Below are 72,089 nucleotides of genomic sequence, written 5' to 3' on the forward strand. Positions count from 1 at the left end.
ATTGTGCACAATAACTCAACATTACGACACACTCTCCACAAATAGCATTAAATATCTCACATTCTCTTGAAAGATAAAGAACACAAAGGAGTTGGGAGGGAGATAGATGCCACACTCGATACCTTTTATAGCTGCCAATGCATGGAGCAGCACGTTGCGGAGGAGATCAGGGGGGAGCTGGCTGCAGGGAGGAGAAAATGATATCCAGGCGGTGCTTGAACATAGAACGAGATGGCTGCGGAGGGTCGAGCTCGGGGTGGGGCCTGAAGATGAGGAGGTCGACAACAGAGTCCGGCGCTTGAACAGTGTGGCCGTTCTCCATGGCCACCCGCCTCCCGTGCTTCCTGCCGGCAAACACAGCAGTGCGGCCTCCAGCTCCAGCCTTCACGCCCGCTTCCTCTGCTGCTGTACAGGGGCAGGGCCGCCCACAATAGAGACGAGGGTGGAGGTGAGACGACGGCTTGCCTGTTTGGCGACGAAGGCGCGATGTGAGATGGGCCGATTGCGGCGGCAGCGCGTCCGGGACGGAGGAGGTGAGACGGCGGCGCCAGGTGAGATGGCTCAGCAGCGGCGGCAGCGCGTCCTGGATGGTCGCAACAAGGCGAGGAAGTGAGACGACGTCTTTTTTGAAAGTTAGTGAGTCGGCGTCTTGCCTCCTTTTGAGATGGCTCGGCCGTGGCGCTGCAGTTTGAGGGACGGCTCCTCGCGACGGATCAGGATCTAGACCGGCGAAAATGATATCCAGGCGGTGCTTCAACATAGAACGAGATGGCTGCGGAGGGTCGAGCTCGGGGTGGGGCCTGAAGATGAGGAGGTCGACAACAGAGTCTGGCGCTTGAACAGTGTGGCCGTTCTCCATGGCCACCCGCCTCCCGTGCTTCCTGCCGGCAAACACAGCAGTGCGGCCTCCAGCTCCAGCCTTCACGCCCGCTTCCTCTGCTGCTGTACAGGGGCGGGGCCGCCCGCAATAGAGACGAGGGTGGAGGTGAGACGACGGCTTGCCTGTTTGGCGACGAAAGGCGCGAAGTGAGATGGGCCGATTGCGGCGGCAGCGCGTCCGGGACGGAGGAGGTGAGACGGCGGCGCCAGGTGAGATGGCTCAGCAGCGGCGGCAGCGCGTCCTGGATGGCCGCAGCAAGGCGAGGAAGTGAGACGACGTCTTTTTTGAAAGTTAGTGAGACGGCGTCTTGCCTCCTTCTGAGATGGCTCGGCCGTGGCGCTGCAGTTTGAGGGACGGCTCCTCGCGACGGATCAGGATCTAGACCGGCGAAATGGCGTGCACAGGATGGTGGGCGCGCGGCGGCAATTTTTCCAAGGAGAGAGATGCGATCGGGATGGAGGGGTTCCGAGAGATGGGGGCATGGGTGAGTTCGTGGATCGCGGTTGTTTTCTCTTTCGGTTTCTGTTTCTCAGCTTTGGTGGGTCGTGCTCGAGCGGGACGCCTCGAAGCAAAAAAAGAAAAAAGAAAATCGTGCGGGATGTGCGAGGTAGCTATCGATAGGAGGGGGTTAAAGCGAGGTCGAACCATCACGACGTTCAATTCTCCTTTAATAGTAGAGATGTGTATTCGTAATGAACGATTTAACTTAGAACTTCTTTTTGTTGCAGCTTCCATTTGTTAGTGTTGATGTTGTTGTTCATCTTAGACATCCTCGTTTGCTTTTGGACTTGAAAGCGGCCGCTGAAGTGGATGCCATGGATGTGGTCAACCAGAACCAGTGAGGTATTTTGTTAGACCATTTTATTTTAAGTTTATCTTTTTTTGCTTCAGGACACGAAAAATCTATAAACGATTTTAGTTACTGGAAATAAGAAATAACAATGGTGGGCCTTGAATTAGAAGAACACTATTAGATGTACTGTGAATGCTAATAGCAAAAGGTACTTGTTCTTGAGCCATTATCATCCACTTTTTGTCTGTTCGGTAAGAGAGATGAGGGATGGGGTGAGCCAACTTTGTCTAGTTGGTCCGATCTGGAATCAGTGGTTGGGATGAGCGTGTCTCGAGACATGACCTTGCTAGGGGAACTAGCGTTATTTACCCATCTCTGCTAGCATATAAAATAAGGAACACCTAATCCCAGTCACAGTTCCTACTCGGCCCATCTAGCTTGTCTTCTTTCATTCCTGCCACCGGCACCTAATCCCTCAGGTGCTAGCTAGGACGTCCTCTTGCATCTCCAACGCATTGCACCAGCATTGTTTCCGAGCAGTGCCACAATGGGCGTTGAGAGGCTAACAGCCAGGAGCATGACTAAGGTAGGTGTGAATGACAAAGATGCATAGGTGGATTTGGATCTCTGATGGTAATGGTGGCCAGTGGACCTTTGCAGAAAGTTAAGGTAGTGGCAGATATGGAATCCACGGCCTTGCAGCTGACGGCGACTGTGACAATGGTTGGCTGACGAAGGGAGGAGGAGGGAAGAGATTGTGTGACCTGTGCTGCCTGTAGATGTCGCCGAACTGGTGAGAGGAGCAAAGGGATAAACATGTGAAATGCATAAGCCCTGCGCTCTGCTGCAGCCGCTAGTTCATTTGCGTATGGTATGCAAGTAAAAGTTCAATCTTGTGGTAGAATCTTATATCCGGGGGAGGACGAAGACGATCGGGATGGGTTCTATCGCCATTGTGGTGAATGGAATGTGCACGGAGTAGTGGGTGCAGCTTTTGTTGGCAATATGCCCCGTTTTAGCTTTAACTATCTTTTGTGAAGGAAATACTTCCTCCGTCCCATAATATAAGATGTGCTTGCATGCTAGCATAGCTTGCAAAAACGTCTTATATTGTGGGACGGAGGGAGTATTTCAGAAACCAGCACAGGACTACTATGTCGGGTGAAAGTAGTGTACATTTTGATGATTCCCCACAACATAATCATTACAATGAATGTTAACCTGTTAGTTTTGTTTGTCCTTTTTTATTTCCTCCGGTGTTAAGGTGTAGTATTTGAGCACACTCGGTCCAAAAAGCAGTTGTATTGGAAGAAATTTCAAGGGTTTCTGGGACTTGACTGTTCACATATCTGCGCTTGCATGGTTATTGGAGATGTTTAACTCACTTGAAACCATATTATTGTGGTTCTGTAACCATATTATTGTAGATATCTATTTCTTAGCTTGTTTCTCGATCAGTCTGACTGAAAATGTGGCAATTTCTATCGCAGGCAATCCCAGACTGCTGTTTTGTGCCCAGGCTGCCAACTGTAGGCTCATGGTTTAGGGTTTAGCTGCTGTAACTTGAAGGCGACCAGAGTGGAGTCATTTGGAAGACACAGTTATGCTGAGGCTGAGCAAGTTTTCTCCCACTCAATTGGAAACCACTGTGGCAATTAAGATAGTCATTTGGAATATCCATTCGTTTACTGCACTGGAGCGAGATACCGGTTTCCTTGTTGTCCTTTTGCGCTAGAAATGAGTAGTAGTAGTAGTAGTAGTTGTTGTTGTTGTAGTAGTAGAACTGTCTCGATGCTTCCTCAACTGGAAACAACGCCCGTGAAACTGTCGTCTTTAATCCCTCCCTGGCCACAAACACTGGTCTGATCTTTCGCAACTGTGAATCAGCTCCGAACTGCAGCGGAAGCTCGTGCCTTGCTAGGCTTGATATATACTACTGCCTCTGTACCAAAATATAATACGTTTTTGCAGTTCAATTTGAACTGCAGAAATGTATTATATTTTGGTATGGAGGGAGTAATTGAACTGCAGAAATGTGTTATATTTTGGTATGGAGGGAGTACTATTTGACCCAACTTGTTTTGGTTATTTCATATTTTATTTATTATTACTGTTGTGAAATACTCCCATAAGCGCATCTTTTTTGCCAGCAACGACACACCTTTCTGATAAGCTCGTTGGGCTCACTGGTGGTCGTTTTCTTTCTCTTCTTTTTAACATGCAGCTGTGAGCAGCACTTTATTATGGTAGGTAAAAATATATTCCGTCAGGGCTCGTTTGGTAACCAGGGGAGGACACCCCTCCTTTCCCTGGGTGGGGAAACCCCTAGCTAAATCTGAGCCGGGGGAACGAAGGGGAAGGATGTCGAATCTTTCCGTGTCCTTTCCACGGCTGAGATTTCCATGCCTCCATAGGTCGGGGAGGAAACCCTCGTCGCCCGCTCTCGCGACTAATAGGTGGTGACGTTGGGCGAAGCCTTCGATCCAGCGACCGGGAGCGACGCCGCCCTCTTCCCTTGCATTGAGCACTTTGCCCCATCGGCGGTAGTGACGGTGACAGCCTGGTGTTCGTACTCCTCCTTCAACCAAGGTTATGCCTCCTTCATCCCCCGTGTTGTCGACCCCACTGCTGCAGGTCCACGAACCATTGTTTCAGAACTGTGCTTATTCTTTCCCTTGCCAATAACAAGAGTTTCTTATGAAATGATCATTTGATGTTTCCTGTTACCCTAGGACAGCAGTGTCTCCATAGAAAATAAAAAAAATGTTACGAGTTCTTCGGAAATTGCAAGGCGTGGACGAGCTCGCGCACTCCTGGTATCGCAAGGCGTTGATTACGTTATGGGGTTGCGGGCCATACCTATTACGCTGGCAAAGTCCTGACTAGACGGCCGTTGGGTTTTCATGTGCGACGACGGCGTTAGAGAGGACGGCCGCGTTTGATCTCGGTACGCGGACCAATAGAAGAACTCGTTCATGGTGGGCCCATAAAGTATCGTGGCACGTACAACAACGTACATTCAGTCATGACGGCGTGATAACGGAGGGCCTACAACATGTTCGGGTGGTACATTTAGCGATTCCGTACAGGGCAAACGTTTCGGCCGGCATCACGGCGTGCAACTTGATGGAGAAGATGTCTGGCATCGCGGGTCCACCATAGTTAAGGCGGAAACGGGGATGGACAAAAAAATAAAATAAAAATATGAGCGATCTGCGGTGGGCAGGCGAAAGAGGAGAGACTACGGCGCCGGCGATGGATTCGAGTTCCTATCAGATCCGATGGACATGTATGGTTGCTATAATCTTTTCCGGGAAATTACTAGTGGGGCATCTTCTAGGACCCCGGCTTTACATTTGTTCTTGTTCTTCTTTCTTCTTCCCGCAGGTTCTCCCACTAGTAGAAAAAGGGGCTTTTACCCCGGTGGGAAGGGTCTTTTGTCCCGGTTTTCGAACCGGGACTAAAGGGTCATTACTAAAGCCCTAACCCTTTAGTCCCGGTTCTTACACGAACCGGGACAGAAGGTCCTCCACGTGGCCGCTGCTGCCAGCCCAGGCTGGGGGGCCTTTGGTCCCGGTTGGTGACACCAACCGGGACCAATAGGCAGGGCCTTTTGTCCCGGTTGGTGTCACCAACCGGGACCAATAGGCATCCACGCGTCAGCATTTCAGGGGCTGGGGTTTTTGTGGTTTTTGAAGGGGGGGGGTTGGGGGGTTTTGGGGGGTTAATTTATGTGTTTCATATATTGTGTTAGCTAGCTAATTAATAGAGAGAAGTGTCCTCTCTTATCTCCGTGCTTGGTCGACGCTACGTACTATATACGCATGGAGAGGACTAGACACGCTAGCTAGTAAGAAAATGAAGGAAACAGAAGATCGTCATGAACATATGCATACAGAGAGAAGTGATATCGACCACCTCTCCTTCTCCGAGAGATTGGTCGAACAACAAGTTCTCGTATATCTATCTGACACTACCGGCTACAATATAATCTCCTAATTAAATTGTAAGAACACAGGATCCACATAGTATTCTCCATTTTCAGCGATCACGTGGTCAAGGAAGAATGCCACCAATTCCTCTTGAATTGCTCGCATACGATCTGGTGCTAGGAGTTCATCCCGCATCCGAAAGATCTAATTTGAAGAAGGCGGTCAATACATATATCTATATGAATAAATGAAACTCGACACAAATGATGGTAATAAAATAAAATTGTGAATATTATTGCTTACGCACTTCATATTGTTCGTCAGAGTAGCCCCGCTCACAGGTCATGTGGCGGATAGACTCGCAAACGTAGTATCCACAGAAATCATTCCCTTGTTCCTGCCACAACCACTTTACAAGAAATAGAGGTCAATCTAACTGATAAGCAAGCATGCTAAATGGTATTGATGAAACTAGCGCTTGAATCACTAGGAGATGTGCGGAACATGCTACTATAGTACTTACTTTCGGGTGTGAAAATTGCAGCTTCTTCGGCAGTCCCGGAGCTTTTGTGGTGAATTTTCTCCAAACCCTGCCAGACAAAGAAAACAATTACTTCATATCAGGAAATGAACAAAGTTGCCGATATGGTGGATAATGATCGATTTAACTTACTTCTCAAGCATTTGAGTCATGTCCGCATAGTCCTGGGGATCTTTTCGTCTCGAGTCTAAGACGGTTACTACTCCCTGCTCAAGCTTAATCTCTAGGAGAATATAGTGGAAGCTGCGCATGCATGCATAAGTCATCAATTACATTACCACAACCTGGACTAATAAGGGAAACCGAATATGTACAAGACAGTAACACTCACTTGAAGTTGTAAGGAAAGAGTATTATATCTTTGTTTTGATTTAATACCAACGATCGTAGCAAGTTGCCCTCGGCTTCTTTGCCTTGTTTTTCAACCGTATATGCATCTATGAGATTTGTGTTAATGAACCCAATATCACCGATTTGTCTTTTCTTCAATTCGGCGATCTTCAATCTGCATAATATAGTGAGGATAATTATAAATACATGCAATGAAAGAGCTGATCGTTAATTTATCGAGGGCCTTTTGATTGAAAAACTGGAAGAACTCCTCAAATGGAACATTCAGCAGTTCAATTCCAACGAGGTCATGCTCCGGTTTAACTCTCAGCGTCAAAGTATTAAAACCATCAGACTCTCTGCAGGTTTTCATGTACCAATCATGTAATCTTCGCATCATCGTTGTTAGAGATATTTCATCTTTGACGAGAGGCTTCCCGTAATGGTATTTGTGTTCATCCACCTCCATGATTTCATAATGTACATCGTCGGGCAGGTAATCTCCAAGATTGCTATAACCGGGCACAATCCTCGGATCATTAGCGACGATGTCGCTAGACACCTTGAGCGGGGGGCATGATTGGTTCGCTTGTTCGCCGAGCTCCGGTTTAACTCAACATCGTCACCCGAATGCTCATGCTCCCTTGAGCCTGGTGAACCGTCACTAGTAGGAAAAGGGGCTTTTACCCCGGTTCATAAGGGCCTTTAGTCCCGGTTCAGGAACCGAGACTAAAGGGTCGTTACTAATGCCCTAGCCCTTTAGTCCCGGTTCTTACACGAACTGGGACTAAAGGCCGTCCACGTGGCCGGTGCGGGGAGCCCAGGCTGGAGGGCCTTTGGTCCCGGTTGGTGCCACCAACCGGGACCAATAGGCATCCACGCGTCAGCACCTGGCAGGAGCTGAGGTTTTTGTTTTTTTTGAAAGGGGGGGGGGGTTGGGGGTATTGGGGGGTTAATTTAGGTTGCTATTAGGTAGCTATTAGAGAGAAGTGTCCTCTCTTATATCACCGTGCTTGGTTTACCAACGCTACGTACTGCTATGCCTAAACATGGCTTAGATTGAAGTGAAGGCAACATGTGGTGCATGTCGAAAGTAATACTAATCCGGACTTGATCAAGTTTGGATTGTACTACTTTCGACACGCACCACATGCATGTTGCCTTCACTTCAATCCAATCCATGTTCATTTCACCCGCTGATATATAATAACTCTTCATGCACGCATCATGCATCATCATATATAATAACAAGTCCTACTAATCATCATCATACAACTTCTACTCGTTATTAATAACAAGTCATACGATCATCATCCTCACAGTCATCGAACCAACCCTACTTAATTGTTCTTAGCACATGATCATCAGTATTAGGTAGGACCGAAATACCCTCTTTAAGGTAAAATAGCATAAAACAATATAGACCCTGACTCTCCATTATGGAGAATGGAGATCATCCTGTCTCCAATTCTTGCGCCTCGCTTCCTTTTGCTTCCAAGAAGCTCCTTGCGACTGTCCATACATTTTTTCCATTCTTTGATTTGCATGTCTCCACTTCTTTTAGAAATCCGGTATGGACAGTTGAGATTCGTAGGATGACCTGGTTGTATATTCAAAACATCAAGCCTACCATTCTGATACATCAAATGAGGCACACAATCCTCTGGGATTATCTGTTGAAAAACATAGTAATAACTTCATAGTTAGCAATGATAATGCACTAGTTTTAGAACTATGCAAAATATGCACGGATGTCGTAATAGTAAGAAATCTTACCAGGGTATCTCCATAGTAGTTACCGTAGTTCAACACGTGCACTAGTGGCACGTATGGAGGACCATAATGATGAGGAGTTTGATTGTAGATATTGTAATTCTCAATATCAGTACAAAATCCGACCAGATGAGTTTTCTCCTTATAAGTTAACTCAGAGCCATCCGTGTAGTAGGTTCTGTCTACCATGTTCCGCACATTGTTTGAACAATCAAAATAAGCTGTCAATGAAAATAAGCTGTCAACTATTTTGAAATGAACAATATAAATTAGCTAATAACTATGTTTGAGAAACTCACATAGCGGTAGAATTGGAGGCGTCTCAACAAGGACCCAAATGTCCATATTGTCTTGCTCGATGTTAGGATCACCAAGATCCATGCTGACAAGCATACCCTCATCAAAACCATACATCTTGCAAAATGCTTCCCAATTTTTGCAACCAAAATGGGTTACGCTCTCAGAATTATACATCTTTACTTCAAAATCTATATCATGATGGGTCATTAGGTGAATTTTCTTTGTTTCCATACTTTCATGGTCTTCAAAACCCATCCTCTCCAAGACGTAGCGTCTTGCATGGCATGGGATAAGCTAGCCGAATTATAAAAGATGAAAAGTACACGTTGAAATAGTTGAAGTCGTGCTTAATTATGAAAAAATAACACTTGTCATCGTTGCGTACCGTTTCAACATCGAACGTCTCCTCCAGCTTAATACTGAAGCGCCGATCTTCGTCCAGGTGAGGCCTGTCGCACTGACCTCGGTCGTCGTGGCACCAGTCGCACTCCCCCGGGAGACTTTCGTCGTCCGAGTACGACATTTCCTATGTTCATATATAATTCAAATATTAAACATCTACAATTAAATATATGTACTAAAAAACATAAGTTAGATCATTATTATTCATCACGGGTTGACTATTGGTTTGTCGAGTCTTTTCTTAAAAACTCTCAGCTCACGTGGTGTATACATTCGACCGTTGGTGATGGTCTCTCCTCCCTTTGTCCCTGTGTGCATTACACCAAAATGTCTAGCTAGCACACGGGAACAAAGGAGAAGCGACCCCCACGACAACAGTCGGGATTCTTCGTCCTCTCATATATATATGGTGGAACTCTCCCTCACTGATTCGTCTCTGACATTTACGACCGTCGGTGATGGTAGCTCCTCCTTTCGTTCTCGAGTGCATTACACCAAATTATCTAGCACACGGGAACGAAGGAGAAGCTACCCCCACGACAACAGTCGGGATTCTTCGTCCTCTCATATATGGTGGAGACTCGACAGACTTACAGTCAACCCGAAATATCGTTTAATTATCTTTCTAAAAGAGGATTTGGCTGGTCTCACCTCGATGTCGGAGGGGGCGGTGACGGGGACGACGGCGGGGATGATGGAGGGGCCGGGGGGCTCCTAGATTTCTGCGAAAACAAAAACCCTATAAGCTATCAACTAATCATGGTGCTCTCCAATTTTAGCATTCAAAGTAGGATCGGAGTAGTTTTCCACTTTGAGCATTCAATAAGCAAAATCAAATCACAAAATAAAGTAGTATTCAAATTAGGATGCATTCAATTATAAGCAAAACTACATCATCTCCATGCGTTCGTACATCGCCGAATATTATCACTAATACACCTCGAATACTATCATACATATAGCATCGCTAGTACAGCTAGAACAGTAGCGCCCGACGGACATCGGCGCGGGCGGTGGACACCCAAAGGGACGGAACCATCACAGGATCATAGCTCCAGTGAGATCCCTGAACAACCTGCCAGGTATTGTCGAACCTGCCCTCCAACGCAACCATGTAGCGACGGACGTGCTGGTCCACCTCGCTGACACGGTGACGTACCTCCTCCGCGGTGTCCGGAAGCCTCGGCACCGTCACTGGCCCACGCGAGCGCCACCAAACAAGGATCGGGTCAACGACGGGCTGATTCCTCACCAACCTACGCCCACCGGAAGGTAGCACCTCCCAAAACCAGCCCGGCGGAGCCCAGTCCCGGACATGGCCCCTCTGATCAAGCCGGCCTCCTCCGCCGAGTCGACGACGAGGATGCGGGATAGGCATCGTCAACGTCGATGCGGGAATAATTGCTTTAACTAAAAAAACAAACTAGTTCTATTAATTTCCTTACTATAAATGGAATAAAGTAGTACTTACTACAAATAAACTAGCTAGTTTAACTAGTTCTATTATTTTTCTAACTAATTCTATTAAACACTTTCTAAGTAGTACTTACTAAAAGTTATCGGGGAGGGGGGTACATATATCGACAACGACATACCCGATAAAAAATAGAAGAGGAAGAAGACGAAAAAAAGAGGAGAAGAAGAAAGGAATAGAGGAGGAGATCGAAGAAAAAAAAGAAAAAAAGAGGAGAAGAAGAAGGAATAGAGGAGAAGAAGAAAAAATAGAATAATATATTATTCTATTTCTTCTTCTTCTCCTCTATTTCTTCTTCTTCTACTCTTTTTTTTCTTCTTTTTCATCTTCTTATTTATTTCTCCTCTACTTCCTCTCCTCTTCTTCCTATTCTTCTTCTTCTTCTCCTTCTTCCTCTTCTTATTTTCCTTTTTTCTCTCCTTCTTTTTCTTCTAAATATGAACATACATAAATGACTTCTAAATATGAAAAATCTAAACTACACATCTAAATTAATACATCTAAATTACAACAACTAAATTAACTACACATCTAACCACACATCTAACTACACTTCTAAATATGAAAAATCTAAACTACACATCTAAATTAACTAAATCTAAACTAAATTAACTACACATCTAAATTACAACAGCTAGGGGGCGCGGCGGCAGCGGCGGCGGCCATTACAGGGAGGAAGAGGAGGGGATCGGGGCGGCGCTCACAGGGTGGCGGAGGGCGACGGCGACCGCGGCGGGCCGGGGGCAGAGGGCGGCGACGGTGACTTATACGGGGCGACGGCTCGGGGGCGCGCGGCGGAGGCCGACGGCGACGACGGCGGGGGGGGGGGGCGGAGGACGACGGCGACGGGCGATGGCGTGGGCTCGGGGGCACGGGCGACGGCGACGACGACGGGGCAGCCTGGCGGCGTAGATCGAGCTCGCGGCGTCGTCGGGCGGGGGGACACTGGCGATGGAAATCAGAAAATTTCCAAAGTGCTACTTATATAGCAAAGGCTTTGGTCCCGGTTGGTGGCTCCAACCGGAACCAATACCCACCCTTTGGTCCCGGTTGGTGCCATCAACCGGGACTAAAGGCCTCTTTTTCACCAGCGCAAAGGGCGGGAAGCAGAGGGCTTTGGTCCCGGTTGGTGGCACCAACCGGGACCAAAGGGGAGCATTGGTTCCGGTTGGAGCCACCAACCGGGACTAATGTGCTGGCGCGGTGCGGTGGGAAGTTTAGTCCCACCTCGCTAGCTGAGAGAGCTCAGCACCTGTTTATAAGCTGCGCTGCAGCTCAGGTGCTGAGCTCCTCTCTAATATGCAGGCATTATACATGCCTACCTTTGTCATTGCCATGTTGGGCCTATTGGGCCTGCGGGCCTGCATCCTGGCCCATGTGCAGATGGGTTTCTAGTCGTATGCAGGCTGTGTGGCCCATTAGGTGGCATTTTTTTAATTTTTCCAGTATTTTTTTTGTTTTTTGAATTATTTATTTTCTTTTGATTTTTGCTTTATTTTTTTATTCTTTTTTCTTTTAGCTCAGAATAATTATAAACTTTCTGTTAATCCATTAGTTTCCAAATTTGAATAGTTTAAATTTCATCCGGAAACTCGTGTGTTACAAAGGGATTTCATTTTTTAAACCTAATTTGAACTCCTGACTTTTTGTGTGTTCAAAATGCACCATTCAAAGCCACATCATCATTTTTCAATCCTTTCTGACTTCATTTGTTATTTTTCATGCATTTACTAATTATTTTGAGCTATAAGACCCTAAAATTGAAAAGCATTTCAAATGAACTCTGAAAAGGTTGAAAGTTGGCATGATATCATCATTTCATCCACATAGCATGTGCAAGAAAGTTGAGAGGGTTACGGCAAAAACTGGATGCACTTCGTGTACAAAACGGACAATCTCTTTCAAAGTATCAGGATTTCATCCGGAAACTCGTCTGTTACAAAGGGATTTCATTTTTAAAACTTATTTGAACTCCTGACTTTTTGTGTGTTCAAAATGCACCATTCAAAGCCACATCATCATTTTTCAATCCTTTCTGACTTCATTTGTTATTTTTCATGCATTTACTAATTATTTTGAGCTATAAGACCCTAAAATTGAAAAGCATTTCAAATGAACTCTGAAAAGGTTGAAAGTTGGCATGATATCATCATTTCATCCACATAGCATGTGCAAGAAAGTTGAGAGGGTTACGGCAAAAACTGGATGCACTTCGTGTACAAAACGGACAATCTCTTTCAAAGTATCAGGATTTCATCCGGAAACTCGTCTGTTACAAAGGGATTTCATTTTTTAAAACTTATTTGAACTCCTGACTTTTTGTGTGTTCAAAATGCACCATTCAAAGCCACATCATCATTTTTCAATCCTTTCTGACTTCATTTGTTATTTTTCATGCATTTACTAATTATTTTGAGCTATAAGACCCTAAAATTGAAAAGCATTTCAAATGAACTCTGAAAAGGTTGAAAGTTGGCATGATATCATCATTTCATCCACATAGCATGTGCAAGAAAGTTGAGAGGGTTACGGCAAAAACTGGATGCACTTCGTGTACAAAACGGACAATCTCTTTCAAAGTATCAGGATTTCATCCGGAAACTCGTCTGTTACAAAGGGATTTCATTTTTTAAAACTTATTTGAACTCCTGACTTTTTGTGTGTTCAAAATGCACCATTCAAAGCCACATCATCATTTTTCAATCCTTTCTGACTTCATTTGTTATTTTTCATGCATTTACTAATTATTTTGAGCTATAAGACCCTAAAATTGAAAAGCATTTCAAATGAACTCTGAAAAGGTTGAAAGTTGGCATGATATCATCATTTCATCCACATAGCATGTGCAAGAAAGTTGAGATGGTTACGGCAAAAACTGGATGCACTTCGTGTACAAAACGGACAATCTCTTTCAAAGTATCAGGATTTCATCCGGAAACTCGTCTGTTACAAAGGGATTTCATTTTTAAAACTTATTTGAACTCCTGACTTTTTGTGTGTTCAAAATGCACCATTCAAAGCCACATCATCATTTTTCAATCCTTTCTGACTTCATTTGTTATTTTTCATGCATTTACTAATTATTTTGAGCTATAAGACCCTAAAATTGAAAAGCATTTCAAATGAACTCTGAAAAGGTTGAAAGTTGGCATGATATCATCATTTCATCCACATAGCATGTGCAAGAAAGTTGAGAGGGTTACGGCAAAAACTGGATGCACTTCGTGTACAAAACGGACAATCTCTTTCAAAGTATCAGGATTTCATCCGGAAACTCGTCTGTTACAAAGGGATTTCATTTTTTAAAACTTATTTGAACTCCTGACTTTTTGTGTGTTCAAAATGCACCATTCAAAGCCACATCATCATTTGTCAATCCTTTCTGACTTCATTTGTTATTTTTCATGCATTTACTAATTATTTTGAGCTATAAGACCCTAAAATTGAAAAGCATTTCAAATGAACTCTGAAAAGGTTGAAAGTTGGCATGATATCATCATTTCATCCACATAGCATGTGCAAGAAAGTTGAGATGGTTACGGCAAAAACTGGATGCACTTCGTGTACAAAACGGACAATCTCTTTCAAAGTATCAGGATTTCATCCGGAAACTCGTCTGTTACAAAGGGATTTCATTTTTTAAAACTTATTTGAACTCCTGACTTTTTGTGTGTTCAAAATGCACCATTCAAAGCCACATCATCATTTGTCAATCCTTTCTGACTTCATTTGTTATTTTTCATGCATTTACTAATTATTTTGAGCTATAAGACCCTAAAATTGAAAAGCATTTCAAATGAACTCTGAAAAAGGTTTTCTTTCTACTTACAACAAAAAACTTATTTATTTTATTTCTAATTACTTATGTCTTTTACATTAATTATTTTATTTTTATTTATTTCGCTGCTGCTATTTTTATTTATTTTACTTGCTGCTATTTTTACTTAATTAATTAAGGTTTATTTATTGTAGTTACTATAGTTTATTTTATTTTATTTTATTAAGGTTTATTTAGTTTTATTTATTTTATTAAGGTTTATTTATTTTATAAATATAAAAAATGAACATAGATGCACTTATAGAGAAAATTCAACCTAAATTCGTACTAAATTTCTACGAAATTTACTATGAATTTAAGTCAAATTTCCTGTATAAGGGCATCTATTTTCACTTTAATAGAAGCTCAACAAGGCATAGAGGGACGGGCTTATAAACTGGTGTGAGCGCCCTTCGGTTGGCGAGGTGGGACTAAACACTGGCCGCAACTAGGACCAGCCCTTTAGTCCCGGTTTGTGGTATGAACCGGGACTAAAGGGTGGTGGGCCAGGAGCGTGGCCCATTGGTCCCGGTTTGTACCACCAACCGGGACCAAAGGGTCCATACGAACCGGGACCAATGCCCACGAGGCCCCGGCCGGCCCCCTGGGCTCACGAACCGGGACCAATGCTCACATTAGTCCCGGTTCGTGACTGAACCAGGGCTAATGTGAAAACTGCCCTGTGACCTAAGCCCTGTTTTCTACTAGTGCGTTGAGCAAGGCGTGAAGTACCTAGTGTGGCTTCACCATCCGAGGGAGTCATGACAAGTGGTGTAGGGTGGTATATGAAGTCACAGTTGACGGAGGAGGTGATCAGTTACTACGTGAGTGCGACAACTTGAGCACGCGGTTATGTTGTGCTGTCATTCGTTAAAAGTGCATAACTCTATGTTATTGCTTCATGACTGAGGCGACGGTATTGAACGGATCATCATGTGACATCTGGATTAATGTTGCTATTCGTGCGCAGGTCATGGATTTCATGGGAGTCACGGAGATACTACCTGAGAAGCACATAATGAAGGGGTGGACAAAAGGTGCAAGAGATGCCTGAACACTTGGTACACCTGCAAAAGGTGAAAGAGATGCCCTTTCCATTAATTGCTTAACGGAAATACAACAATGGCAAGTTTTAAGTCCGGACCACCCAACACCAGAGCAAAAGCAACAGGAGGCAGAAAGGGGAGGGCGAGCTGGAGCACTAGCAGGAAACCCACTGTGAGTACTTCTAAAACGAAGCACCCGCCATGGGGCGAAAACCTGCTAGCACTAACCATCAAGCACCTATATGATCCAAGAGATAGGACAAGCTACGGTACCAATAGGCAACACCCAACAGGAAACTACCGATCAACCTCAGCAGGCATCAAACCTCAGTGAGGGACAAGGAAATCGAAAAGACTAGTGCAGCAGCCGCAAGCTCAGACTTCAGTTCCCTGCTTCCAGCGCAAATTTGCCATGGGAGCGATCAACCAAGGAAGTCGCCAGCCTGACCATCCTCTGCACTCCAGACTGGAACTTCACTTGGTCGTCTCCTTTCATCATACCTAACCAGTACATCATGAAAGAGCACACGGTGAAAACAGTCTCTAAAGACGTACGGATCACACGTTTCTCAAAAGTGGCCTTGTTGCGAGTGCACCAAATCCCCCAACTTATAGCAGCGATAATCTCCATATAATTTCTCCTCCCGTCAGGGAGGAATTTATAAAGCCAAGCCCAGCTCTGCCAAAGAGATCTAGGGCAGCTAGATGCCCTCAGAGCTAAACCAACCCCCCCCCCCCCCCCCCCCCACACACACACACACACACTGAGCGGGCAAGGGTGCAACCAAAAAATAAATGACTAGTAGTTTCAACATCATGACAAAACGAACAGGAGGGGTTACCAGGACACTTTCTTTTGCGCATGTTATCTCTAGTGAGAAAAGCATTCTGAAAAAGTTGCCAGAGGGAGATTTTAATCTTCAAGGGAATCTTCGCTTTCCAAACCCATTTATAATCAGGACTAGCGAGGTCTTTTTCCAACCACATGTACACAGACTTAGTAGTAAAAATCTTCTTTGGAGTAAACTTTCGGCCTACCGCATCCGGAAGGCTATTAAGGGGAAATTTTTCACTCTTCTCCCTAATGTTAGACCACTGCTCAGCCAGTTCACAGAAGAGAATGCGTTTAAAGCGCATTACAAAGCCATTACTAGCAAAAGCTGCGACAGTACAGTCCTGTTCAGAGCAAACATCAGACAAAACAGGGAACTGGGTCCTCAAAGGAACTTCGCCTAACCAGGGGTCATGCCAAACCCTTGTCAGGTCTCCCGTATTAGTCTTAACCTCTCTCCCCGCCATATATCTATCTTTAACTTTCATAATCGCTTTCCAGTAAGGTGAGTCAGAAAAGCGAACTTGCAAATTGGCAACAGTTTTCCTTTTGAAGTACCGCGCACGAACAATGCGTTGCCATAGGCCATCCCAGGCTCAAGTTTCCACCACCATTTAACAAGGAGACTAATGTTTTGTTTATGAAGATCCTTAATACCTAAACCACCAATTTTCTTAGAGCAGCAAACCCTGGCCCACTTGACCATATGGTATGCCCGCTTCTTCCTCCCTTTCCTCCAAAAAACCCGGCGACGATGGCCATTCATCTTCTCGATAAAAGTTTTATTAAGGAGGAACATTGACATAAAATAGGAAGGGATACCATCTAAGCTAGTATTCATTAAACGGAAAAGCTAATTTCCTGCCGACTGGCAGTTAGAGACAGGCGCGTACGATCGCTGTCGCTGTCTCCTACTCCCACCGAACGGTCGCTATCGCTGCTGTTTTTCTTTTTTTTCGATTTTCCTTTCCCGATCGAAAGGATGATGTCCGTTGTTTTTTTTGTCACTGAACGTCGCTGTCGTTGCTGTTTTTTTTGTTTTTTCTTCCCGATCCAAAGGATGATGCCCACTGTTTTTTTTTCTCACGTAATAATCGTTAGTTTCAGCGAGTAAAAAATGATATTGGACAATAGGATTCGAACCCCAGGTCGGTTGATGGTTGTATGATGCCAATAGCCAACCCGCCTAATACTACTTGTTGTGTTATGAAAGGTACCCATGTGACCTTTTTAAACACCATGGTAGGAAATGGAAAACGGTTTTTGTTGTTGTTTGTCGGCCTTCTCTTGTATTTCATCCGCTCTAAGATAAGTGACTCGACTTTGTACTAACTTTGTACAAAGGGAGTACATCATTTTCTACTACATTATAAGTTGTGTAATATATCACAAATGTGATATTTTTATGTACCCTGCTCCTGATAACTTTGCCGGCGGGGGGGGGGGGGGGGGGGGTCCCGGTAACTTTTTTGTTAATAGCATGGTAACTCACACATCACAGACCCAATAACTTATGCACCCTAGTCCTGGTACGTTTCGCGAGGGACGGGTGATGAAATATACCCCTCGTAAATTTTATGTGCATAGCACGGTAACTCACGACCTAATCACTAATGTACCGCAATTTTGACAAATTGATGAAATATACCCTTGATAAATTTTTGTATGAATAACATGATAACTCACACATCGCATACCTGATAACTTATGTGACCCAGTCCTGATAACTTTGGCGATGGTGGTGAGGGGTGGGGGATGGTTGTTGATGAAATATACCTCCGGTAACTTTTTTGCTAATAGCATGGTAACTCACACATCATAGACCTGATGACTTATGCACCCGGTCCTGGTACTTTTCGCGAAGGACGGGTGATGAAATATACCCCCCCCCCCCCGTAACTTTTATGTGCATAGCACGGTAACTCACACATCGTAGGCCTAATAACTAATTTACCCCGGTCTTGGTAAATTTGGTGACCGGGTGGGAGGCGGGTGGTTGATGAAAAATAACCTTGATAATTTTTTGTATGAATAACATGATAACTCACACATCGCATACCCGATAACTTATGTGCCCCAGTCCTGATAACTTTGGTGACCGGGTGGGAGGAGGGTGGTTGATGAAATATTCCCTTTGGTAACTTTTCGTATGAATAACATGACAACTCACACATCGCATACCTGATAACTTATGTGCCCCAGTCCTCATAACTTTGGCGACGGTGGTGAGAGGTGGGGGAGGGTTGTTGATAAAATATACCTCCGGTAACTTTTTTATCAATAACATGATAACTCACACATCATAGACCTGATAGCTTAGGTATAAACAACGCGGTAACTTTAGACCCGAATAAAAAGTTATTGAAACATACCCCGATTATTTCTGTGCAAATAGCGCGGTAATGTATGCATCCAGTGTTGGGAATCGTAGCATAATTTAAAATTTTCCTACGCTCACCAAGATGCATCTATGGAGTCTACTAGCAACGAGGGGAAAGGAGTGCATCTACATACCCTTGTAGATCGCGAGCGGAAGCGTTCCAATGAACATGGATGACGGAGTCGTACTCGCCGTGATCCAAATCACCGATGACCGAGTGCCGAACGGGCGGCACCTCCGCGTTCAACACACGTACGGTGCAGCGACGTCTCCTCCTCCTTGATCCAGCAAGGGGGAAGGAAAGGTTGATGGAGATCCAACAGCACGACGGCGTGGTGGTGGATGTAGCGGTTCTCCGGCAGGGCTTCGCCGAGCTTCTGCGAGAGAGAGAGAGGTGTTGCAGGGGAGGAGGGAGGCGCCCAAGGCTGTAGGTTGCTGCCCTCCCTCCCCCCCCTTTATATAGGCCCCCTTGGGAGGGGGGGGGCGGCCAAAACCCATCTAGGGTTGGGGGGCGGCGGCCAAGGGGTGGAAAGGGGTGCCTTGCCCCCCAAGGCAAGGGGGAAGCTCCCCCCTAGGGTTCCCAACCCTAGGCGCATGGGGGGAGGCCCAAGGGGGGCGCCCCAGCCCACTAAGGGCTGTTTCCCTTCCACTTTCAGCCCACGGGGCCCTCCGGGACAGGTGGCCCCACCCGGTGGACCCCCGGGACCCTTCCGGTGGTCCCGGTACAATACCGGTAACCCCCGAAACTTTCCCGGTGGCCGAAACTTGACTTCCTATATATAATTCTTCACCTCCGGACCATTCCGGAACCTCTCGTGACGTCCGGGACTCCGAACAACTTTCGGGTTTCCGCATACATATATCTCTACAACCCTAGCGTCACCGGACCTTAAGTGTGTAGACCCTACGGGTTCGGGAGACATGCAGACATGACCGAGACGCCTCTCCAGTCAATAACCAACAGCGGGATCTGGATACCCATGTTGGCTCCCACATGTTCCACGATGATCTCATCGGATGAACCACGGTGTCGAGGATTCAATCAATCCGTATGCAATTCCCTTTGTCAATCGGTATGTTACTTGCCCGAGATTCGATCGTCGGTATCCCAATACCTTGTTCAATCTCGTTACCGGCAAGTCTCTTTACTCGTACCGTAATGCATGATCCCGTGACTAACGCCTTAGTCACATTGAGCTCATTATGATGATGCATTACCGAGTGGGCCCAGAGATACCTCTCCGTCACACGGAGTGACAAATCCCAGTCTCGATCCGTGCCAACCCAACAGACACTTTCGGAGATACCCGTAATGCACCTTTATAGTCACCCAGTTACGTTGTGACGTTTGGCACACCCAAAGCACTCCTACGTTATCCGGGAGTTGCACGATCTCATGGTCTAAGGAAAAGATACTTGACATTGGAAAAGCTCTTGCAAACGAAACTACACGATCTTTTATGCTATGCTTAGGATTGGGTCTTGTCCATCACATCATTCTCCTAATGATGTGATCCCGTTATCAATGACATCCAATGTCCATAGTCAGGAAACCATGACTATCTGTTGATCAACGAGCTAGTCAACTAGAGGCTTACTAGGGACACGTTGTGGTCTATGTATTCACACATGTATTACGATTTCCGGACAATACAATTATAGCATGAATAATAGACAATTACCATGAACAAAGAAATATAATAATAAGCATTTATTATTGCCTCTAGGGCATATTTCCAACAGTCTCCCACTTGCACTAGAGTCAATAATCTAGTTACATTGTGATGAATCGAACACCCATTGCGTCCTGGTGTTGATCATGTTTTGCCCTAGGGAGAGGTTTAGTCAACGGATCTGCTACATTCAGGTCCGTGTGTACTTTACAAATATCTATGTCTCCATTTTGAACACTTTCACGAATGGAGTTGAATCGACGCTTGATATGCCTGGTCTTCCTATGAAACCTGGGCTCCTTCGCAAGGCCAATAGCTCCAGTGTTGTCACAGAAGAGAGTCATTGGGCCCGACGCATTGGGAATCACCCCTAGGTCGCTAATGAACTCCTTCATCCAGACTGCTTCCTGTGCTGCCTCCGAGGCTGCCATGTACTCCGCTTCACATGTAGATCCCGCCACGACGCTTTGCTTGCAACTGCACCAGCTTACTGCTCCTCCATTCAAAATATACACGTATCCGGTCTGTGACTTCGAGCCATCCAGATCTGTGTCGAAGCTAGCGTCGACGTAACCCTTTACGACGAGCTCTTCGTCACCTCCATAAATGAGAAACATATCCTTAGTCCTCTTCAGGTACTTCAGGATATTCTTGACCGCTGTCCAGTGTTCCTTGCCGGGATTACTTTGGTACCTTCCTACCAAACTTACGGCAAGGTTTACATCAGGTCTGGTACACAGCATGGCATACATAATAGACCCTATGGCCGAGGCATAGGGGATGACACTCATCTCTTCTATATCTTCTGCCGTGGTCGGGCATTGAGCCGTGCTCAATTGCACACCTTGCAATACAGGCAAGAACCCGTTCTTGGACTGATCCATACTGAACTTCTTCAATATCTTGTCAAGGTATGTACTCTGTGAAAGACCAATGAGGCATCTTGATCTATCTCTATAGATCTTGATGCCTAATATATAAGCAGCTTCTCCAAGGTCCTTCATTGAAAAACACTTATTCAAATAGGCCTTAATACTTTCCAAGAATTCTATATCATTTCCCATCAATAGTATGTCATCCACATATAATATGAGAAATGCTACAGAGCTCCCACTCACTTTCTTGTAAACACAGGCTTCTCCATAAGTCTGTGTAAACCCAAACGCTTTGATCATCTCATCAAAGCGAATGTTCCAACTCCGAGATGCTTGCACCAGCCCATAGATTGAGCGTTGGAGCTTGCATACTTTGTTAGTATTCTTAGGATCGACAAAACCTTCCAGCTGCATCATATACAACTCTTCCTTAAGGAAGCCGTTAAGGAATGCCGTTTTGACGTCCATCTGCCATATCTCATAATCATAGTATGCAGCAATTGCTCACATGATTCGGACGGACTTCAGCTTCGCTACGGGTGAGAAAGTCTCATCGTAGTCAACCCCTTGAACTTGTCGATAACCCTTAGCGACAAGTCGAGCTTTGTAGATGGTCACATTACCATCCGCGTCCGTCTTCTTCTTAAAGATCCATCTGTTTTCTATGGCTCGCCGCTCATCGGGCAAGTCAGTCAAAGTCCATACTTCGTTTTCATACATGGACCCTATCTCGGATTTCATGGCTTCTAGCCATTTGTCGGAATCCGGGCCCGCCATCGGTTCTTCATAGTTCGAAGGTTCACCGTTGTCTAACAACATGATTTCTAGGACAGGGTTGCCGTACCACTCTGGTGCGGAACGTGTCCTTGTGGACCTACGAAGTTCAGTAACTTGATCCGAAGCTTCATGATCATCATCATTAACTTCCTCCCCAGTCGGTGTAGGAACCACAGGAACATTTTCCCGCGCGGCGCTACTTTCCGGTTTGGAAGGGGTGACTATCACCTCATCAAGTTCCACTTTCCTCCCACTCAATTCCTTCGAGAGAAACTCCTTCTCCAGAAAGGACCCGTTCTTGGCAACGAAGATCTTGCCTTCGGATCTGAGGTAGAAGGTATACCCAATAGTTTCCTTAGGGTATCCTATGAAGACGCATTTTTCCGATTTGGGTTCGAGCTTTTCAGGTTGAAGTTTCTTGACATAAGCATCGCATCCCCAAACTTTTAGAAACGACAGCTTAGGTTTCTTACCAAACCATAATTCATACGGTGTCGTCTCAACGGATTTCGACGGAGCCCTATTTAAAGTGAATGCGGCAGTCTCTAAAGCATAACCCCAAAATGAGAGCGGTAAATCGGTAAGAGACATCATAGATCGCACCATATCCAATAGAGTGCGATTACGACGTTCGGACACACCATTTCTCTGAGGTGTTCCAGGCGGCGTGAGTTGTGAAACTATTCCACATTTCCTGAAGTGTGCACCAAACTCGTGACTTAAATATTCTCCACCACGATCTGATCGTAGGAATTTTATTCTCCTGTCACGTTGATTCTCAACCTCACTCTGAAATTCCTTGAACTTTTCAAAGGTTTCAGACTTGTGTTTCATTAGGTAGACATACCCATATCTACTTAAATCATCAGTGAGAGTGAGAACATAACGATATCCTCTGCGAGCCTCAACACTCATTGGACCACACACATCGGTATGTATGATTTCAAATAAGTTGGTTGGTCGCTCCATTGTTCCGGAGAACGGAGTCTTGGTCATCTTACCCATGAGGCATGGTTCGCACGTGTCAAATGATTCGTAATCAAGAGACTCCAAAAGTCCATCTACATGGAGCTTCTTCATGCGCTTGACACCAATGTGACAAAGGCGGCAGTGCCACAAGTATGTGGGACTATCGTTATCAACTTTACATCTTTTGGTATTCACACTATGAACATGTGTAACATCACGTTCGAGATTCATCAAAAATAAACCATTGACCAGCGGGGCATGACCATAAAACATATCTCTCAAATAAATAGAACAACCATTATTCTCGGATTTAAATGAGTAGCCATCTCGAATTAAACGAGATCCAGATACAATGTTCATGCTCAAAGCTGGCACTAAATAACAATTATTGAGGTTTAAAACTAATCCCGTGGGTAGATGCAGAGGTAGCGTGCTGACGGCGATCACATCGACCTTGGAACCATTCCCGACGCGCATCGTCACCTCATCCTTTGCCAGTCTCCGTTTATTCCGTAGTTCCTGCTTTGAGTTACAAATATGAGCAACCGCACCGGTATCAAATACCCAGGAGCTACTACGAGTACTGGTAAGGTACACATCAATTACTTGTATATCACATATACCTTGGGTGTTGCCGGCCTTCTTCTTGTCCGCTAAATATTTGGGGCAGTTCCGCTTCCAGTGACCACTTCCCTTGCAATAAAAGCACTCAGTCCCGGGCTTGGGTCCATTCTTTGACTTCTTCCCAGTAACTGGTTTACCTGGCGCGGCAACTCCCTTGCCGTCCTTCTTGAAGTTCTTCTTACCCTTGCCCTTCTTGAACTTAGTGGTTTTATTTACCATCAACACTTGATGTTCTTTTCTGATCTCCCTTTCCGCGGATTTCAGCATTGAATATACTTCAGGAATGGTCTTTTCCATCCCCTGCATATTGTAGTTCATCACAAAGCTCTTGTAGCTTGGTGGAAGCGACTGGAGGATTCTATCAATGACCGCGTCATCCGGGAGATTAACTCCCAGCTGAGACAAGCGGTTGTGCAACCCAGACATTCTGAGTATGTGCTCATTAACAGAACTGTTCTCCTCCATTTTACAGCTGAAGAACTTGTCGGAGACATCATATCTCTCGACCCGGGCATGAGCTTGAAAAACCAGTTTCAGCTCCTCGAACATCTCATATGCTCCATGTTTCTCAAAACGCTTTTGGAGACCCGGTTCTAAGCTGTAAAGCATGCCGCACTGAACGAGGGAGTAATCATCAGCACGTGATTGCCAAGCGTTCATAACGTCTTGGTTCTGTGGGATTGGTGCATCACCTAGCGGTGCTTCTAAGACATAATCTTTTTTCGCTACCATGAGGATGAGCCTCAGGTTCCGGACCCAGTCCGTATAGTTGCTGCCATCATCTTTCAGCTTGGTTTTCTCTAGGAACGCGTTGAAATTGAGGACAACGTTGGCCATTTGATCTATAATACATAGTGTAAAGATTTTAGACTAAGTTCATGATAATTGAGTTCATCTAATCAAATTATTTAATGAACTCCCACTCAGATAGACATCCCTCTAGTCATCTAAGTGAAACATGATCCGAGTTTAACTAGCCCATGTCCGATCATCACGTGAGACGGACTAGTCAAGATCGGTGAACATCTCCATGTTGATCATATCTTCTATACGACTCATGCTCGACCTTTCGGTCCTCCGTGTTCCAAGGCCATGTCTGTACATGCTAGGCTCGTCAAGTCAACCTAAGTGTATTGCGTGTGTTCCGAGGTCATGTCTGTACATGCTAGGCTCATCAACACCCGTTGTATTCGAACGTTAGAATCTATCATACCCGGTCATCACGTGGTGCTTCGAAACAATGAACCTTCGCAACGGTGCACAGTTAGGGTGAACACTTTCTTGAAATTATTATAAGGGATCATCTTACTTACTACCGTCGTTCTAAGCAAATAAGATGCAAAAACATGATAAACATCACATGCAATCAAATAGTGACATGATATGGCCAATATCATCATGCTCCTTTGATCTCCATCTTCGGGGCACCATGATCATCTTCGTCACCGGCATGACACCATGATCTCCATCATCATGATCTCCATCATTGTGTCTTCATGAAGTCGTCACGCCAACGATTACTTCTACTTCTATGGCTAACCCGTTTAGCAACAAAGTAAAGTAATTTACATGGCGTTCTTCAATGACACGCAGGTCATGCAAAATAATAAAGACAACTCCTATGGCTCCTGCCGGTTGTCATACTCATCGACATGCAAGTCGTGATTCCTATTACAAGAATATGATCAATCTCATACATCACATATATCATTCATCACATCTTCTGGCCATATCATATCACATAGCACTTGCTGCAAAAACAAGTTAGACGTCCTCTAATTGTTGTTGCAAGTTTTTACGTGGTTTGTAGGTTTCTAGCAAGAACGTTTCTTACCTACGTATGACCACAACGTGATTTGCCAATTTCTATTTACCCTTCATAAGGACCCTTTTCATCGAATCCGTTCCGACTAAAGTAGGAGAGACAGACACCCGCTAGCCACCTTATGCATCTAGTGCATGTCAGTCGGTGGAACCTGTCTCACGTAAGTGTACGTGTAAGGTCGGTCCGGGCCGCTTCATCCTACAATACCGCCGAAACAAGAAAAAACTAGTAGCGGCAAGAAAAATTGGCAAACTCAACGCCCACAACTGCTTTGTGTTCTACTCGTGCATAGTAACTACGCATAGGCCTGGCTCATGATGCCAGTGTTGGGAATCGTAGCATAATTTAAAATTTTCCTATGCTCACCAAGATGCATCTATGGAGTCTACTAGCAACGAGGGGAAAGGAGTGCATCTACATACCCTTGTAGACCGCGAGCGGTGACGGAGTCGTACTCGCTGTGATCCAAATCACCGATGACCGAGTGCCGAACGGGCGGCACCTCCGCGTTCAACACACGTACGGTGCAGCGACGTCTCCTCCTTCTTGATCCAGCAAGGGGGGAGGAGAGGTTGATGGAGATCCAACAGCACGACGGCGTAGTGGTGGATGTAGCGGTTCTCCGGCAGGACTTCGCCGAGCTTCTGCGAGAGAGAGAGAGGTGTTGCAGGGGAGGAGGGAGGCGCCCAAGGCTGTAGGTTGCTGCCCTCCCTCCCCCCCCCTTTATATAGGCCCCGTTGGGAGGGGGGCCGGCCAAAACCCATCTAGGGTTGGGGGGCGGCGGCCAAGGGGTGGAAAGGGGTGCCTTGCCCCCCAAGGCAAGGGGGAAGCTCCCCCCCTAGGGTTCCCAACCCTAGGCGCATGGGGGGAGGCCCAAGGGGGGCGCCCCAGCCCACTAAGGGCTGGTTCCCTTCCACTTTCAGCCCACGGGGCCCTCCGGGACAGGTGGCCCCACCCGGTGGACCCCCGGGACCCTTCCGGTGGTCCCGGTACAATACCGGTAACCCCCAAAACTTTCCCGGTGGCCGAAACTTGACTTCCTATATATAATTCTTCACCTCCGGACCATTCCGGAACCTCTCGTGACGTCCGGGATCTCATCCGGGACTCCGAACAACTTTCGGGTTTCCGCATACATATATCTCTACAACCCTAGCGTCACCGGACCTTAAGTGTGTAGACCCTACGGGTTCGGGAGACATGCAGACATGACCGAGACGCCTCTCCGGTCAATAACTAACAGCGGGATCTGGATACCCATGTTGGCTCCCACATGTTCCACGATGATCTCATCGGATGAACTACGGTGTCAAGGATTCAATCAATCCGTATGCAATTCCCTTTGTCAATCGGTATGTTACTTGCCCGAGATTCGATCGTCGGTATCCCAATACCTTGTTCAATCTCGTTACCGGCAAGTCTCTTTACTCGTACCGTAATGCATGATCCCGTGACTAACGCCTTAGTCACATTGAGCTCATTATGATGATGCATTACCGAGTGGGCCCAGAGATACCTCTCCGTCACACGGAGTGACAAATCCCAGTCTCGATCCGTGCCAACCCAACAGACACTTTCGGAGATACCCGTAATGCACCTTTATAGTCACCCAGTTACGTTGTGACGTTTGGCACACCCAAAGCACTCCTACGGTATCCGGGAGTTGCACGATCTCATGGTCTAAGGAAAAGATACTTGACATTGGAAAAGCTCTAGCAAACGAAACTACACGATCTTTTATGCTATGCTTAGGATTGGGTCTTGTCCATCACATCATTCTCCTAATGATGTGATCCCGTTATCAATGACATCCAATGTCCATAGTCAGGAAACCATGACTATCTGTTGATCAACGAGCTAGTCAACTAGAGGCTTACTAGGGACATGTTGTGGTCTATGTATTCACAGATGTATTATGATTTCCGGACAATACAATTATAGCATAAATAATAGACAATTACCATGAACAAAGAAATATAATAACCATTTATTATTGCCTCTAGGGCATATTTCCAACATCGAGAGCTGATAACTTAGATATAAATACCACGGTAAATTTAACCCAGGGGAAAGAAGTCGGTCAAAACACATCTCCGGTCACTTCTGCACAAATAACATGTTAGTATACATATAACATAAATGACAACTTTATGGTAAATTTTGACCAAAAAAGTGATCAAAACATGCCAACATGAGATCAAGTTTCGAAGTTCTCATCGCGATGGACTTTTTATGTGAAAACGATTTTTGAATCAAAAACGACAGTTTGAGCTATAAAACATTTTACAGTTTCGAAATAGCGAGAATTTACAATGACATTAGGTTTCTGTGCTCTACTGCATTTGCATGTGGAGAGAATGTTGGAGGAGCCATTTTTATGCCCCGCGTAATTTCTATGTAAACAGGATGGTAACTGGCGTACCACGTAGGTGATAACTTATTTAGTCTAAGTCTGGTAACTTTTGACCTGAAAAAAATGTCATCGAAACATACGAACATGGGATCTAGTTTTAAAGGTCTCGTTGCAACGAATCTTTTATGTGAAAACGGTTTTTCAATCGGGCCAATGATTTGAGCTACAAAACATTTTGAAGTTTTATTTTGAATGGAATATTTGCCGACATCATCTTCTTACTTATCTACATGCATGCATTGTTAATGAACGCTGCTACACACACGTCATATGTTGGACGACTTGCAGACGACAGTGCATATCAAGCCGTCCATGCGTCAGGTAAAAGTTGATAGAGCCGTTCAATCTTGCATCGTGCATAGTTCGGCTGGCGCTCGTCGTCCGCCCAGTAGTTTCGTTGTTAATTGGTTTCAATAGGACGATGCACTCCATGCAAATCAAAGAGATGTGCATGCGAGATTGAGCGCAACGCTGCATGCAAAATTGCACCGAGATGTGAGGATGTAGGCAATCGTTCGCACCTGTCGCTAAAATCCTGCCATCTGGGATGACCATCTTGGTAAAGCTGGAAGACCATCTTTCTATGCCCGGTATTTCCTAGGAAAATAGCTTGGTAACTGTGTGTCATAGTCGTGATAACTTACGTAGCACATGCGTGGTACTTTTGACCCAGAAAAAAAGTTCATCGGAACATATCAACATGGGATCTAGTTTCGAAGGTTTTGTCGTGATGAATCTTTTATGTGAAAACAGTTTTTTAATCGGAGGGACGGTTTGACCTACAAAACATTTTAAAGTTTAAAATTTAATGGAATCTTCGGTGACACCAGCAGTTTTGTTCTATATGCATACATGCATGCAGGTATTAGGGAAAAGATTAGACTGGATGTGTTTGTTTTTTATTAAAAAAGAAATCAAAACACGGCAACACCAGCCCGAGCGACAATACCTTCGTCCGATCGTCCAGATCTCTTACTATGGTCCGGACGTCTGGACATTAGCACACTGCTTCACCAAAATCGCTCTGGCCCCAGAAGATGCAGCATAAGTCATCCACGGTGCTTGCCTCTTAATCAGCTTAGCATCCAGGAAATCCCAATCAATTGTTTTAAGGGTGGCATAGGTTACAGGGACCCCAGATATTTCATAGGAAGCTTACCAACTTGGCAGCCAAACATCTCAGCATACAACTGACCGATCAGGTTGTCCCGACCAATAGTAAACACCTCACTTTTGTTAAAGTTAATTTTCAAGCCTAAGATTAGCTCAAACAAGTAAAGGAGTAGCTTAACATTTTTCGCATTCTCTATGTCATGGGACATGCAGTGAACCGTATCGTCTGCATATTGCAAAATCCCCACACCTCCATCAATAAGCTCAGATGCCAAACCTTGGAACATGATATTCTTCTGAGCAGCGAACACCATCTTGGTGAGGCACTCAGCCGACAGGTTAAACAAGAAAGGAGAGAAAGGATCGCCCCGGCGAACCCCTTTAGCACTCTGAATATACGGACCAGTCTCATCGTTGATCTTGACACTAACCGTACCATTACGGAGGATTTGAGACACCCATCCACACCATCTGTCATTAAAACCCCTCTTGGCATGGCAGTCAAGAAGGCACTAGTAGGAAACCCCCCATTCGTCCCGGTTCGTGAGGGCCATTTGTCCCGGTTCACGAACCGGGACTAAAGGGTCGTCACTAAAGCCCTGTCCCTTTCGTCCCGGTTCGCCCAGGAACCGAGACAGATGGGGCTCCACGTGGCCGCTGCCGCTTGCCCGGGCAGGGGGCCTTTTGTCCCGGTTGGTGCCACCAACCAGGACCAAAAGGCTTCCACGTGTCAGCATTTCACGGCTGGGTTTTTTGTTTTTTTTCTGAAGGGGGGGGGGGGGGGGGGTTGGGGGGTTTTGTAGGGTTAATTTTGGGGTTTCATATATTGTGTTAGCTAGCTAATAAAGAGAAGTGTCCTCTCTTATCTCCGTACTTGGTCGACGCTACGTATAGAGAGGACTCGACATGCTAGCTAGCTAGTAAGCGAACGAAGGAAACTATTAAGTACAGAGGATCGTCATGAACATATACAGAGAGAAGTGATCGACCTCTCCTTCTCTCCGAGAGATTGGTCGAACAACAAGTTTTCGTATATCTTACCGATGGTACTGGCTACATATATATATATATATATATATATATATATATATATATATATATATATATATATATATATATATATATATTACTATATATAGGGTCGCGCTATTCGTCACCCTGGGTGAGGAATAGTTATTCTTCACCCCCTCTCTATTTTGACATCAATGCACTGTATTTTTATGTTTCGTAAATTTTGTCTTATTTCATACGTAAAAAGAGAGCATAAGAAAATATATACTTGCCGTAAAAAATATTTTATGTTACATAAAGTTACGAACGTAAAAACATACATAAAATGCGATATTTCTGGTCTTATAACCTATTTTTTTGTTTTCTTATACCAAATTTTACATAGTGAATCAATATAAATGTAACTATTTGTATTCCAAATGTAATTTATTTATGAAGCGATCGTAAGATTACCTCGGACGAAGAATAACTTATTCTGCAACCTGGGTGATGAATAATATTACTATATATATATATATATATATATATATATATATATATATATATATATATATATATATATATATATATATATATAATGTGTAAGATCTCTTACAATACCCTAACATATGAACTCAACTTCCACATGCATGGTGGTATTCTCCGGCTTTATTGATGACGTGGTCAAGAAAGAATCCAGCCAATTCCTCTTGAATTGCTCGCATGCGATCTTGTGGTAGGAGTTCATTTCGCATCTCCCACATCTAATTTGAATAAGGGGGTCAATACATATATATGAATGACACTCAACAGAAATGATGGTAATAAAATAAACTTGTGAATATTTTTGCTTACGCACTTCATATTGTCTTTTAGAGTAGCCCCGCCTATTATTGGCCGTCGCGTTATAGATGAACTCGCAGACGTAGTATCCACAGTAATTATTTTCCGGGTTCCTGCCACAAGCACTTTACGAGAAATAGAGGTCAATCAAACTAATAATGTAGCATTATAAATGTCATTGATGAAAGTAGCTAGAATCAACGGGAGATGCGCGGAACTAGCTAGCTAGTAGTACTTACTTTCGGGAATTTCCATCGCAGATCCCGTGGCAGTCCCGAAACTTGTGCGGTGAATACTTTCCAAGCACTGCGAGACAAAGAAAACAATTACTTGATCATGTGAAATGAACAAAGTTGCCGATATGGTGCGATAATGATCGATTCAACTTACTTCTCGAGCATTTTAGACATGTCTGCATATTCCTTGCGTTCTTTTCGTCTCGAGTCTAAGACGCTTACTAGTCCTTGCTCAAGCTTAATCTCTAGGAGAATATAGTGGAAACTGCGCACGCATGCATATAACTCATCAGTTACATTAATTACTATAACCTCGAGTAATAATTAAGGGAAACCGAATATGCACAAGACAGTAACACTCACCTGAAGTTGTAAGGAAAGAGTATTGTATCTTTGTTTTGATTTATTAGAAACAATCGTAGCAAGTTTTGCTCGGTTTCTTCGGCATGAAATTTAACCGTAAATTCATCTATGAGATTTGTGTTAATGAACCCAATATCATACATTTCAGCTCTTCTGCATTCGACGATCTTCAATCTGCATAATATAGTGATGATAATTATATATACATGCAATGAAAGAGCCGAGCTATATATAGAGACTTAATGACAGAAGTAGTACTTACAGACAGTAGCAAGTGACCGTTAATTTATCGAGGGCCTTTAGATTGAAAAACTGGAAGAACTCCTCAAATGGAACAGACAACTCCTCAATTCCAACGAGGTCGTGTTGATCCTCTTTAACTTTCAGCGTCAAAGTATCGATTTTATTCCCAGCTGACTGCGCCTTTCCGCAGGTTTCCATATACCAATCATGGAATCTTCGCATCATCATTGTTAGAGTAGCTCCATCTTTGACAAAAGGCTTCCCGTACTCGTATTTGAATTCGTCCGGCTCCATTATATCAAAATGTGCATCGTCGTAATCTCCAGGATTGGTACCGGGCAAGACCTCCGGATGATTAGCGACGATATCGCTAGACACCTTGAGCGGGGGGCACGATTGGTTCGCTTGTTCGCCGAGCTGGGAATTTTTTTTCCAGTTCTTCGTTCTTGTAACCTTTTGTCACTGCAAGTACTTCCCGACCGCTTCGCTTCCTTATATGTCTTTTTAGTAATGCGCTCATAGTTGGTTTGCGGCGGAGACGGTGGTGGTCGCTGCAGGGCATCCAAAGTGCGCTTCGCTTTCACCGGATCTATCTTCTCCTCCGGAGGTGGATGTCTCTTAGCTCTTTGCGTTGCGAAGTAGTCCCTCACTTGGGCTTGACAGATCTCCTCGTTTTCCTTCTCGGTCATCTCGTATGGTAACTTCTCTGGAGTCTTGAGAGATGGACCGAATCTGTATTGCCTCCCGCCTGTACTACTAGACGCCGGAGCAGGCCGAGCGGCTGCGGCTTTCTTCTTTAGTTGCTTACGAGGCGGAGGAGAAGGACTACGACGCGCCGGAGCAGCCAGAGCGGCGGCGGGTCTCTTCCGCCCTTGCTGACTAGGCGGAGAAGGAGGAGGCTGGCTGGTCGGGCGCGCCAGCGCAGGCGGAGAAGGAGGCGGAGTGCCGCCACGCGCCGGAGAAGGAGGCGGAGTGCCCTGATCACTCGCTGGAGGAGCAGGCGCAGAAGGAGGCGGAGTGTCGCCACGCGCCGGAGAAGGAGGCGGAGTGCCCTGATCACTCGCCGGAGGAGGAGGCGGAGTGCCCTGACTCGCCGGAGGAGGGGGAGGAGGCGGAGGCGTCCAGTTCGGAAGGTTGATGAGCTCCTTCCTCCATAGGCATGGAGTCTTCAAAGCAGAACCCAGCCGAGTCTCCCCTTCACCGGTAGGGTGGTCAAGCACGAGCTCCTCAAATCCCTCCGTTATTTCTTCCACCGTCACCCTAGCATATCCTTCTGGAATTGGACGACAGTGAAAAGTTGCGCCGGGTTCAGGAGGTCGAACAGAGCCGACAGCCGCCTTGACTTTGTACTTCTCCCATTGCATCATAAGGTGGCAATGTTGAGACTCTGTGATAGCATGCACGGGGTAGCTAGCAGGAGCCGTGAAGACAGGCTCCAGCTGAAGCTGCTCGGTGGAAGCCACGCTGCTTCTCCACTGAGATGGCGGGGTAGCTTCGGGGGTAGCTTCGGCAGGTCGCTTGCTTCGAACTGCATCTCGTTCCTCTAGCTTCTGTACCCTTGAGTGCAGCTCCTGCAGTTCGCTCTGCTCCACCTTCCTCCTCCTCTCTTGGCATTTGTAACCTCCTGCGTCCGGAAACTCAGCCTTCCACGGAACGGAGCCTGGCGTGCCTCGTGTCCGTCCAGGGTGCTCAGGATTCCCGTGGGCCATTTTGAGCTTGTACTTCTCTCTGTCTGGAACGAACGTCCGTTCCCGCACTGCGTTAATATAGTGCCGAAGCTTCGTGAGGGGTATTCCCAGTTGCTCCCTCGTCCAAACGCACTTCCCTGTTACAGGGTCCAAGGTTCTGCCAACCCCGAAGAACCAAGTCCGGCAATGGTCTGGCCAGTTCAATGTCTCTGGTTCGACCCCTTTATCAAGCAGGTCGTTCTCAGCCTTGGCCCACAACGGTCGGGCTTTGAGGTAGCCACCTGACCCCGTGCGATGGTGATGCTCCTTCTTCGCAGCATTTATCTTGTTTATGGATGACATCTTCTTACTCCTCTCCGATGTCTTGTTGGCCACAAATGCGTCCCATTGATCTCTGAGCTTCTCGTACTAGCCGATGAATTCTGGTGTCTTTTCTTTGTCGACAAACTTTGCTTTCAGGTCATTCTTCCACTTCCTGAATAGATCTGCCATCTTCTTGAGAGCAAAGGACTTGATCAATGGCTCTATAACTGGATTCTCCGGATTGTCCTCTTCCGGTAGGGTGAAATTTACCTTCAGCGCTTTCCAAAGATCAGCTTTCTGTCTATCTTCGACAAAAGAAACTTGAAGCTCTTCATCCTTAGGCTGATTCCATAGCTCTATGCTGATCGGGATCATGTCCCTAACAAGAACCCCGCACCGAGCAGTAAATGCCTCCTTGGTCTGGAGGGGTTCAATCGGTTGGCCATCGCGTGCGATTGCTGTGATCGTGAACCTTTCATCTGATCGCAACTTTTTCTTCGGGCCTCGTCTCTTTACCGAAGTTGTGCTCGATCCGGAGGGCTAGAAATAAGAAGAAAGACGAGAGTTAATATGTGTAGATACCAAAACAATGGATGCATCAATTAGCTATAGTCAGCACTGGCTTAATTAATATATATACCTGGCCTGACTCTGTTCGGTCACCGGAGTCGTCATCACGGCCTCCTTCTTGCACCGGCATTCGGTCACCGGTCACGGTCTCCTCCATTGTTCGAGGACCGTAGCCTGCTTCTTCACCCTATCCTTCCAGACCATCGCTTTCGTTGAGATACGACATGACATCAGCTCCGGCTGCGATTATGTCCCCCAACACCCGTTCTGCTTCCTCGTCTTGGCCGTGCTCCATAGTTTCTGCAAATATTACAACATGGCAATTATTATACAAACATGACAGATGGATATATTAGTGGCAAACGTAGACCTAGCTATAGCTATTCACAACAAGGAATTATATTAATTAATGGCCTCGACGCTTCTCTAGGGTTTGGGGTGGCCTCGACAACGCTTAAAGGGTTCGGGGTGGCCTCGACGACATCACTCTTTTAACTTGGTAAAGGAGGGGTATATCGACAACGACGACATACATACATGAAAAAAATGTTATCGGGGAGGGGGTATATCGACCCCCCTCATGTTGAAGTTATCGGGGAGGGGGTATATCGACCCCCCCTCATGTTGAATTCCCGAGAGAGTTAGGAACCGGAGGGGGACTCCTCCCCCCTCATGTTTGAGGAGTTTTTACTCCCTCTCTCCCATGAAACATTCATCGAACAAACTTAATACGAGTTTTAGCAGAAAATATTCATCGAACAAAAAAAATTGACCAGGTTTTCATATATCATCATCATCATCTAGTACAAAACAATTTGACATATTCTTTACATATGAACATACAAACATTTGCATATTTGACAATAATATCACCAAAAAAATTCTATGAACATTAAAAATTCTAACTTTTGCATATTCCTAGAACCCTCGACCCTCGACCCTCGAACCCTCGACCATAGAACCCTCAACCCTCGACCCTAGAACCCTCGAACCCTCGACCCTCAAACCCTCGACCCCTCGACCCTCAAACCCTCGAACCCTCGACGACCCTCGAACCCTCGACCCCCTATTCCTCCTCATGTCGAAGTTATCGGGGAGGTGGTATATCGACAACGACATACCCGATAAAAAATAAGAAGAGGAAGAAGAAGAAAAAAAGAAGAGAAGAAGAAAGGAATAGAGAGAGGAGAAGATCGAAGAAAAAAAAAGAAAAAAAAGAGGAGAAGAAGAAAGGAATAGAGGTGAAGAAGAAAAAAAATAGAAATTACTCTATTTTTTCTTCTTATCTTCTATTCCTTTCTTCTTCTCCTCTTTTTTTCCTTTTTTTCTCTTCTTATTTATTTCTTCTCCTCTTCTCCTTTTTTTTCCTTCTTCCTAAACTAAACATAAACTAAATTAATCCTAAAACTAAACGAAACTTCGCCTCCTCCCTTTTTCTTCTTCTTCTTTTTTTTTCATCCTAAAACTTTATGAACAAAATTACAACAGAAATAAAATAAAAATTCTATGAACAAAATAAAAATTCTATAAAAAATGACATATTCTTTGCATATGAACATACAAAATGTGCATATTCTACAATAGTATCACCAAAAAAATCTATGAACAGAAAAAAATCCTAACTTTTGCATATGAACATACATACATCATCGTCATCATCAGCATCTACTACAATATGAACAAAAAAAATCTATATATGTGAACAGGGCCTTCGTGTCATCGGCGTCGGGTCGGGCGGCGGCGTTGGGGCGCGGGGGGGGGGGGGGGGGGGGCGGGAGAGGGGAAGAGGGGGGGAACGGCGCGGTGAGGCTCATAGTGCAGGCGAGCGGCGGCGAGGTCGGGGCAGGGCGCTCGGCGTGCGCGACGGCGAGGTCGGGGCAGCGTGCGGCGAGGTCGGGGCAGGGCTCGGCGATGGCGAGGTTAGGGCAGGGCGCGTTGAGGCCGGGGCAGGGCGACGGCAACGACGGAGACGGCGGACGGGGGCGGCAGCCTGGCGGCGTCGATGTCGTCGGGGCGGTAACTGCGAGATGAGAAATGAAAATTTTCACAAGTCTTGCTTATATACACGACGCATTGGTCCCGGTTCGTGGCACCAACCGGGACCAATGCCCCCCTTTAGTCCCGGTTGGTGCCACCAGCTGGGACCAAGGGCCTCTTTTCAGCAGCCCAAAGGGCGGGAAGCAGAGGGCTTTGGTCCCGGTTGGTGGCACCAACCGGGACTAAACGGGGGGCATTGGTACCGGTTCGTAGCACCAACCGGGACCAACGTACACCTTTAGTCCCGGTTGGTGCCACCAACCGGGACCAAAGGCCCTGTGCTGCCCGCGTCGCTAGTTGAAAGAGCTCCAGAGTGGTTTATAAGCGCTGCTGCGCCAACCCTCTCGAGCTCCTCTCAACTGCAGGCTTTCGGGCCTAATCTGTCTCTATGTGCCTGTGGGCCTACTGGGCCTACTGTGGGCCTGAATCCTGGCCCATTGTTGGGTTTCTAGTCGTATTCAGGCCGTGATGGCCCTTTAGGTGGCACTTTATTTTTTAATTTTTTGTTTTATTTTTTGCTTTGTTTATTTTATTTTGTTTTTAGTGATTCTTTTTGCTTTTAGGTAATAAAAATTATAAACTTTTTGTTAGTGCCATTTGTTTTCTGATTTGAATAGTTTAAATTTGAATTTTTGGAAATTTGTGTGAATCACTAGTTTTTGAATAGCTTTACTATAAAAATAGATTTTTGAGTGATACTTTTTCCTGCTATTTAATATTACTGTGTTTTATCATTATATTCAAAAACATATTTTTTATTTTAGTTTCTAAAAAAAAATTCTTTATGATAATTCTTTTTGCTATTAAAGTTTCTAACAAAAAATTTCTTTATGAAAATTCTTTTTTCTTTTAATGTTTTGAACAGAAACTATTTTGATAATTTTAGTTGCATAAATTTTATATAATTTTAGTTTTAATAATACTAGAGGTTTTATAAACGTTTATTTTATTTTTACTTATTTATTAAAGTTTATTTTGTTTCTACTTATTTATTTTCTTTTCTTTTTTGCTTCTTTTATTTATTTTATGAAAATTCTTTCTTTTTTGCTTTATTTATTTTATTTTGTTTCTACTTACTGTTGCTATTTTTATTTATTTTATTATAGTTTATTTATTTTACTTTATTAAAGTTTATTTTGTTTCTACTTATTTATTAATGTTTTTTCTGTTTCTACTTATTTATTTTATTTTGTTTGTACTTATTTCTTTTCTTTTCTTTTTTTGCTTTTTTATTTATTTTATGAAAATGCTTTTTGCTTTTAATGTTTTACACACAAAAGCCCTCTCCCTTGGCTGGTTCATTGGTCCCGGTTCGTGGCTTGACCCGGTCCTAAAGACCTCCCTTTGGTCCCGGCTCAGGCCACCAACAGGGACCAATGGTGGTGGGCCAGGAGCGAGGCCCATTGGTCCCGGTTCGTGCCACCAACCGGGACCAAAGGAGCCAGACGAACCAGGACCAATGGCCGCACGAGACCCGGCAGGCCCCCTCGCCTCACGAACCGGGACCAATGGGCCCATGGGTACCGGTTCGTAACCGAACCAGGACTAATGGGCTTATCTGGCCCGGACGTATGCCCTGTTTTCTACTAGTGAGGAAATCCCAGTTGACTTTATCATAAGCTTTTTCGAAATCGAGCTTAAGGATAACCCCAACGTGCTTTTTGATATGAGTATAATGCATAATTTCATGAAGGGACAAGACAGCATCCATAATGCCATAGTTCAACCTCTGCACATCTAATTTACCCTCATAAAACCATTCAAACAAATGATACAAGTCAAATTTGACCACCTCCCAACAATGCTGATAAAACTCAGCAAGGATGTTATTCGGGCCAGGAGCACGGTTGGGTTCCATCGCAAACAGAGCTGCTTTAATTTCCTCAAGAGAGAAGGGTCTAGTCAGGTCCTCATTGTCACTAGTGGACATGGTTTCTTCCTCGGACCACAAAGAGGCATCAATTTTGCAGATGTTGCCCGGAGTAGGCCCGAAAAGCTCCTTATAAAAACTAGTAGCATGGGACAGAAGGTTTTTTTGTCCCCTCAATGATCATAGGCCCACATTCAAGGGAATGCATAGTATTTTTCCTCCGTCTCCCGTTAGCCACTTTATGGAAAACTCAGAGTTGCTATCCCCTTTCAATAGCCACCTCTCATTAGACTGCTGGTGCCAATACATCTCTTCCTCCGTGTACATATTATTAAGTTCCACTAGGATATCCAGCTTCCTAGCATAAGCCTCACCACATAGGTCATGTTTTTCCTCTAGCAACTCCAACTCCTGGAGCTCTAGTCTAAGAAGATTTCTACGAATTTTATTGTTACCAAAGATGCTAGATCCCCACCCCTTGAAAAACCCATCAACAAACCCAAGAAGAGACCTGCTGCGAAGCAGCGGTAGGACCTTGGCGCGTCAGAACAAGTAGTTGTCCGGCGTGAGTCTGATGGCGATCAAGTTGTCAAAGTGGAACGACCCGATGGACATGATGGCGTCAGCAACCGGGGCGTTGGGCGACGGAGCTGCGATGGGGGCCACCACCGTGAGTGAGGCCACGGGTGGCGCCGCGGGCAGACCTCCCCCGAGACTGCCAGGAGGATGACAAGCGTCGAGGAGGAGCCTGAAGAGGCTGCGGGAGGCGCCGCGGGCAGGATCATCGTCGTGGCGAAGGAGGTTGCAGGCGGCGGCGGCGGGATTGGAGCCGAGAACATGGAACGCACGTTGGTGGTGCCGAAGAACTGGGGCACCGGCGGAGCCTGGGAGTGAGGTGGGAGGTTCAGGAGGGCGGCAAGCGACGCGGGGATGGACCCGACGCTGGCGGTGCCCGAGGCGGGAGCGGTCATGGCGCCGGTGGCGGTGACCCTAGGGTTTAGGGTTTTGGCGTAGCAGCGGCGGCGGGTGGGGTGTAGGACCTAGGTTAGACCTGATACCACGTAAAACGTAGGTTTTTGGGGAACTGGCTCAACCCTCTATGGGGTGGCCTATCACTCACACACACACACACACACACATATAGGGTCGCGCTATTCGTCACCCTGGGTGAGGAATAGTTATTCTTCACCCCCTCTGTATTTTGACATCAATGCATCGTATTTTTACGTTTCGTAAATTTTGTCTTATTTCATACACAAAAAGAGAACGTAAGAAAATATGTTCTCGCCGTAACAAATATATTATGTTATGTAAAATTACGAATGTAAAACATAGTGTAAAACATACATAAAATGTGATTTTTCTGGTCTTATAACCTATATTTTTGTTTTTTATATGAAATTTTACATATTGAATCAATATGCATGTAACTATTTATATTCTAAACATAATTTATTTAGGAAGCGATAGTAAGATTAACTTGGGTGAAGAATAACTTATTCTACACCCTGAGCGATAAATAGTAACACTATATATATATATATATATATATATATATATATATATATATATATATATATATATATATATATATATGTGTGTGTGTGTAATGGTGACATACAAGACCTATACCAATACAGTATGGTTTACACAATGGGGCTACAATACAAAGTTTAACAGGCCTCGATACTCGTCTTGGTGATAGTAAAACTCTCATGCTCCAATCCGCTGGTAGTGGACGTGGGGCTGCTGATGGTTGTCAAAGCGATGTAGAGTCAACTCCTAAGAGGAGGCGAAAGGCAGGGAGGCCAACCAGTAGCAGGGACAAAAGCCTCCGTACGGTGACCACTCCACAAAGAATATAACAAGCTGGGCATACATTGAACTGTACATGCGACACAAAGAATAGAACGAAGTGGTGTATGAAGTCCCAGTCGAGGGAGGGGGTGAACAATTTGTCTGCGAGTGCGGAAACTTTGAGCACACGGGTTTGTGTTGCTTCCATTCACTGAAGGTATGTATAAATGCTGTTCTCGTGCGTGCATGGCTTGATCGGCCTGGGGATGAAACCTAGTATTCTGACTGGTTGTTTGGTGATTATATTTTCCCGGTGCAAGTGATGGACTTCATGGGGTTCACGAGATACCCAAACACCACATAATGAAGCGCTGGACTAAAGATGCATGAGATGTGCTGCCTGAACACTTGGCACACCTGCAGAGAGATCGTATATCCAGCGGATTGATCATGTACCAGCACGCAAGCCTGTATACGCATGCTCTGGAAGTGGTTCGACTTGGTGACCGCAAACACGGTTGGGTAGGAGAAGGCAATGGACATTCTGCAAGAGCACGATGCACATTCTTACTCTGCTCGCTGCAGAGTAAGATGGGAAGGGTGAGAGCAAAACTCTGCTGCTTCGGAAAGCAAAGAGTAGTGGTGAGACTGTCAATGGTTGTGACAGTGATGCAGAAGGGAGTGCCATCGGGAATCTAACTGGGTTGTCAGGTTTCGAGAGGCGGTGGAAGGCAGGTGGGCCAACCAGTAACAGATACTGGAGCGCAAAAAAGAGGAGAGGAGGTCGTTTACACACAAAAAAAACAAGCCGACGATGGAGTGGGGACAAGCAAACGCACCCGGGTTTGCAGCATTTGCAGACAAGCTGGAGAGAAGAGCAAGATTTGCCTGGACAGAGGTGACATTCCAAAGGAGCCTAAATGCACCAACTTTGTTTCATCAAGAAACAAATGCACCAACTGTGGCGTAGGTGGGCACCGTGAAACACGTGTGGTAACACAGAAATCGTCCGTCTTGCGGTGCCTTCCTGTTGACACAGAAATCCGGCTGGAGGGGACGGTACTGTAGGCAGTTGCTGGTATATATGTGCATTCGGTGTGATTCAAATCATGTGAGCATCTTAAATAGCTGAGGCGTGTGTTTAATTTCATTACAAATAAATCCCACGAAAATAAAATAAAATTTCATTACAAATAAGGAGGCGGCTAGGCAAATGATTAGTATCTTTTAATTGACGCTTGTGAAACTGAGTCATATGGATGCAGGTGGCTGTTTGTGCCACGGATGCGTCCACTGTGTTTGGACTTTGAAGCGTTTCTGCTCATGCCTCATTGATTTTCGTAAACCTGTGTACATTCTAACTGACTGTCTTGTGAGTGTATTGCCAGTACTAACATGTAGGCAAACTAATCAGACGATTTGCATGTTGTTTTCTGTACCTTACGACTGTCAAAAGTGAGACATTGTCTGTTCTCTGCATTGCCATTGTGACTGACGGTCGTCCTTCAGGTAAACCCGACCTTCCGTGGAGGTGGTGTGGACCGAGCGTGTGCATCCGGTATCACCGTGTTCATGCGGGCGGGAAGCCTGCGTTACCCTTGAAAGAGGACGCCGGCTTGTGGCAGGACTTCCTATCCTCTGGTAACCTGTAAACTCCACTCTCGGTAACATTTGAAATATATTCAGGTGGGAAGCCTTCCCCCACCCCCCCCCCCCCCCCCCCCCCCCCACCATTTCAAATATCAAATAAAAAAATAATGGCAAGTTCCATAGCTCTCGCCTGATGTGTGGAAAACACAATTAATTTAGTAATATGTTACCATCCCTCACACATAAGTTTTTGTTTTGCTTATGAAGGAAAGTATCTCACAACCGTGCGCTCACCTGTTAATATAGTTGTCGGTGCCTTGCCACCCATCAAACTCTTTGATGACCCACTTGAAACTCTCCACATTCTCATCTCTCATTAGCACTCCCCCAAAAATAATGCTCTGGAAATGGTTATTAACACCGACGAATAGACCGAAAGGCATATCATACATATTTGTCCAGTAAGTTGTGTCAAATATAATTGCATCCCCAAAATACTTGTACTGATCTATTCCTTTCCCCGTCGCCCACATTAGGTTGCAATCCGGCGCTCACCATCAACCTGTACACTGTAATCAAAATCTGGATCGCCAGCTTTAATTTTTGGAAGCAGAATGAGTATCTTGGTTGCATCATTGTCAGATTGTTCCCTACTTAGCTTACCACTCTTCGTGAACGGTACATTGTCCAGCGTACCAAAGAAACTCCCGACTATACTATAGACACGGCTCAAGCTTACATTGTTTAGTCGGAGTTGCTTTATCGAATCCTTCGTGTGGACATCTATGTGTCTGTGCGACTTCCAACGCAACTTCTGCCCACATTTCAACGTCAACTCGTGGTTGTGCAAAGGGCGGTGCTCACTGATGTACCATCCTTTATCGCTTGATCTTACAAGACGAATCACTGCCTCGCACCCACACCTGGTTGATCTGCTGTTTTCTTTCTCAGGCAGCAAATAATGATATCGGCCAAAGAACGGAAAACACATACCGCACAGCCGCACACTATCTCTTGCATGCATTTCACCCAGTGTACATTCAAACGGCATCTTGCATAACGTATTCCGAATCCGGTCTCCCCGGACGATGTCCCAACAGACGGATTAATAACCACACCATCCCTAGGTCTTGTGAACTCACGGATAGACAACTCCAAAGCGCTCTTCCGGTTTGGGCACGACTCTCTTTCCTCGTCGGTTTTGCCCACACGCACCCTGATTTCATTAGATCAATAATAAAAAACCATATAAATGAATAACATATTCCAGTCAGCATCTTGTTTTCCTCATTCAAATATTAACTCATAACGTTGCCTCGTCCCCCTCCTCTGGCGCTCCCACGGGCGGCAGGGGAGGAAACCCTAGCCGCCGCCGAACCGCGACCCTCTCCCCATCCCTCCCCTCGCCGCCGCCAGGGCGTGCCGGCGGGCGAAGCCCGCCCGGCATGGGCGGCGGCGGGGCGCTCTCTCCTTCTCGCGAGGCAGGATCGCCGTGGGGCGATCTACCCTGGCCGGAACGCGGCGTTGTGCGGGGCGCGGCGACGCTGGGCTGCCACGGTGGCTGGCGTGGAGGGCTGCACGAGGCGGACTGCGTGCTGGTGATGGTTACGGCTGCCGGTGGTCGTTCTGCCGGATCTGGACGACACAGGGGCGGTGGCACCTGTGCTAGGTAGAGTCGGGCGAGATCCCCTTCGGGCTGGCATCCGTGGTGCATGCGGTTTTGCTGGTTGCTCGCCGGATTCGTCCTGTAGCTTGCGCTCGGCCTTGCGGCGCCGAGGCAGGTCGGGGAGGCATCCCCGGGGTGCTCGAGATGTGCTATTGGTGGCTGTGCTAGATGTGCAGCTACTGATGGCGGTGGAGTCCGACGGCCCTTCTCCATGGAGGCGGGACAGGGCGGTGGTGGTCATCTCCTCCGTCGGAGGTGGTCGGCCTGAGGCTAGGTGGTCGGATCTCCAGATCTGTCATCTCGTCCCGGCTATGAGTCGGGGAAACATGGTTGCCGGTGAAAACCGAGCCGACGGCAGGCGATGGCGGCGTCCTCGCCATTACCTTGATGAAGGCATCGTCGTGTAACTATTGTCGACCCACTCGTGCTGCTCCGGGGGAAACCCTAGGATTTGGTGTTCCAGATCGGACGATGGCGGCACTGCGGTGTCGTTTCTCTCTTGGGAGCATCGTTTGTGGAGCAGCGCTGGAAGTCAGAGGCAGGAGGTGGAGCGGCTTCGTCTTGCACGGAGCTTCGGTGGAGATGTCAAGTCATGCCTGACCGACAGGTGCTACGTTTTGTCATGCCTGGTCGGCAGGTGCTACGCACGACAGATCTTCCAAGGACTTCAAGCTGTGTCGGCTGCTGGTACTTGGCAGCATGGCGCTGAGGTGTATGAGTGGCGACCGCGACGTGCTCAGCTGTTTGCGCGCAGGGAGGAGGTGTCGTTGGGCGCCATGGTAGCGTCGACGATAGCTGGACCGAGCAAGGGTGATGCATCAGTACAGTTCAGAAGATGGAGCAGTGGCAGTTGGCGGCGGCGGCCTCTGAGAGCACGCCGGACCAGTGTGTGCCCCAGACCCGGCAAGTGGCTAGGTTGGGGTCTCAGGTCTTACATGTTAGGCTTGGCTGCGATGTCTGTTTGGTATTAGGCCCAGGCTATCTGCGCCCCTTCATCAACTGGATAGGTGTAGCGACAGCTTGTTGCTTAGACGGCGGCTTTAGTCTTACTGTTGTATGACTTTGTAAGGTCTTGTGAAAATAATTAATAAAGTGGCTGTATGCATCGCCCAGATGCAGAGGCCGGGGGTCAGCCTCCTTTTCTAAAAAAAACATGCCAATTTTTTAACGAAACAAAAATCGAAGATTTTCGTCAGTAGCAGGAAAATTAATATATTACACTACGCCAATTTTTAAATGTAGTTCCACATCATCAAAGCGCCACTACGCCATTTTTTTTAAAACACCTAAATAGCTAAACTTCATACAGCACCTTGGTGTAATAAACAAAAAAAACCAACAACAGTAGTACACCACATGCATGGAAATATAAACCAACAAATAATTAAACTTACTTTCCTGGTAACTATTTAATTTTCATATTTAATATAGCTTGCAACTAATTAATACCAAATTTTATTATAAAATGGTATACCTTTTTTTCCGGCCGGATGTGACCTCGCCTTGCGCCTGTGCTTCACCCGATTCACCAACTATTGCGCAGTCCACAACATCCGCAGCCTCCTTGCGATTTGTTTCATATACTTCTTTCTGGCGGGCCGTCTGGTTGGGCGGACGCAGTCCAGCCAGAAGAGATACATCAGAAACACGGTTCAACCCAACGCGAGACAAATCGCAACATCCAGTTGGGCTTGCTCGTCCAGCTCCGGCGAAATCCACCGATCGTTCGATGCCGTCCGGGATCTTGCTGTTACATAAGCTGTAATCTCGCCTTGTCTCAAAAAAAGAAGAAGCTGTAATCTCGCCAAAAATCATGTCGTTAAGCATCGAGATCTCGATGGCTGGTGCGTACAGAAGCAAGATTCAAAGCAAAATAGGAGCTGGTGGTAAAGTTGCTAACCTTTCAACACCATCGCCGCCCATGAACTCCATTAGCTAGGAGAACCTGGTTACTCACCGTTGTGTGGAGCGTGGGGAAGAAAATGGCACTGTGTAAAAAGGATGCCGCCATGTCGCTGGCACACACGTTATAAGCATAGCTTTCAGTACAAACAAGCGTGCACTGTTCTTTTACCGACGACTTTGCACCCATGCAAACTACTCCCTCCGTCCTATAATATAAAAGCGTTTTTTTAAATGAAACACTCGTATTCCATTAAGACACGGCTAAATCGCCGGTTACAAGCACAGGCTACATCATCAGGATAGTTAGAGAACCACTGGTTGGACTCTCCGGCAGCTAAACCCGTACCAATAGTAGCCAACACATGCGCTGGCTTGTTACAAACACGTGGCGTGTATACAACCATAGTCTAGATAAATTGTGTGGCAAGATTCACCTTAAGCTCTTTGAACATTTGGCGGGAAGACAGGTCGTATATATCCGATGACACAACTTGTTGTAGCACTAGACAATCAGTCTCAAAATGGACTCTGCCCACCCCCATTTTTTTTAGAACGAAGGCTCAAGGGGAGCCCGACTTTGAATTAATGAAGCCATCAACCGGCCAGGATTACACAAGGCCACCAAGCAACAACGACCGAAAGATACAATGGAGCTGAGTGAACAGCTAACAATGCAACACACATTACAGCTGCAAGAAAAATAACATGAAGAGCCCTGCTAGTAATGTCGAAGCTTACTGCACATAGCCAGCAGAGAGAGGAGCAACAGAGAAGCCTCGATGATCAGCCGATAGCCAGAGAGAGTTGTGAACTGTCTGAACCCAGGGACAAGGGAAGAACATCGCTCCCAACGCCGAAGAGGAACCCTTTCCTCTCGCCTAGGCTCGAAGGCGTCGCACCGTCGGATCGTTGGCGCTCACCCGAGAACTAGAGCAGATGCCAACCGGATCCCCATCGCAGACAAGAAGCACTACCCTCACCACGCCGCTGGCACACACCACAACTGCACAACCACCTTTCCTGAACCACCATGAGAAGAAGGATAGCCGTTGGGAGGTCGCCGAAGAAGAAAGCTGCAGAGGTCAAGAGGCGGAGCAGGGGAGCACCAAGTCCCATTCCAATGTCTGCAGAGAACAATTGCAGGAATGTGCACCCTCCACAGAAAGAACACAAACTTGGCCTCGCAGCCGACAGACACCCACCATCCACATCGCCCCTCTCCTGAAGAACTAGACATCCCAGACGGCGCCTCCAACGAGCACGCGACATGCAAGGCGCCGCCGCAGGCCAGAACGAGACGGACTTTGGGTTTTCACCCGGGGTCTGGGACGGGGGGTGAAGAGGAGAGCCCTCAACGACGCTTCCAGGGAAGTACACGACGCGCACATGACCCACCGCCGTCGTGGCCGGAGGACCGGCCAAGGGTTTCCCCCTGGCTCAAACCTGAGCACCCGCACCCCACCAGCACCGGATCCGGCGACCAAAGTCGCAGAAGGGCACGACCGGAGGGGAAGAAAGAGCAGGGGAGGAGGACACTTGACCTTGAGATCTGGGGCAGAGGAAAATCCGCGCCGCTATCGCCCACCGAATCCTCGCTGCCCGGGCAGCGAGGATGCCGGCCACCACTTCCTACGCGCGCCACCGTGTATCAAGCTCTACACCCCTTCTACTAATATTCATATACATTGGGTGACTATTGTGCACGAGGCAGCGCCGCCTCGCCAACCGGGGCCGCCGCCCCGGCTTCCATGTCCTTCGCGGGGCATGAAGCGACGCATCACCTCACCGACACCTTCATCAACGACCGATCAGGCTTGCCCATCGATCCCCTCAAGTGGCGGCGAGGAGGGGCTGGGATTGAAGGGGTGGCGGCGCTAGGGGAAACCCTAGTCGCCCCCGGGTCGCCCTCGGGAGGACGACGCGAGGGCCGAGAGGGGGGGGCGGATTTGTTGTGACACTTCACTCTCACCTCTTCCAGCATCAACGCTCACCATCTGTGCTTCACCCATTTGCATTTCAGAAAAAGATGCCCTCCATCTTTGAACAGCCGGCCGCAAACAGCACACCGTGTATCAAGCTCTACACCCCTTCTACTAATATTCATATACATTGGGTGACTATTGTGCACGAGGCAGCGCCGCCTCGCCAACCGGGGCCGCCGCCCCGGCTTCCATGTCCTTCGCGGGGCATGAAGCGACGCATCACCTCACCGACACCTTCATCAACGACCGATCAGGCTTGCCCATCGATCCCCTCAAGTGGCGGCGAGGAGGGGCTGGGATTGAAGGGGTGGCGGCGCTAGGGGAAACCCTAGTCGCCCCCGGGTCGCCCTCGGGAGGACGACGCGAGGGCCGAGAGGGGGGGGGGGATTTGTTGTGACACTTCACTCTCACCTCTTCCAGCATCAACGCTCACCATCTGTGCTTCACCCATTTGCATTTCAGAAAAAGATGCCCTCCATCTTTGAACAGCCGGCCGCAAACAGCACACCGTGTATCAAGCTCTACACCCCTTCTACTAATATTCATATACATTGGGTGACTATTGTGCACGAGGCAGCGCCGCCTCGCCAACCGGGGTCGCCGCCCCGGCTTCCATGTCCTTCGCGGGGCATGAAGCGACGCATCACCTCACCGACACCTTCATCAACGACCGATCAGGCTTGCCCATCGATCCCCTCAAGTGGCGGCGAGGAGGGGCTGGGATTGAAGGGGTGGCGGCGCTAGGGGAAACCCTAGTCGCCCCCGGGTCGCCCTCGGGAGGACGACGCGAGGGCCGAGAGGGGGGGGGGATTTGTTGTGACACTTCACTCTCACCTCTTCCAGCATCAACGCTCACCATCTGTGCTTCACCCATTTGCATTTCAGAAAAAGATGCCCTCCATCTTTGAACAGCCGGCCGCAAACAGCACACCGTGTATCAAGCTCTACACCCCTTCTACTAATATTCATATACATTGGGTGACTATTGTGCACGAATCTCCACACAAAAATGATGCACCTTAGGAGGACATTTTTGTTTCCAAATAGCTTTGAACATTTCAGAATCTCGTTCTTCATTTGATGAGCTGGCACCTCGCTGTTTGTTAGCCTCCCTTTTTCACATAGCCACATGTGCTTTATATGCTGATTTGACCGAGAAAATGCCCTTACATCAAGATGCCGGGCTAAGAAATCCTGCGCTTGATCATGGAGTGGGATGCTCATAATGTATGGCACATCATCCTGATGGAAACAACCTTTGACGAGAGCTCGGTCCCAGTAGCCCGTATCCGGATCAATTAACTCGCAAACCCTAGTGAGAAGGCTATGTTCACGTGGTGCAAAAGGCCGCCGAGTCATTCCCCTAGGAATCCATGGATCCTACCAAATCCGAACATCCGTGCCATCCCCGATTCTCCAAATTAGCCCTTCTTTGAGAAGCTCAATGCCTTTCAATATACTACGCCATACATAGCTCATGCCATTAATCGGTTCTGCAACAAGGGCATTACCATGAGGGAAATACTTTGCTCTCAAAACTTGCGCACAAAGGGATCCAGGTGCTTGTATAAACCACCACCCTTGTTTGGCTAGCATCGCCAAGTTAAAAGAGTGAAGATCACGGAAACCAAGACCTCCTTCATCTTTTGACAACTTCATTTTTTCCCAACCTACCCAATGCATCTTATTTTCTTCATTCTGCATGTTCCACTAGTAGTGACACATCAGCTGGCTTATCTCATCACACAAGGACTTTGTTAGATCAAAGCACGCCATCGCATACGTAGGTATTACTTGAGCCACAACCTTCACATATATCTGTTGGAAATATGCCCTAAAGGCAATAATAAATGGTTATTATTATATTTCTTTGTTCATGATAATTGTCTATTGTTCATGCTATAATTGTGTTATCCGGAAATCATAATACATGTGTGAATACATAGACCACAACGTGTCCCTAGTAAGCCTCTAGTTGACCAGCTCGTTGATCAACAGATAGTCATGGTTTCCTGACTATGGACATTGGATGTCATTGATAACGGGATCACATCATTAGGAGAATGATGTGATGGACAAGACCCAATCCTAAGCATAGCACAAAAGATCGTGTAGTTTGTTTGCTAGAGCTTTTCCAATGTCAAGTATCATTTCCTTAGACCATGAGATCGTGCAACTCCCGGACACCGTAGGAGTGCTTTGGGTGTGCCAAACGTCACAACGTAACTGGGTGACTATAAAGGTACACTACGGGTATCTCCGAAAGTGTCTGTTGAGTTGGCATGGATCGAGACTGGGATTTGTCACTCCGTATGACGGTGAGGTATCTCTGGGCCCACTCGGTAATGCATCATCATAATGAGCTCAATGTGACTAAGGAGTTAGCCACGGGATCATGCATTACGGTACGAGTAAAGTGACTTGCCGGTAACGAGATTGAACAAGGTATTGGGATACCGACGATCGAATCTCGGGCAAGTAACGTACCGACTGACAAAGGGAATTGTATACGGGATTGATTGAATCCTCGACATCGTGGTTCATCCGATGAGATCATCGTGGAACATGTGGGAGCCAACATGGGTATCCAGATCTCGCTGTTGGTTATTGACCGGAGAGGCGTCTCGGTCATGTCTGCATGTCTCCCGAACCCGTAGGGTCTACACACTTAAGGTTCGGTGACGCTAGGGTTGTAGAGATATTAGTATGTGGAAACCCGAAAGTTGTTCGGAGTCCCGGATGAGATCCCGGACGTCACGAGGAGTTCCGGAATGGTCCGGAGGTGAAGAATTATATATAGGAAGTCCAGTTTCGGCCACCGGGAAAGTTTCGGTGGTTATCGGTATTGTACCGGGACCACCGGAAGGGTCCCGGGGGTCCACCGGGTGGGGCCACCTATCCCGGAGGGCCCCATGGGCTGAAGTGGGAAGGGAACCAGCCCTTAGTGGGCTGGGGCGCCCCCCCTTGGGCCTCCCCCTGCGCCTAGGGTTGGAAACCCTAGGGGTGGGGGCGCCCCACTTGCCTTGGGGGGCAAGTTTCCCCCCTGCCCCCCCCCCTTGTAGATGGGATCCAGGGCCGGCGCCCCCCAGGGGGCCTATATATAGTGGGGGGAGGGAGGGCAGCAGCACCACAGCCCCTGGCGCCTCCCTCTCCCCCTACAACACCTCTCCCTCCCGCTTGCGCTTGGCGAAGCCCTGCTGGGATCCCCGCTACTTCCACCACCACGCCGTCGTGCTGCTGGATCTCCATCAACCTCTCCTTCCCCCTTGCTGGATCAAGAAGGAGGAGACATCGCTGCTCCGTACGTGTGTTGAACGCGGAGGTGCCGTCCGTTCGGCACTCGGTCATCGGTGATTTGGATCACGGCGAGTATGACTTCATCAACCCCGTTCACTTGAACGCTTCCGCTCGCGATCTACATGGGTATGTAGATGCACTCCTTTCCCCTCGATGCTAGTATACTCCATAGATGGATCTTGGTGATGCGTAGGAAATTTTAAAATTCTGCTACGATCCCCAACAGTGGCATCATGAGCCAGGCCTATGCGTAGTTACTATGCACGAGTAGAACACAAAGCAGTTGTGGGCGTAGATGTTGTCAATTTTTCTTGCCACTACTAGTCTTATCTTGTTTCGGCGGTATTGTGGGATGAAGCGGCCCGGACCGACCTTACACGTACGCTTACGTGAGACAGGTTCCACCGGCTGACATACACTAGTTGCATCAGGTGGCTAGCGGGTGTCTGTCTCTCCCACTTTAGTCGGAACGGATTCGATGAAAAGGGTCCTTATGAAGGGTAAATAGAAATTGGCATATCACGTTGTGGTCTTACGTAGGTAAGAAACGTTCTTGCTAGAAACCTATAGAAGCCACGTAAAAACTTGCAACAACAATTAGAGGACGTCTAACTTGTTTTTGCAGCATGTGCCTTGTGATGTGATATGGCCAGAAGATGTGATGTATGATATATGTGATGTATGAGATTGATCATATTCTTGTAATAGGAATCACGACTTGCATGTCGATGAGTATGACAACCGGCAGGAGCCATAGGAGTTGTCTTTATATTTTTGTATGACCTGCGTGTCATTGAATAACGCCATGTAAATTATTTTACTTTATTGCTAAACGCGTTAGCCATAGAAGTAGAAGTAATCGTTGGCGTGACAACTTCATGAAGACACAATGATGGAGATCATGGTGTCATGCCGGTCACGAAGATGATCATGATGCCCCGAAGATGGAGATCAAAGGAGCAGAATGATATTGGCCATATCATGTCACTATTTGATTGCATGTGATGTTTATCATGTTTTGCATCTTATTTGCTTAGAACGACGGTAGTAAGTAAGATGATCCCTTATAACAATTTCAAGAAAGTGTTCCCCCTAACTGTGCACCGTTGCGAAGGTTCGTTGTTTCAAAGCACCACGTGATGATCGGGTGTGATAGATTCTAACGTTCGCATACAACGGGTGTTGACGAGCCTAGCATGTACATACATGGCCTCGGAGCACACGCAATACACTTAGGTTGACTTGACGAGCCTGGCATGTACAGACATGGCCTCGGAACACGGAAGACCGAAAGGTCGAGCATGAGTCGTATAGAAGATACGATCAACATGGAGATGTTCACCGATCTTGACTAGTCCGTCTCACGTGATGATCGGACACGGCCTAGTTAACTCGGATCATGTTTCACCTAGATGACTAGAGGGATGTCTATCTGAGTGGGAGTTCATTGAATAATTTGATTAGATGAACTTAATTATCATGAACTTAGTCTAAAATCTTTACAATAGGTCTTGTAGATCAAATGGCCCACGTTGTCCTCAACTTCAACGCGTTCCTAGAGAAAACCAAGCTGAAAGATGATGGCAGCAACTATACGGACTGGGTCCGGAACCTGAGGATCATCCTCATAGCTGCCAAGAAAGATTATGTCCTAGAAGCACCGCTAGGTGAAGCACCCATCCCAGAGAACCAAGACGTTATGAACGCTTGGCAATCACGTGCTGATGATTACTCCCTCGTTCAGTGCGGCATGCTTTACAGCTTAGAACCGGGGCTCCAAAAGCGTTTTGAGAAACATGGAGCATATGAGATGTTCGAAGAGCTGAAAATGGTTTTCCAAGCTCATGCCCGGGTCGAGAGATATGAAGTCTTCGACAAGTTCTTCAGTTGTAAAATGGAGGAAAATAGTTCTGTTAGTGAGCATATACTCAGAATGTCTGGGTTACACAACCGCTTGTCTCAGCTGGGAGTCAATCTCCCGGATGACGCGGTCATTGACAGAATCTTCCAGTCGCTTCCACCAAGCTACAAGAGCTTTGTGATGAACTTCAATATGCAGGGGATAGAAAAGACCATTCCTGAGGTATATTCAATGCTGAAATCAGCGGAGGTGGAGATCAAAAAGGAACATCAAGTGTTGATGGTGAATAAAACCACTAAGTTCAAGAAAGGCAAGGGTAAGAAGAACTTCAAGAAGGACGGCAAGGGAATTGCCACGCCCGGTAAGCCAGTTGCCGGGAAGAAGTCGAAGAATGGACCCAAGCCTGACACTGAGTGCTTTTATTGCAAGGGAAGTGGTCACTGGAAGCGGAACTGCCCCAAATACTTAGCGGACAAGAAGGCCGGCAACACCAAAGGTATATGTGATATACATGTAATTGATGTGTACCTTACCAGTACTCGTAGTAGCTCCTGGGTATTTGATACCGGTGCGGTTGCTCATATTTGTAACTCAAAACAGGAACTGCGGAATAAGCGGAGACTGGCAAGGGACGAGGTGACGATGCGCGTCGGGAATGGTTCCAAGGTCGATGTGATCGCCGTCGGCACGCTACCTCTGCATTTACCTACGGGATTAGTTCTAAACCTCAATAATTGTTATTTAGTGCCAGCTTTGAGCATGAACATTGTATCTGGATCTCGTTTAATTCGAGATGGCTACTCATTTAAATCCAAGAATAATGGTTGTTCTATTTATATGAGAGATATGTTTTATGGTCATGCCCCGCTGGTCAATGGTTTATTCTTGATGAATCTCGAACGTGATGTTACACATATTCATAGTGTGAATACCAAAAGATGTAAAGTTGATAACGATAGTCCCACATACTTGTGGCACTGCCGCCTTGGTCACATTGGTGTCAAACGCATGAAGAAAATCCATGCAGATGGACTTTTGGAGTCTCTTGATTATGAATCATTTGACACGTGCGAACCATGCCTCATGGGTAAGATGACCAAGACTCCGTTCTCCGGAACAATGGAGCGAGCAACCAATTTATTGGAAATCATACATACCGATGTGTGCGGTCCAATGAGTGTTGAGGCTCGCGGAGGATATCGCTATGTTCTCACTCTCACTGATGACTTAAGTAGATATGGGTATGTCTACCTAATGAAACACAAGTCTGAAACCTTTGAAAAGTTCAAGGAATTTCAGAGTGAGGTTGAGAATCAACGTGACAGGAAAATAAAGTTCTTACGATCAGATCGTGGTGGAGAATATTGAAGTCACGAATTTGGTACGCACTTAAAGAAATGTGGAATCGTTTCACAACTCACGCCGCCTGGAACACCTCAGCGAAATGGTGTGTCCGAACGTCGTAATCGCACTCTATTGGATATGGTGCGATCTATGATGTCTCTTACCGATCTACCGCTCTCATTTTGGGGCTATGCTTTAGAGACTGCCGCATTCACTTTAAATAGGGCTCCGTCGAAATCCGTTGAGACGACACCGTATGAATTATGGTTTGGGAAGAAACCTAAGCTGTCGTTTCTAAAAGTTTGGGGATGCGATGCTTATGTCAAGAAACTTCAACCTGAAAAGCTCGAACCCAAGTCGGAAAAATGCGTCTTCATAGGATACCCCAAGGAAACTATTGGGTATACCTTCTACCTCAGATCCGAAGGCAAGATCTTTGTTGCTAAGAACGGGTCCTTTCTGGAGAAAGAGTTTCTCTCGAAAGAATTGAGTGGGAGGAAAGTGGAACTTGATGAGGTGATAGTCACCCCTTCCGAACCGGAAAGTAGCGCAGCGCGGGAAGATGTTCCTGTGGTGCCTACACCGACTGGGGAGGAAGTTAATGATGATGATCATGAAGCTTCGGATCAAGTTACTGCAGAACTTCGTAGGTCCACAAGGACACGTTCCGCACCAGAGTGGTACGGCAACTCTGTCCTGGAAATCATGCTGTTAGGCAACGGTGAACCTTCGAACTATGAAGAAGCGATGGCGGGCCCGGATTCCGAAAAATGGCTAGAAGCCATGAAATCCGAGATAGGATCCATGTATGAAAACGAAGTATGGACTTTGACTGACTTGCCCGATGATCGGCGAGCCATAGAAAATAAATGGATCTTTAAGAAGAAGACAGATGCGGATGGTAATGTGACCATCTATAAGGCTCGGCTTGTCGCTAAGGGTTATCGACAAGTTCAAGGGGTTGACTACGATGAGACTTTCTCACCCGTAGCGAAGCTGAAGTCCGTCCGAATCATGTTAGCAATTGCCGCATTCTATGATTATGAGATATGGCAAATAGACGTCAAAACGGCATTCCTTAAAGGCTTTCTTAAGGAAGAATTGTATATGATGCAGCCGGAAGGTTTTGTCGATCCTAAGAATGCTAACAAGGTATGCAAGCTCCAGCGCTCCATCTATGGGCTGGTGCAAGCATCTCGGAGTTGGAACATTCGTTTTGATGAGATGAGCAAAGCATTTGGGTTTACACAGACTTATGGAGAAGCCTGTGTTTACAAGAAAGTGAGTGGGAGCTCTGTAGCATTTCTCTTATTATATGTGGATGACATACTATTAATGGGAAATGATATAGAATTCTTGGAAAATATAAAGGCCTACTTGAATAAGTGTTTTTCAATGAAGGACCTTGGAGAAGCTGCTTATATATTAGGCATCAAGATCTATAGAGATAGATCAAGACGCCTCATTGGTCTTTCACAGAGTACATACCTTGACAAGATATTGAAGAAGTTCAATATGGATCAGTCCAAGAAGGGGTTCTTGCCTGTATTGCAAGGTGTGCAATTGAGCACGGCTCAATGCCCGACCACGGCAGAAGATAGAGAAAAGATGAGTGTCATCCCCTATGCCTCGGCCATAGGGTCTATTATGTATGCCATGCTGTGTACCAGACCTGATGTAAACCTTGCCGTAAGTTTGGTAGGAAGGTACCAAAGTAATCCCGGCATGGAACACTGGACAGCGGTCAAGAATATCCTAAAGTACCTGAAGAGGACTAAGGATATGTTTCTCATTTATGGAGGTGACGAAGAGCTCGTCGTAAAGGGTTACGTCGATGCTAGCTTCGACACAGATCTGGATGAATCGAAGTCACAAACCGGATACGTGTATATTCTGAATGGAGGGGCAGTAAGCTGGTGCAGTTGCATGCAAAGCGTCGTGGCGGGATCTACATGTGCAGCGGAGTACATGGCAGCCTCAGAGGCAACGCAAGAAGCAATCTGGATGAAGGAGTTCATTACCGACCTAGGGGTGATTCCCAATGCGTCGGGCCCGATGACTCTCTTCTGTGACAACACTGGAGCTATTGCCCTTGCCAAGGAGCCCAGGTTTCACAGGAAGACCAGGCATATCAAGCGTCGCTTCAACTCCATTCGTGAAAGTGTTCAAAATGGAGACATAGATATTTGTAAAGTACATACGGACCTGAATGTAGCAGATCCGTTGACTAAACCTCTCCCTAGAGCAAAACATGATCAACACCAGAACGCTATGGGTGTTCGATTCATCACAATGTAACTAGATTATTGACACTAGTGCAAGTGGGAGACTGTTCGAAATATGCCCTAGAGGCAATAATAAACGGTTATTATTATATTTATTTGTTCATGATAATTGTCTATTGTTCATGCTATAATTGTGTTATCCGGAAATCGTAATACATGTGTGAATACATAGACCACAACGTGTCCCTAGTAAGCCTCTAGTTGACTAGCTCGTTGATCAACAGATAGTCATGGTTTCCTGACTATGCACATTGGATGTCATTGATAACGGGATCACATCATTAGGAGAATGATGTGATGGACAAGACCCAATCCTAAGCATAGCACAAAAGATCGTGTAGTTCGTTTGCTAGATCTTTTCCAATGTCAAGTATCATTTCCTTAGACCATGAGATCGTGCAACTCCCGGATACCGTAGGAGTGCTTTGGGTGTGCCAAACGTCACAACGTAACTGGGTGACTATAAAATTACACTACGGGTATCTCCGAAAGTGTCTGTTGAGTTGGCACGGATCGAGACTGGGATTTGTCACTCCGTATGACGGAGAGGTATCTCTGGGCCCACTCGGTAATGCATCATCATAATGAGCTCAATGTGACTAAGGAGTTAGCCACGGGATCATGCATTACGGTACGAGTAAAGTGACTTGCCGGTAACGAGATTGAACAAGGTATTGGGATACCGACGATCGAATCTCGGGCAAGTAACGTACCGATTGACAAAGGGAATTGTATACGGGATTGATTGAATCCTCGACATCGTGGTTCATCCGATGAGATCATCGTGGAACATGTGGGAGCCAACATGGGTATCCAGATCTCGCTGTTGGTTATTGACCGGAGAGGCGTCTCGGTCATGTCTGCATGTCTTCCGAACCCGTAGGGTCTACACACTGAAGGTTCGGTGACGCTAGGGTTGTAGAGATATTAGTATGCGGAAACCCGAAAGTTGTTCGGAGTCCCGGATGAGATCCCGGACGTCACGAGGAGTTCCAGAATGGTCCGGAGGTGAAGAATTATATATAGGAAGTCCAGTTTCGGCCCACGGGAAAGTTTCGGGGGTTATCGGTATTGTACCGGGACCACCGGAAGGCCCCGGGGGTCCACCGGGTGGGACCACCTATCCCGGAGGGCCCCATGGGCTGAAGTGGGAAGGGAACCAGCCCTTAGTGGGCTGGGGCGCCCCCCCTGGGCCTCCCCCTGCGCCTAGGGTTGGAAACCCTAGGGGTGGGGGGCGCCCCACTTGCCTTGGGGGGCAAGTTTCCCCCTGGCCGCCGCCCCCCCTTGTAGATGGGATACAGGGCCGCCCCCCCCCAGGGGGCCTATATATAGTGGGGGGAGGGAGGGCAGCAGCACAACAGCCCCTGGCGCCTCCCTCTCCCCCTGCAAGACCTCTCCCTCCCGCTTGCGCTTGGCGAAGCCCTGCCGGGATCCCCGCTACTTCCACCACCACGCCGTCGTGCTGCTGGATCTCCATCAATCTCTCCTTCCCCCTTGCTGGATCAAGAAGGAGGAGACATCGCTGCTCCGTACGTGTGTTGAACGCGGAGGTGCCGTCCGTTCGGCACTCGGTCATCGGTGATTTGGATCACGGCGAGTACGACTTCATCAACCCCGTTCACTTGAACGCTTCCGCTCGCGATCGACAAGGGTATGTAGATGCACTCCTTTCCCCTCGTTGCTAGTATACTCCATAGATGGATCTTGGTGATGCGTAGGAAATTTTAAAATTCTGCTACGATCCCCAACAATATCTCCTTACCCGCCATAGAGAGACATCTGTCCCAGCCCACTTGTAGCCGACTGATAATATTATCTTTAATGTAGGCAAAACATTTCTTCTTTGACTTACCAATATATCTGGGCAGTCCAAGGTATTTTCCCTCGCTGGCTTCACTTCAAATTTGCAACTCTTGTATAATTAAATTTTTGAAGCTCTGACTTACATTCGCATTAAACATTACTGAACACTTTTCTCGGTTAATCACTTGACCCGAACACTCCTCATACATTTGCAGAATATCATTAATTGTCTGGACCCCATGTACAGTCGCCTCTATGACAAGGAGCGAATAATCCGCAAATAAAAGGTGATTAACTCTTGGGGCCGCCAGTGCAAGCTTTATACCTCTGATTTGGCCATCATCATTTGCTTTATTTAGCATTGCTGAAAGTCCCTCCGTGCACAAGAGAAAGAGATAGGGGGAGATAGAATCCCCCTGCCGCAATCCTCTACCCAATATAACCACATCTGCGATATCTCCATTCACTCTAAACCGGTATGAAACTGTCTTGACACACTTCATAATTAGCTGTACAAACTCATCAATGAAGCCCATCTTCTTCATAATTCCTTCAAGAAATGACCACTATACCCGGTCATAAGCTTTACTCATGTTGAGCTTGAGTGCCATGTATACATCTTTACCTTTCCTCTTTCTTCTCATGAAGTGGGTCATTTCATAGGCTAAGATGGTGTTATCAGAAATTCAGGGGAAGTTGCTGAATATGCAACAAAAACTGAGCAAATGGAGCGCGGAGAAGATTGGATCGGTCAGACAGAAAATTTGCATGCTTCGGAAAAAGCTGCAGGTCCTAATGAACAAACCAATAAGCCCGACAAATGACAGTGAGATTAGTCGGCACACAAAGGAGTTGGACGAGCTGCTACTCCGGGAGGAGATCCTTTGGCGCCAACGGTCCAGAGCAACATATCTTCGTGAAGGGGATAGAAATACGGAGTGGTTCCACCACCAAGCAACGTGGAGAAGGAAACAAAATACCATCACCAAATTAATGAATGAAAATGGCAGTGGGTAGAACAAAAAGAGGACCTTCATAAATTGTCAACGAGTTTCTTTAAAGGACTGTTTACGACAGACAGGAAGGTTGACCCTCATGAACTCCTGGGGCTGTTTGATGTATTGGTTACAAATGGGATGAACGAGAATCTTGAGAAAGAATTCACGGAGAAAGAAATAAGCTATGTGCTTTTCCAGATAGGCCCCCTAAAAGCCCCAGGGCCGGATGGCTTCCATGCACGCTTTTACCAAAGAAATTGGGGAGTTTTAAAGGGAGAAGTGGGACGGCCGTTAAGAAATTCTTCATGGATGGTGTAATGCCGGAGGGGCTGAATGATACTGTCATCGTTCTAATTCCAAATTCCAAAAGGCAATGATCCGAAAAGTTTGAAGTATTTTTGTCCCATCAGCTTGTGCAATGTTATATATAAGGTGATTTCGAAGTGCTTGGTAAACCGACTGCGTCCTATCTTGGATGAACTCATTTCGGAGTCACAGAGTGCATTCATCCCGAGGCAGATGATCACAGATAATGCCCTCATCGCCTTTGAGTGCTTCCATAAAATCCAAGATAGCAAACACCCACAAAACACTTTCTGTGCATACAGGCTTGATCTCACAAAGGCGTATGATAGAGTGGATTGGACTTTCCTGGAAGGGGTACTAATTAAGTATGGTTTCAGTAAAAAAATGGATAACTTGGGTGATGGTGTGCGTCAAATATGTGCGGTATGCAGTGAAATTCAACGGCGAATTGTTGGACAAGTTTGAACCATCAAGAGGCTTAAGACAAGGTGACCCGCTGAGTCCTTACTTGTTTCTGTTTGTGGCAGAAGGGCTGAACCGTATCCTGCAGAAAAAGGTCACAAATGGAAATATCACGCCGATCAAGGTTGCACGACGAAGCCTAGGTATCTCAAACTTGATGTTTGCTGACGATAGCTTACTGTTCTTTAAAGCCTCGACAGAACAAGCGAAGGAGGTAAAGCAAACAATTAACGTCTTCCAGGAAGGTACAGGACAACTCTTAAGCACACACAAATGCTCGATGCTTTTTTCAGAGAAATGCCCACACATGACACAAGATGAAATTAAAAGGGTTCTTGAGGTGGAGACATCTACTTCTGAAAGCAAATATGGGCCTACCAACACCAGATGGCTGAATGAAAGACGAGAAGCTCCAACCCATAATGGATAGGTTCATGAAGAGATGCAACAATGGATATGTCCTATGCGGCGAAGGAAGTGTTTGTAAAATCGATCGTCCAATCCTTACCAACCTTCACCATGGGCGTCTTCAAGATTTCCATTGGTTTTTGTGAGAAGTATGAAAAAATAATAAGAGAATTCTGATGGGGAGAGGATGAGGGGCACCGAAGAGTCCACTGGATGGCTTGGGACAAGATGACTAAACCAAAAAGGGGTGGGGGAATTGGTTTTAGAGGCATGCACATGTTTAGCCAAGCATTGCTGGCTAGACAAGGATGGAGGTTGATCCAGAAACCCGAAAGCCTTTGCGCGAAAGTGCTCAAGTCCAAATGCTACCCAAAGGGTGATCTACTGGACACGATCTTTGCATCAGACGCATCGCAGACTTGGAGAGGCATTGAATTTGGACTTGAACTCCTCAAGAAAGGCCTCATTTGGCGTGTTGGAGACGGGAAGAACATTCAGGTTCAGAGGGACCAATGGATACCAAGAAATGAAGGACTTAAGGTAGCGGCACTACTAGGGAAAGGCTAATTAGTGGCGCACCTGTTTTGGCCATTAATGGCGCACTACAGGTGCGCCACTATCATCACGCCACTAGTAATTAATACTAATGTCGCACCCCTGGTGCGCCATTAGTATACCAGACAATAGTGGCGCACCAGGGAGTGCGCCATTAGTATGTCAAATGGTGCGCCATTACTATGGCTCCCAGGGGGCCATATTTACCTTGTGCTCTGGGTTACTAATGGCGCACTCCTATATAATGCGCCACTAGTATGTTTATTGCAGTGCGCCACTAAAGTGCAGTGCGGTGCGCCACTAGTATGAATATTAGGATTTTTTTCTTTTCTGATATTTGCACAGGTTACAAAATATATTACTGCACAGAATATAGACAGCTCAACATATAAACAGCAGATTTATCGAATACAATAGAAGATTAGTCTCCGAATACAATTCATCATATTAGTCTCCGAATTTAAAATACCGAACAAAGTTAGAACATTACAAGTCTCGAGACCGGGAGTAGCGAGTTTGTCTTCACATTACAAGTCGATATCGATCATCTAAACTACCATCACATAGAAGAGAGCTGCGGTCATCACGATGAGCATCATCGCGATGAAACTGGTCTTCATCCGGTTCCTCCAACGCTCCCTCCTCTCTCCCGCTAGATAGCGCGCGTATCTAGCTTCCGCCTCCGCCCTAGTGGTGTACCCTTTGTAACTGTTACCGCTGAAACGGTGAACCTGTCTCCGACACTCCTCCCAGTCGTCGTAGACTCCGGGAACCTTACCCTTGTACACGACATACAACGGCATCTCTATGCACTAGCCAAACAAAATGTTAGTAGCAATTCACAGACAATACATAAGCAATATATAAGTATGCAACAAAAGGATCGGAAGAGAAAAGCAACACATTAATAGCACGATTCATGGTCCTACTAATAAATAGCATCGATTACATATAAGTTGAATGGCTGTCCAAACCAAAGAGACATACAAGTTCATTAAAGTTTAATTACAACATGAGCTAATCGATATTTCAGAACTACATAGCATCACTACTTTCGACTCGACTCAGGGACCGGAGCGTGGATGAAGCCGCCGTCTTTCGTGATGGTCATGAAATCGCGGGCGTTGTCAGCCTGCATTTGTAGCGTTGTTTCTATCTCACTGTTGGACGGTTGATATCTGAGGTAGAACTGCCCCGAGGTACGAAGGACATCTTGATGGATGATTTCCGCAAACTCCGACTGGATGCGAAAGAATTCTTGTCTGATGTCCGCGTCCTGGATTGCCGACAAGTGTGTGGCCCAATCTTTGAGATTATTTGGTAGCAGAAGGTGATTATGGTCCTGTACGATCGCCCGCATGTGATGGAGGGCGTAGTAGGCATCCTTCTGACCGCCAGGTGGCTGCTTGACGCAGGGAAACGTCGTATTGTGGGTGAACACGTGCTTGCCGTACCTACGAATTGGCCTCTTGAAGGTGCCTCCAGATCTGGCGTAGCCGGGGAGAGCATCATCAAGAACTTTTTTGATATTTATGTAGTCTATCTTCGACTGACGGCCCGAGTCGAAATACGTGGCCATGAAATATTTCGGGCTTAAGAGGATGAGTGTGCAATGTGTGTCACTGCACAAAACACGAAATGTTAGAAAAAAAAGAACGATCGAAATCTAAGAAATCATATGTTACGGGGCGGTGAGGGGATGACTTACTCAGGAAAGTAAGGCACGAGGAAGTTATCCTTATCTGGGTTTGCCAGAATGACGCCTTCGAGGTATGAACTCGCGACTTGCCGGTCCCCAGCGCTGCCCAAGATCTTGGCACGCATGTAGAAGGGGTCGACTATCACGATGTCCGGGGTCTTGTCTCTAATGATCCGCATCTCCATACTCAGCGAAAATAGCCGAACGATGGTGTAGTGCAGCGGATGAAGGTTAAACATAGCGAAGATTTTATCAAACCGCAGGACGATCATACCCCCGATGGCGCTATCCACAAAGCCCTTGCCCTCTGGCACCTTGGCCACGAAAACGGGGTATGCCACATCATTCTCGGAGAGACGCCGCTTCTCCAAAGAAAGAACACTGTCATTCAGACTCCGCATAGCACCGGTTGCAGCATTGAGCAGATTAGTCGGTAGCATCGCCCTACCCGCCACATGCACCCTCCTCGAGATATCCTTAGGTGAAGGTGGCCCGTCCTGAGCACGGATCGTACTCGGTGCCGGCTGGCTCGCACCGCCCTTGTTATTCTTTCTTTTCCGTCCTTTCTTCTTCTGCTGTAATGGGATCGAGTTCTGCTCAGAGACCGCCTTCATGAGTGTGTTGGGGCTGATAATATTTCGCACCTCGGCTATCTAAGGCTCGGTGAAGGCGGCAGCTGGAGGCGTCTCCTAAGAACTGAACGCCAGACGACGCCTGTTGCAATTGGGTTTCTCCGCGGTACCAGGTAGATCGCGATCATCTTTTGCCGGGTTGGGTTCTTGAGAAAGAAGCCCCAAGAATTCTTCACCGTACCCATGTCCGTTGAAGTACTTATCGACTCTGGTAAATGTACCGTCGTCGTCGTCATCCGGATCCTGTGCCATATGCATGTCCGGATCCTGTGCCATATGCATGTCTGGCATGTCCGGTAGCGTTGCGGCGGTCTTGCCATGGCTTGGCGCCGGCATGACTGGCGGTGTTGTCTGTGGGGTGGTGTCCCCCGCCCCCAAACGAATCTGGCTCTTCGGCCAAAGCAGGGGCCAGCTTAAGCAGGCGCTGAGGGTCATCACATCATCTTCGTCGGCCCCAGCGGGTCGAATCGGAGGTAACAAGTCGTCGCAGCCTGGCAACACCGGAACCAGTTGAACCCTATACACGGTGGGTGGCATCGGATTAGCGTGGAACACGGGGTTGCCGGGTTGAACGATCCTGCCCTTGGCGACATCGATCAACTCGCCACCCACGAAGTGCAGGAGAGTGCATGGAACGTCGGCGGCGCCCTGCGAAAACATGTAGGGCGTCAGGGATGCCCAGTCAAAGGCAAGGAGATGAAGTCATCGGCCGAGAGGCTTAGTTACCGTGATGGCGTCGAGCTCGGCTAATGTCGAGGCACCGCCAACGGCGGGCGTGCAAGTGATGGAGGGGCCGCTTGCTGCCGAGGTGCCGGCTGGCGTACACCCTGGTGCAATAAGGTCCAATGCCCGCGCCGGCGCCGGAGACACCAATATCGCCTCCGCCGGAGACACCAATGGCGCCGCCTGCGTGTTGTGCGAGTTGCTGGCCGTGAAGCTGGGAACCGGGGGCGGCCCCTGTTGGCCGCCCGCAATCCACGCCTGCAGCCCCTGAATCAAGGTAGGCACAATGGCGGTGAGCATCGTTCCCAGTTGTTGTTGCACTTGCTCTTGGACCATCTCCGGAATCCGCGCCACTTGTGCCTTGAGTTCTTGAACCTCGCGTGACTGGCTTTCCGAGTTGGTCTTTCTCTCCTTTCGCCCACCAGCGTTATAGTATGACGACCATTTCGTGGACAAGCCTTTGCCGGCCACACTACCAGCTGACGACGGCTTACTGAACTTATCCTTGTTTTTCATTATGTTCAACGCCCTATTTAAAGTGTTGTCCCAAGGGGAGCTCTGAGACGACCCCGCGCTACTGCTTTCAGTCTCCTGCGAAAGGAATGTGAACCATTTAGAAATTTGGCTTCATTAATTAGAATGCAACCATATGGAGCTAATTATGCGGGGGTGTATTCCTTACCAGAACAAGCTCAAGCGCCTTGGTCTTCGGATCCGTGGTAAGCTCCTTTGTTACCGGGTCCACCTTGTACCGGGCCCTGACATAGTTCCTGGTCTGCTTGTCACGGTATTTCTCGAAGCGGGGCGGTAGGCCTTGCTCGGCACGCTCCGCGTCCTCCTTGTCCCATATAGGTTCCGCCACTCTGCAACCGCCGGGACCGAGTTGGTGGACCCCTAAGTTCAAGTCCCGCATATCTTTCCCCCACTGACTTGATTCCACGGTTGCATTTCTCTCGCACTTGATCTTGAACTCCTTGTAGTCATCTTCGCTGATCGAAGGATGTTTCTCCTTGATCTTCTCATAACTATCACCTTTTTCAATCATTCTCTTCACCGCGCCTCTCCAAGTAGCCAGGGACGTGCTCATCTTTGTGAGGGCGGCACTGTTCACTTTATTCCCTGAGAGGCGTGTGTTTGCGACGTCACCGGGGAACTTGTATCGTTCGTGCAGCTTCGTGAAGAGGAGGTTGCGCAAATTCCCTCGGTCACGATGCCTTAGGTTCTCGTTGTTGATCGAGACGGTGCTCCGGAGAATGTACCCGAGCTGTCCCGCGTACCCCTTGACTAATTCTTTGGGCGCCGTTGGATGCCCCTCGGAGGACACTTCAGTAAATTCCTCCTTGACGGTGCCGAGCACGTTCGGGCGCTGGTCCTTCCGTTGCCTCTTCGGTTGGTTGCCATCTGTGCGTGCGCTGCCATCATCAGTGGTGGCATCCTCGGCGGCACCATCAGTGGTGTCATCCCCGACGCCACTAGGGGTTGTGTAGTCAGGATCGGTGTCTTCCGCGGCGTCCTCATAGCGGTGAGGTTCTTCCTCCATCTCCTGGGACAGCTCCCAGAATTTCTTGCCGCCCGAACCGCCGGCCTCATCGTTGTGGGCCATGTTTCGCTCTAAATAGGAAAAAAAATTGATCAAAAAGTTGGTTATTGTCAAGGAACAAGATCTCTAATATGACCAAATAACCTAATTCTCGAGGAATTCGCTGTTAGTGTGTTGTTGCTAAGGTCCAAGTCCCTTCCTAACCCCCTTCTTCAGTTCCTCCTCATCCTCCTCCTCTTCTTCTTCGTCGTCTTCCTCTGATTAAATGGATTTCCAAGATGTAGGTGGATTCATGTGTATATATGTGTATATATACACCTACACTAACTACTAGCCAGCCAGTGTGTTTAGACTAGATCAGGGGGTATTGTCTTCTGTTGTGTCATTTTCATAGTTTCTTTCTGATCACAGTGGATGAGGAGCTTGATTGGTTACTTTAATGGCGGTCAGGTAAGGTAGGGGAGGTGGGCAGGCGGGACAGGAGTGAGGTCAACGGCTCGTGGATGGCTCACACGTGGCGCCCCCAGCTCCAATCGTGAGATTACACAGACAAATAAACAAAGAGGATTTACCTAAGTGATCAGGACTAATCACACCACTGTCACAAGTCAGGAATGAGCTTTGAACACAGGTGAATATTTCATGAGAGTTACTGACTGACATCAAGAGCCAACTTCAGAACGACCGAGTACGCAACCCAAGTCGCAGGCCTATCTATCTATCTATCTATCTATCTATATAGGGAAAAATATTTACAAGTGGAAGTAGAAAATGGTGTGTCGGCGACGAAAATTCAGGTCTACGCCTTGGCCAGTCATGCCTGCTACCTAAGCAAGTGTGTAATTTTATCTTTATTTTTCTTCAGAGAACAGCCGGCGGTGGCAGTGACCTGCTCAGATTACTTAGGAATTAATTAACATCGGCAGCTTCCTCTTTCTGTGAATGAACCTACCTGCTAAAAAGTCAGACCAGCCGTAATGTTTCTTCAACACAAGTTTTCTACTCTACTCCAAGCGTATGATTGTAAGCACCCAAGTAAACAAGCATTAGCTGAGTGATCAGTAGTAATCACAGCACTGTCACTAGTCAGAATGAACTTTGAACCAGTTGAATTTCTTGTGAGAATTACTGACAGCAGAAGCCAATTTCTGGAGAAAAAGTATTTGCATAAAAATTTCAGAAAACAGCCAAATGCGGGTCTATGGATTGGTAGAAAATGCACGCAAGCAAAAATTCAGAAAACAGCAAGGGTGGTAGAAAATTCGACCGTCGACAAAAGTACAGGTCTACGCCTTGGTCACGCCTTCCTAAGCAGGTATACTTTCTATTCTATTGTTTTCCTTCAGAAAACAGCCGGCCGGCGCCGATGACTTGCTCAGATGATTAAGAGTTAACTAACATTAAGAATAAAGGGACAGTTGATCCTACTTAATTAAGTATTAAGATATCTGGCCCATGCATTAGTCGCAACTACCCATATGTCCTATTTTTAGCAAAGTCATGCTAAAATACACGGAAAATTTCAGCATGACCTTTGCTGAAAAGAGGACATATGGAGTACCCGAATTTGCCGGAATGGAAGTTAATCGACATTCTGGCAAACTCAAGGGCCTCTCGGGGTACCTGCAAAATCATTATCCAATGAAGGAATTGCGCCGCACACTGCTGCGTCACACTGCTGCCAAAATCATTATCAACATGCTGGTACTGTGTTGATAATAGAGCGCCCGCCATGGCCAAGAAGCCTACACAGTGCATAGCATGGCCATGATCTATCTATGCCAGCCTACACATTTAAAGAGTTTGGAGATTTGTGTATAACAAACATTACTTCACTCATAAAGTATGATGATGTTTTTACACCTTTGAACTGCAGCATAGACCATGTATTCAATCACTTTGCCACATACACGACAGACAAAATACCCTGGGCAGTACTAGATACTAGCAAATATATGTTTCACAAAAAAAAAAATACTAGCAAATATAAGGGCAAATCAAATCATTTGGTCTACAGACTGCACATTAGCAGTCCAAGGGGCAAACAAACCAATAAAAGGTGAATAGACTTAACAAACCAGCAAAAGGAGCAGGAAATCAAGGCCATCTACAGTAATTTGCAAATGTCATTTTGCTACAGATGACCAGCCTATCCAGATATCATTTTAAACACCACACCACAGGAGATCTCCTGGGTCAAGTGGACAGGTTACTAAATTTTTTAGCAACTGTTAAAGTTTACAGGTGATTACCCCACAACAGACAAAGCTGTGATCCTTTGCTCCTATTAGACTACAGACAAGCACCGAACTGCCATCATCAGAAAAATACATGGTGCTGTAGTAATAACAAATAGACCATATGTGCAGATATAAGCAATGGTGAACAATGCTCCCAGGTAAACACCATTTATGCTTCTGTTATAAAAGTTCACAGGTGATTAAGCCCACAAACAAATGAGGCTGTGATCCTTTACTCCTATCTAACTACAGACAAGCACCGAACACGCAAAGCCATCATCAGAAAATAAATGATGATGTAACAATAACAACAAATGGGTCACAGCCGTTCTAGAGCTGGGATTCATATATGTGCAGATGTAAGCAATCCTGAACGATACTTGCAGATAAAGGCCATTCTTGCTGTTGAAGTTTGCAGGCGATTAGCCGCAAACTGACAAGTGTATCATCCTTTACACCTACCTAACTACAGACAAGCATCGAGCATGCATACCATCATCAGAAAGCAAATGATGCTGCTGGCGATAACAACAAATAGACCACAGCTGTCTTAATGCTATAGATTTTATGTGCAGATGTAAGCAATGACCAAGACGAAGATGGAGCATTACTAGCGGGTGCGTCTAATTATCAGGGGATTATCTCACAGCAGGGGAGGCTGTGATCCTCTGCTCCTATCTGACTACAGGCAAGCATAGAACACGCATATCAAAATAAAATAGATTATTGATGTTGAAATTACATTACAGCTACAACAGCAAACAAAAACCCAGAAGGAAATTGACCATGGCCATGCTATACACTGTGCATGCGGGGCTCCTTGGCCATGGCGGACGCTGGCTTCGGCCTTGTCCAAGACGGTGCTACGGCAGAAAATCAAGCGTGGGGAGAGAGGGGATACAAACGGCGGCTCACAGTGAGGTCGGGGCGTGCTTGGAGAGGTCGGGGGGGGGGGGGGGGGGGCGCCGGTGTTGCAGGTCGAGGCGGCGGCAGCGGCGATGCCGACGGTGGTGGAGCGAGGCGATCCGGCGGAGGAGAGCTTCCCGGCTCCAGCTGGTGGTCCAGGAGGAAGAAGCAGTGGGCAATGCACCTCGTCGGAGCAGGCGCGGCGGTCGTTGGAGCGGGCGCGGGGGTCGTCAGAGCGGGTGCGGGGGGTCGTCGGCGGCGGTGGAGCGGGCGTGGGGATCTGGCAAGGGAGGGAAGGGGGATCTGGCGGGCGATGGACAGAAGGGGGATCTGGGGATCTGGGGAGGATGGGGAGAGGGAGGCGGCGGGGGCGCGGCGGCGGCGGCGGTGCAGTGGGTCGGGGCAGCGGCGGCGGCGGCGCAGTGGGTCAGCGCAGTGGGTGGGGGGGCTGAGAGAGATGTGATCGATTGGGGAAAGGGGATTGGGGATTTTAGTGGGGGGAGGGTTAGCAATGGCGCACCCCCTAGAAGTGCGCCATTAGTAATTTTTTTATAGCAATGGCGCACCTCCTGGCGGTGCGCCATTAGTAACCTTTTTTTTGATAGCAATGGCGTACCTCCTAGCAGTGCGCCATTAGTAATTTTTTTTGGATTTTTAGTTGCATTCATTTGTGAATTGGTAAAACATTTAGGAAGTATTACACTTATGATTGCTTCTTTAGTATTTGGTTCAGTTTGTGAATTAATATTAACTAAATAAATTATTAGCCTTCATTTGTGAATTAATATTAACTAAATAAATTATTACATTTAAGTACTTATCATTTAAGTAAACTTCCGGGATTTATTTTTTATTTTTTCATATGTATCATTCATTTAATAGTTCACATACAAAAAATTTATATTTTTGCTGGATGCAAAGAAACAAGTGGTCATGAAAAAATATCATCAGATTTCAAAATATTCATGAATTCGAAAAGTGCCGCCCATTTCCATATGTCGAAATACAATCGAGAAATGAAGGCTAACTACAATTTAAATACAATCGATCTTAGCTAGCTATCTGTTCACAATCTTCTTGCCCTTATTTTTCGCAAATGGAGTTCTTCTCTTGAACGGACGTCCTTTAGGTAGGGTGGTCCTACTTCTTCTTGTGGTGTATGCTGGTACTTCATCGTCGTCGTCATGTTCCATCTTCGGGTCGCCGTACTTGTCGAAGTCTTGCTCATTGGTGACTCCATCCATTCCGATGATCTTCCTTTTGCCTCTCCTCACGACAACACGACTGGGCTTTGAAGGGCCGGTAATGAAGAAGCATTGGTCCACTTGGGAAGCCAGTACCCATGGCTCATTTTTCGCGGTGACGTTTGCACCCGCGGTCTTGGATTTGGCTTCGGGTATAACCATGGTGGTGAAATACCGGTCTTCTTTTAGGACGCTCTTGGCCCATCTGAAACGGAACATCGGGACCTTCTCTCCAGCGTAGCTCAGCTCCCAGATCTCCTCGATCCTTCCGTAGTATCTTTCCTTGTCGTTACCGGTGTAGGATTCCATCGTTACCCCGGAGTTCTGATAACATCGCTCTTCATGTCCTTTCCCTCGGTGTAGAATGTGTAGCCGTTGATATCGTACGCCTCATAGGTCATCAGGTTGTGCTCGGCGCCCTGTGACAAGGCGAATATGAGTTGTTCTTCCGCGGAAGAGTCCTCATGTAAAGGGTACGACAGAAGCTTCTCCTTGAACGAACGCGTGAAATATGAGTTGTGCTCTTTGATTATATCTCCGTTCGTCCTCTATTGGCCTCGGTCATTGTACGCCTTCTCAATAAAGGTTTTGTGCTCTACCACCCAAGGATCGACCACGTCTATGTGTTGTAGCACGACTAGGTTTGCTCTTTCAAAGTCGGCAAGTCGACCCTCGAAGTCGACATGCATTTCGCGGCGACCATCGCGGTGACCCCATCCAGCGAGCCTACCGAGGTGCCTATTGACGGGCAGACCAACGGGGTTCTCGATGCCTAGATAATTCGTGCAGTAGGAGATGCACTCTTCGGTCAGAAAGCCCCTGGCTATGCTTCCCTCTGGACGTGACATGTTGCGAACGTATCCTTTGATGACACCATTCATCCTTTCGAACGGCATCATGCTATGCAGGAACGTCGGCCCGAGTTGGATGATATCCTCCACGATATGGACCAGCAGATGCACCATAACGTCGAAGAATGCGGGCGGGAAGTACATCTCAAACTCGCATAGTATCACCATGATCTCTTCCTATAGCCTTCTGAGTTGCCTCACGCCAACCGACTTCCGAGAGACGACGTCGAAAAAGTTGCATAGGCCAAATAGTGTTTCACGGACGTGCGCGTCCATGATCCCACAGATTGCAACTGGAAGTATCTGCGTCATCAGCACGTGATAGTCGTGAGAGTTCATCCCGCTAAACATCTACTTCGCTGAGTCTCACTACTAGGGAAAACCTTATACACAGAACTTTAAAAGTAGCGATTGTTAAAAAAGCGCGCTAGTGCTAACTACCAGTAGCGCGTTGGCGAAAACCGCGCTACAGATACATATATAGCAATAGCGTGTGTAGCCATAAAAGCGCTACTACTAAAATTCCCACTGCTAAGCCGATAGGCTACACATAGTAGTAGCGTGCTTACAGAAACAACGCTACAGCTACTTCTTTTGTAGCAGCGCGTTTATGAAGAGAGGTGCTACTGCTAACGAAATAAAATTAAATGGAAAGCAAATAAAAAAGAGAAAGGAGTAGGAGTAGCGCTTGTTAAGAAACGCGCTACTGCTACTTTTGACTTAACCGCGCGGTTCGTTCTTCCCCCACGGCCACTTTCCCCAAATCCCTACACCTCCGCTGTCGCTGCCCTGCATCGCCGTCGGCCGCCGCGCGCGACCCGTCACTCTCCGCTCACCCTCGACGCCGCCCCCGACCCCGACCTCGACGCCCCCCTACATCGTCGCCCTCCACCGTGCGCCCGCCGTCCCGACCCCGACCCCATCCCCGACCTCGACGCCGCGTGCCCCTTTCCCTAACTCCGCCGGCGCCCGAGGTGAGCACGCCCTCCTCCTCCTCCTCCCTACCTCTGCCTAGCTAGGGTTCTTAGGGTTAAATTTCAGAGTTCATCTACTTAGTTAGGGTTCATCACATTAGATGCTAATTATGGCAGTAGTTGTTAAATAGAATTAGTTTTAGAGTTCATCAAATTAGTTAGGGTTAAATTTTAGAGTTCATCAAATTAGTTAGTGTTTAATAGAATTAGTAAGAAAATTAATATAACTAGTTGAACTAGTTTATTTTTAGTAAAAACTAGTTTATTTTTATTTTTAGTAAGTGCTTAATTGAACTAGTTGAGTTAATACAACTATTTTATTTTTAGTACGAAAATTAATAGAACTAGTTTACTTTTTTTAGTTAAAGCAATTATTCCCGCATCGACGTCGACGATGCCTATCCCGCATCCTCGTCGTCGAGTCGGCAGAGGACACCTGCGTCACCAGATGGGCCATGTCCGGGACTGGGCTCTGCCGGGGTGGTACTGGGAGGCGCTACCTACTGGGGGGCGCAGGTTGGTGAGGAGTCAACCCATCGTTGACCCGAACCTTCTTTGGTGGCGGTCGCGTGGGCCAGTGACGGTCCAGAGGCTCGAGTACCCCGCGGAGGTGGTGCGTCACCATGTCAGTGAGGAGGACGCGCACGTCCGTCGCTACTTGTTTGCGTTGGAGCACAGGTTCTCCAATACCTGGCAGGTTCTCCAGGGATCTCACTGAAGCTATGATCCTGTGATGGTTCCTTCTCTTTGGGTGTCCACCGCCCGCGCCTATACCCGACGTGCGCTAGGGTTTTGGTTGTATTAGTGATGTTATATGTATGATACTATTCGGATGTATTAGTGATAATATTCGACGATGTACGGACGCATGAGATGATGTACTTTTGCTTATTGAATGCATGCTAATTTGAGTCCTATAAGATATTTGAAATGTATATCTTGTGTTGCTCAAATAGGATATGTGCTTGCCCAAGTGGCCGGTCATGTTTGCAGGTTACACCTCCGAGTGGCCTATGTTTTGCCGGAGTGTTGATTCATTACCGTTCGACAAATTTCAGGCGCTCGATATGTCCTATTTTAGCAAAGGTCATGCTGGATTTTTCCGTGAA

At 46.8% G+C, this 72,089-nt stretch overlaps 1 pseudogene; it reads right to left on the reverse strand.

Annotated features, from left to right (window-relative positions):
• Nucleotides 1–2,337: 2,337 nt before the first annotated feature.
• Nucleotides 2,338–34,300, reverse strand: LOC141025740 (uncharacterized; annotated as a pseudogene).
• Nucleotides 34,301–72,089: the final 37,789 nt, after the last annotated feature.

The sequence above is a fragment of the Aegilops tauschii genome, chromosome 6, assembly GCF_002575655.3.
Source record: "Aegilops tauschii subsp. strangulata cultivar AL8/78 chromosome 6, Aet v6.0, whole genome shotgun sequence".
Classification (NCBI taxonomy): Eukaryota; Viridiplantae; Streptophyta; class Magnoliopsida; order Poales; family Poaceae; genus Aegilops; species Aegilops tauschii.